Source organism: Apium graveolens, unplaced genomic scaffold, assembly GCF_009905375.1.
Source record: "Apium graveolens cultivar Ventura unplaced genomic scaffold, ASM990537v1 ctg246, whole genome shotgun sequence".
Taxonomy (NCBI): Eukaryota; Viridiplantae; Streptophyta; class Magnoliopsida; order Apiales; family Apiaceae; genus Apium; species Apium graveolens.
The window spans coordinates 30,115-101,881 of NW_027417668.1; the positions used below are offsets into that span (position 1 = coordinate 30,115).

General features: G+C 35.3%; 5 protein-coding genes and 1 long non-coding RNA gene across 15 annotated transcripts; 3 read left to right on the forward strand and 3 right to left on the reverse strand.

Moving 5' to 3' along the window:
* The first annotated feature begins 8,259 nt into the window (after nucleotides 1–8,259).
* On the forward strand, nucleotides 8,260–16,202 carry LOC141700497 (alpha-L-arabinofuranosidase 1-like). 2 transcript variants are annotated; one of them, XM_074504239.1, is made up of 18 exons: nucleotides 8,260–8,619; nucleotides 9,442–9,708; nucleotides 10,311–10,365; nucleotides 10,989–11,200; nucleotides 11,650–11,771; nucleotides 11,858–12,005; nucleotides 12,225–12,294; nucleotides 12,500–12,645; nucleotides 12,750–12,795; nucleotides 12,895–12,947; nucleotides 13,307–13,451; nucleotides 13,695–13,813; nucleotides 13,946–14,017; nucleotides 14,141–14,244; nucleotides 14,953–15,009; nucleotides 15,095–15,293; nucleotides 15,573–15,719; nucleotides 15,888–16,202. In XM_074504239.1, exons 2-18 carry the CDS (start codon nucleotides 9,529–9,531, stop codon nucleotides 16,038–16,040), a joined length of 2,028 nt encoding a protein of 675 aa, XP_074360340.1. In that variant the 5' UTR covers nucleotides 8,260–8,619; nucleotides 9,442–9,528; the 3' UTR covers nucleotides 16,041–16,202. The 2 variants fall into 2 exon arrangements, with proteins under 2 accessions (XP_074360340.1, XP_074360339.1); XM_074504238.1 differs by having other exon boundaries at nucleotides 9,494–9,708.
* Nucleotides 16,203–16,721: 519 nt separating this feature from the next.
* On the forward strand, nucleotides 16,722–19,128 carry LOC141700498 (uncharacterized). The gene is made up of 3 exons (XM_074504240.1): nucleotides 16,722–16,957; nucleotides 17,584–17,939; nucleotides 18,817–19,128. Exons 1-3 carry the CDS (start codon nucleotides 16,837–16,839, stop codon nucleotides 19,126–19,128), a joined length of 789 nt encoding a protein of 262 aa, XP_074360341.1. The 5' UTR covers nucleotides 16,722–16,836.
* On the reverse strand, nucleotides 18,579–19,258 carry LOC141700500 (uncharacterized). The gene is made up of 2 exons (XR_012566380.1): nucleotides 19,120–19,258; nucleotides 18,579–19,015 (listed from the first exon to the last, which is right to left on the reverse strand). It is a non-coding gene; the product is annotated as an uncharacterized LOC141700500 (long non-coding RNA).
* Nucleotides 19,259–19,716: 458 nt separating this feature from the next.
* Nucleotides 19,717–21,254, forward strand: LOC141700499 (uncharacterized). Its single transcript, XM_074504241.1, has 3 exons — nucleotides 19,717–20,271; nucleotides 20,355–20,502; nucleotides 20,765–21,254. Exons 1-3 carry the CDS (start codon nucleotides 19,894–19,896, stop codon nucleotides 21,007–21,009), a joined length of 771 nt encoding a protein of 256 aa, XP_074360342.1. The 5' UTR covers nucleotides 19,717–19,893; the 3' UTR covers nucleotides 21,010–21,254.
* A 1,396-nt stretch (nucleotides 21,255–22,650) lies between these two features.
* On the reverse strand, nucleotides 22,651–26,466 carry LOC141700502 (uncharacterized). Of its 9 annotated transcripts, none has more exons than XR_012566382.1 (4): nucleotides 26,164–26,465; nucleotides 24,466–25,359; nucleotides 24,174–24,376; nucleotides 22,651–23,690 (listed from the first exon to the last, which is right to left on the reverse strand). XR_012566382.1 is itself a non-coding variant. In XM_074504247.1 (3 exons), the coding sequence occupies exons 1-2, from the start codon at nucleotides 26,333–26,335 to the stop codon at nucleotides 24,509–24,511; spliced, it is 1,023 nt and encodes a 340-aa protein (XP_074360348.1). In that variant the 5' UTR covers nucleotides 26,336–26,466; the 3' UTR covers nucleotides 22,655–23,660; nucleotides 24,466–24,508. The 9 variants fall into 9 exon arrangements, 5 of the variants coding, with proteins under 5 accessions (XP_074360348.1, XP_074360346.1, XP_074360345.1 ...); XR_012566381.1 differs by having other exon boundaries at nucleotides 22,653–23,690; nucleotides 24,470–25,359; XR_012566384.1 differs by lacking the exon at nucleotides 24,174–24,376 and having other exon boundaries at nucleotides 22,656–23,444; nucleotides 23,585–23,660; nucleotides 24,470–25,359.
* Nucleotides 26,467–27,180: 714 nt separating this feature from the next.
* On the reverse strand, nucleotides 27,181–29,738 carry LOC141700501 (flavonoid 3'-monooxygenase). The gene is made up of 3 exons (XM_074504242.1): nucleotides 29,162–29,738; nucleotides 27,977–28,444; nucleotides 27,181–27,885 (listed from the first exon to the last, which is right to left on the reverse strand). Exons 1-3 carry the CDS (start codon nucleotides 29,627–29,629, stop codon nucleotides 27,244–27,246), a joined length of 1,578 nt encoding a protein of 525 aa, XP_074360343.1. The 5' UTR covers nucleotides 29,630–29,738; the 3' UTR covers nucleotides 27,181–27,243.
* Between the last annotated feature and the right edge of the window lie 42,029 nt (nucleotides 29,739–71,767).

Consider the following 71,767-nt stretch of genomic DNA (forward strand, 5'->3'; position numbering starts at 1 on the left):
GGATTAGACCTTCTTCGGAACCCAAACTTGGTTGGGCCCGGCATACTTGTAGAATTGTCCTTTGTTAGGCAAAACAACATTTTTAATTTTAATGGTCTCAACATCCTCAATGACTGAACATTTGACCTTGTAAACAGCCTTTAACAAATTTCTGTTCAGACTTAGGCACAAATGTCTCCTTTCTAGCCTTAGAAGGACTAGCAGTCTTAGACCTATCATGCTTCTTGTTATTCACATGCTGACGAGGAGTAGTCTTATCATTAGAAACATGCTTACCATTAAAATAAGTATACATCATATTAAAAGCACAAGACATACAATTAGCAACACCACATGCTTTATGAGAGTGATTAACAGCAGGCAATTTATGCATGGTAGACATGGCATTTTTGTTATCCAACTCATGTGTGTCTGAGTTAGTCTCAGTTGCTTTCACAACTTTGACTGGAACTTTCGACACACTTGACTTGGAAACAACCTTCTCATTAGCATGATCTTCAGCACGTATTTCTTCTTGAATAACAGAAGAGGTCGCATCAAATGGTTCAGCAATTGATGCTTTATAGAGGGGTTCATCAACACCCTTAAGCACATGTGGTACTTCCCTCCCTTTAGCACATACATGAGGAGGGGAGTTTATGCCTAATTCTCCAATAGTAACATTGTAATCATAACCTATTCCAGATGTTTGATTAACAGCTGGCTTACTGTAGAACTCTTTAGCCTTCGAACAAGAATTGAAGTAGGCTCTAACCTTAGTCTCAAGACCGGTGATCTTATCTTTGAGAATAGTTTCGAGTTTTCTATAACAATCAACTGTATTTTCTAGAAAAGATACTTGTTCTTTTAACTTGTCTTGATTAATGTGCACAAGTCTTAATTCATTGACCTCTTTCTCAAGGTCTTTGATCTATAAACTTAACAGTTCATTATCACGACGAGCACAATCTAAGTTACCTCCTAGATGATAAACTAATTCAGCATCAGTATATTTTACCTCTTTTCTTGACGATGAAGCTTTTCCATCAATAGCCATAAGAGCAAGATTCCCTTCTTCTTCATCTTCACTATCAGTATCATCCCAGCTCATTCCCTTTGTCAGATAAGCCCTTTCAGAGTTACTCTTCTGATTTGAATCATAAGAGTTCTTCCTTACTTGCTTTGGCTTCCTACATTCTGTGGCAAAGTGTCCCAACTCATTGCAGTTATAGCATCTAATGGTGCTCTGATCAACCATCCCTAGTTTTGTATCCACCACTGCTGGTGTTAGAGGATGAAGATCCACCTGTTTGGAATCTGTTGTAGTTGGACTTGTACCTAGAACTTAGGATTTCTCTTGAATCTGACATTGGAGAATCTCTTGACAATTTGGGTCATTGACTCATCTTCCAATTGCTCCAGCTCTTCCAAGGAATAAAAATCATCACTGGATTGATTTGTAGTAGGAGGATCATATTCTGCTACTATCACATTTTCCTCAGCCTTGGAAAATTGTACCATTCTCTCTAACTGTTGAGATTGTTGTTGTTGTTGACCTTCAGCTACAAGAGCAGTAGATGTGCTGACCATTCTATCTTTCCTGTAGACTTCCTTCTGCTGAATCTGCTCCAACTCATAGGTTTTTAACACACCATAGAGTCTATCCAAAGAAATCTCACTCAGATCTCTAGCTTCTCTAATGGCATTGATTCTATGTTCAAGATGAGTTGGCAGTGTTAAAAGGAACTTTTTGTTGACCTCCCCGATTGAATAATATTTTCCATTTATGTTCAGGTTGTTGATCAACGCATTGTACCTCTCAAACACTTCAGTAATTCCTTCTCCTGGATTGGATTTAAAGTGTTCATACTCAGAGGTTAGGATCTCCAACTTGTTCTCCCTAACTTCCTCTGTGCCTTCATTAATCACCTCAATAGTTTCCCACATGTGTTTGGAATTTTTACAGTTCATCATATGTCTGTTCATCAAGGGATCAAGGGAATCAATTAATATTAATTGAAGGCTGGCATCCAAGGAGGCTTCTTCCTTTTCAGCAGGAGTAAAATCTTCAAGCTCTTTTGGATAGGTTCTAGCTTTGGTAATCACAACATCATCTACTATCACCTCTGGTTCAATAACCATTGGAGTTGTTGGACCCTTCTTTAACAAGTTCAGATATTTGGGATTTGCAACTTGTAAAAACAAGAGCATCTTCTTCTTCCACATGATATAATTTTCTTTATCAAATAGTGGAATTTTAACGGTTCCAACTTTTTGTGAAGTCATTATAAATTTTTGAATAAATAAAAATTCAAGGAGTTGAAAAATCACAAAAGTCTAGGATCTTGATTTGTTCGTTAATCAGAAGGCTCTGATACCAATTGTTAGGTCCCAATGTATTTGTAGAAGGGGGGTTGAATACAAACAATACCAAATAATCGAATAAATGCAGAATAAAAAATGTGAAACAAAATTCAAGTTAAATAAGAATATTATTAAACTTGAAAGGTGTTACAACAACTGTATCGATTATAAGGAATTAATCTCAAATTAATTATCACAAATCTAGAATAAATTCAACATGAACTTTTTCTATTTTTGTAATAAAAAGATTCAAATGCTAAACGCAATTTGAGATTAAGTTCTAGTGATTTTGATCCGCTAGATAGTTACACAAGAACAAGATAAAGATTTCTAGTGGTTTGGATTTAACTTTACAAACTAGAAATTATGTCTTGAAATTAGCAGAGAAGATGAAATATTTGTTCTGCTTCTTTTTCTTCTTGTTCTCGGGTTCTGTTGTGTTGTGTCTGGTTGTTGCATGGCTGCTTCTGTCTTTTTAATCAATAAACAGAATGGAATGAACTGGAATGACAATCCTGAGCTCAGCAAGACAATCCCAACAGCTAGCAAGACTTTCGGTAGGACTATCAAATGAACTAGTAAGACTATCAGAATGAACTAGCAAGACTATCCTCCTTCCAGTGTAACTTTCGGCAAGACAATTATTTGTACTAGCATGACTTTCGGTATGACTATCAATTGTCATACCGATTGTCATATTAGTACAATCAGATTGTCTTGTTGAATTTAAATAGATTTTAATCCAATTTAAATTCTGAAAATCCTTAATATTAATTCTGAATTAATTAATCAATTAATTCAATTAATCAATAAATTAATCTTTGCAGATATAATTTGTTTTCTTAATTAAATTATATGACTTAATTAATTAATAGAGAATTAATACTAATCTTGAGTAGCAACCATTCTTCTGAAAATCTTCTGAAAATCACTGTAAATTATGAATCAATTCCACCACTTCAATGTTGACACTCGATGTACTGTCTGGTTCATGAGTGACTAACTTCCGTGACGTTTCTTCAAGCCTTGACCTTAATACTCTTGATTTTCTTCAGACTAAATCCTTGTAATTAATTGATACCCTGACGAGATCTCTGTCACTTGATTAAATCCACAATCTTGATTTATATCACTGAGGCTTGAACAATTTCTTGAACTTCTTCCAGTGAATTAATTTCTCAAGTCTATAGATGAACCTTGTTTCTGAATCCTTTGACAGATGTTACTTTATCAGATCTCTTCGACGGTAGATCCACTATTTACTTGTTACATTCTTATTTGAGTTGAGTTAAATCCTCGAATAAACAAATAGGCTATGACATATGCCTTACAGATACTTACTTTGTTGTTAAATATCAAATGTGGTATTAGTATAGATGATTGATGTTGACTACAGCATGGGATGTTGTGAGCATCAAAGTTCGTACTAATATCTAATTTGATATGACAACAAAATGTGTATTAGTATCAAGAGTTCTGTTCTGAAAGAGGTTGGTCAAATCGTGGCAATTCGGGAAATTTAGGTTACTCTGAGAATATGATACGAGACATAAAGATAGAAGATGACTTTCAGGTAATGTGGCGTGAAGAAAGGAAGGAACGTTATATGTGACAGAACGTCAGAGAAAAGCACTTCAGTAAAATTTTAAATAGTGATTAAGTGGTGAGCTGAATGCAATTGTCGAGATTTTCTCTTTAATTTTAAATTTTAGAAGAGACTTAGGACATTTAGAGACCGAAGACGCCATGAACTCGGTATATTATGCGTGGATGGATGAAAAGTACAAGAGATCGATTAAAGGTTCTCGAATACGATTGAAAACGATTATAGGTCAAGCTAATCGAACAGAAAGAGACACCCGTATTCTTATGTTTTTGTATTAAGATCCACTTCTCCACCTTTTTTACAGAACTTCCAGTGTCCTCTCTGTTAACACACATCAACCATAATTTTGTTACAATTTGTCTTTGCTAACTGCGTGCTTATAAATTTCATCTTTGTAAACTTGAATAGTAAAATTGTTTTTGACTTATGTATATCTATAAAAATAATAATAAATTTTTCACTTTTATTTGTTACGGTTTTATAATCAAAATCGAATCGATAATAATTGAACCGGTATTTTAAAATCAAAACATATTTGATGGGTCCATTGCGATTTATAAATTTAATAACCAAAATCTTTTGATTTTAGGCTGATTTTACCTAAAAACCGAACTTAACGAAAATTTGCTCTACCGTCGCTACTAATATCGTAACTCACACTTCGAGATGGCACGCGAAGCCCAACCCAACGGAGAATATATTTTCCATTTATTTCGGGGATAAGTCATAAATTCCATATGCAAATTATTCATACCTGTTCTACGAGATTAAAATATTTTATCTGTTTTGTTATTTGATGTAATAAAAAATAATCACATATAATATCGAAACATTTATGATCATTTAATATAGTCTTTAATTTTAAATCACACCCATGTTAATATACTTAATAATAAATTTATGGACTGACCTTTTACGTTTTTTGATAAACGACAATATTATTCCCTCCATCTTATATTATGTGTTCTTTTTTGACTATTATATAGTCAAGTTGACTAAATTTTGATCGATAATTAACATAAATTTATGCATTATTTTATAAATTGAAAAATATATTTAAAAAATGATAAAATATATTTTCTAATAATATTAGTTTTGACATTTGACGCCTTGTTAATAATAGTTGAAGTGATTAGAAACTTATCCACTATCATTTCATGAGTTAATTTCACTTTTGCATCCCTTTGGTTTCAGTATAATGGCGGATTGAGTCAAGAACTTTAATTATATTCAATATGCATCCCTTAGATTTAATACCCTTATAATGACCACCCTTCGGCCGATTTTTGTTAATTTTGACCGTTAAATAACGGTTGACTAGGGGTAAAATGGAGATATTAAGTATAGAATATTTGAAAATTATATTAAAAATTCAAAAAAACTACAAAATAATATGTAAAAAATATAGTTAATTTTTTTATAGTGCGAGTATCTATATAATTTTTTTAATGTGCGTAATAATTATAAATATATCAAAAAATATTAAATATATCAAAAAATATTATTTAACTTGAATATTTTAAAGATGAAATAATTAAATAGAAAAACTAAAAAAATTTTATTATTATTTTTAAAAAAGGCTAAAATCGATTTAACACCTCATTCAATTTTTTTAAAAAAATCTTTATATTTTTTTACTATTTTTTCCAATATTTTAAATTTATTAATGCTTTATTTAAATATTTTATATGTGTTATCTCCGTTTTACCCCTAATTAACTGAAAATTAACAGTCAAAATGATAGAAAATTGGTTAAGGGGTGGTTATTGTAAGAATATAGAAATCTAAGGAATGCATATTGCATATAATTAAAGTTTTTAACCAAATTTGCATTAAGCTGAAACCGAAGGGATGCAAAATGAATATAACTCTTATTTCTTTACATTCTCAGTTCTTAACCGAAATTTAATAGAACACATAATCAATTATAAAACATATAAATGTATTAGTCAAAAATAAGATCAACCTCTAAAAAATAACATCTTACACTTTTCAATCATGTTGATCATTATAGTAGTTTAATTTTATATAATGATAACCAATTTTGGAAACCAAAAAAATGGATTATTTGAATAGTGAAGAAAAGTAACTGAAAAGATTTTTAGCCAAAATTCATATTTATCTTTCCATATCATCTTAAAGATTTTTATCAAATAAATAAAGAGAGCATAAAAAGATATTTTTCTAATTAAAATGCATATAATTTTTATGACAGTGTATATATTTCTCTCTCGGTCCTGATTTCTCGCACAATCAAATTCAAAGACGGAAAAATATATAGGTTTTTGAAAATATAAGAAAAGTGAATTTGATAATTTGCTATATTGAACAAATTTTTGTGCGATACGCCCATTATACCCCTTATTTATACCTGTCTAGGATTCACCATCAGTGCACAAAAACATGTGGCGTTGTTGGGGGTAAATTTTCTTGGAAACAAGGATTTGAATTGCTTGGAAGCAACTTAAATGAAAAGTGATGTAATCTTTGCTTCTGCGATGATTTATTAATCCACACACACTACTTATATGTTGGGTTGCAAGTCACTCCAACTATGCAACTAATACTAGTAATAAATAATTAGTCTCGGAATAATTAAAAATACTTTGCTTGAAATCTAATAATTTTAATTATTTAGTTATTATATTTTTTAATAAATAAAATCTCAAATATATATAAGAGTCAACATGACTATAAAATTAATAAGATCTTTTATTCTAATACTATAATACTAATATATCACTGTGTCTTTTATATTTTTAATCAAACACTTAATATGTTTCGCTAAAAGGTAAAATTTCATATTCATGTTACAATTCACGAAATAACTTTTTTAGTCATATTTTTCCATTTATATATATATATTGATTTAGTTAACTAAATATTTATAAATAATTAAAGTTACAAGTTGGATAATAATTTTGATCAATATCTAACATATAAAGATAATCATTATACGAAAAATATAAATAAATTAAGATATAACATATATTTAGTAAATAATATAATATATTTTCAAATAATCGTCCTGTTAAAATCTATGATATTATATGTAAGAATTAATTAATAATATCTAATAATTAAGTTCACACTAATAAAAAAATAAACAAATAAAATTTATAATACGTATTTATTCAATAAAAACTATATTGCCAAAACGTAAACATAATATAATTAAAAAAATTAAATTGTTATATTTTAGTCATTTGACCAAATTAACAGCAAAAAATCAAATAAGTCAATAATTACAGGATAAAAGAAATAGTGTTAGATGTACGCATAATTCATAAATTTATTCATTTTTTTTATTTAGACCAATATATTTAGTTTTATTTTGAACTTAAAATCAGAATTATTCAAAATTCAAAATTTGATCATTTTTCTAAAAAATTGAAAAAGTCACAGAAAAAACTGACAATCACTCTCTATTTGAATTACAAAAATTCAATTCGTGAGAACACGATTATTTTTGCTTCAAATGTAGTCGAAATTATTCAAACTTTAGCTTATAATTCTCCCAAAATACTAATCAATATTATAAAATTTCAGAATGGTTATTGTCCTCACAAATTTTTAAAATTTTATACGTGAAATTACGATATTGCTTAAAAATAGCCCGTGCGCTATTATGCTAGTTAATTAATTATTGTTGAAAATTAATATGAACATAAATGTCACTTCATTCTTCCGTTTTTAATTTCTCTTTTTTAAAAGTGCGCTTATTTTATTTAGCAAAAAAAAAAAAAACTGCACTTATTTTGAATAATTTGTAAGATGTCTTGTCAAATATAAGTGTTACCAAACTATACGGATTAGACCTAGGAATATTGACGGAAAACCATATATATCTAAAATAACCAAACCAAATCAACAAATAAAAACTAACTAACACTCATAAGTGGTTTGGATTAATTTCAAAACAACATAGTAATTTAAAAAAAGGAAATATGTGATAATCATATCCGTGTAACTTAAAAAAAGGTATAAACTATACGGTTTAAAATAACATCGATAACTTTCACTTTGAGGAAATTTGTAGCTACATGTTTTTTGGAAAGCAATTTTTTTTTATCAGGGAATTTTTCCCATAAATTATTTCCGTAAAAATTTCTCATAATCTCTTTTTCCGAAATTTTGTCCGGAGTGATTATATAAAAACCAATAATGCAGAGTGCAGACGTGGAATAGGATAAAGATGAGAATGTTAAGAAATAAGAGAAAATGAGGGAAGTGGGGTATACATACATACATAATACATTACATACATACATGTTGACACATTCAAAAGAAAGAAAGAAAGAAAGAAAGCGAAGTGTTGAAGAGAGTAGTAGTAGTTCCTAAAACCCCTCTATGCTAATGCAAGTGCAGTGGCAACTCAATCAGCAGCATACGTGAAAGCAAAGACATTTATTTATTTATATATATAAAAAATGAAACACAGACATCAACAACTACAAACAACAACAAAAGAAATATAGATAGAGTGATAGACGACTCCTCATTAAAACCTCCATCACTCCAATACATCACCCCCCTGTATATATATGCTTATCCCCCCAGCTCCCATAATTCTTCACTTTTAGACCATACTTCTCTTCTCATCTCCCTCTATCTTTTCATCTCACACACACACACACTATTTTTAGATTTTTGGCTCCTTCATTTCTGAGGTAATTTCTTCTTCACATGATTACTTGTTTTTTTTTTTTTTTTGTCATCTGTAAGTTATTTTGTTATACCTTACTTTGATCATTTATTTGCTACTCTGCCCCTTTCCAGATTCTAGGTTTTATTTGCATATTTCGAATTTTTCTTTTTCCCTTGTGTGTAACTTGGGAGTTGTGTTTGGTTTCGATGATCACTAGTGCTAGGGGTCCCATATTACCAACATTCATTTTTAAATAACACGTGTTATTTTTTAACTATTTTAATGGGTGAGATTATTGTAAATTTTATTTGGGAACCACTTTGGAATTCATTTACGGTACTGCAGCAATTTCTTAGATTATATTTCAAAAATTAAATCACACTTGTTTTTAATCATAAACTACAAAAATATACTATACTTATTGTTTTTGGACGAGTGAGTACTATTTTTGTTGCATTTTTTGACAGCTTTAAAGTTTTAGGAAAACCGGTAAATTATTAACGGGTCCTGCGAGTTGATTAGAAAGATATAATTTTGAAAAACAACTGAACAAACCCCTTCAAGTTTCATCATTTGCATTGAGTTTGTGACTAGAAACTTCTTCCTCTTCTCCCTGCCCTTGTCAGCATTGTCAAGTAAATCATTCTACTATGATTGTATTACATAGATCCCCACTCACACACTACAAATGGCATTGTATCTATAAACTTATTAGCCTCTTGCAACTTATTGTTTTTGGCATCAAACTTGATTGTTGCAACTTGGTAAAACCATATTATTGTGTCCATAATTCTGGTGATTTAGGTGTTTTTTTTCTGTTTTTGCTTTACTACTTTTTCGATAGTTGATCAAGGTGCAACTGATGAAGTTACCTTGATTCTTTTTGCCTATATAAGTCTGTGTTACCTCTGAATGCTCTGAGGAGGAAGAAATGGGTTCCAGTGGCTGTACCTTTTACGCTCTCCTGCTTGGCACTCTCATTGGATTGTGTACTTTGAATCAATGTTGTGGGATTGGTGTAGAGACAAACCTGTCTGCACAATTATTTGTAAATGCTTCCAAGGTTTCTGCTAGACAGATACCACAAAATCTCTATGGTATATTCTTTGAGGTATTTTTTTAACTCACATTAACAACTTCTCCTATCTTCTGCATTTCATTCTATTGTTTTTATAAGTCTCCGAATGTATCAATTCAAATTATATCACTGGTTGTGACTTGGTCTCTGGAATATGAACTCTCACACAGTTATTCCTGAAATACTAAGATGCCTGTATGGTTTATCATATTCCTGGGCACCATTGATCAAACGTCCTTATATATTTGCCAACATATGCTTGTTGTTCCATCCATATCGGACTTAGTTAGACCTCTGTTAGAAAGCGTGATTGTAGACGAGATACTAGATAGGTACCCACCCAAATGTATTTAAAATTATTACAGTGACATCGTATCCAATAAATGGTTTATCAAAAGTGTTGAATTTATATTTTTTTATCAAGAACACCTTAAGGTTTTGGGAGGGTTGGTTATTTAACAAAATAGTAGTGTACATATCTTAGTGTAGTAGGCTTTTTTTGCATAATAATAATACCCTCTTATATATTGCTAGTGCTAACAGAATTCATAAGTTTCTAGGCATGTATGTTTTCACATGTTGGCCTTGCACAGTGTTGATTATGAAAATGACATTCTCCTGGTTTTTTATTGCAGGAGATCAATCATGCTGGGGCTGGTGGCCTGTGGGCAGAACTTGTAAGCAATAGAGGTATCGCCAAATTTTCTTGACTAAATTCAAATCATTCAAAGGCACTGGCATGTCATAACTTTTGTGTCTGGTTACTAATTCGTTCGAGAATGATCCTGCTTATAGAAGCATTACATTATTTGATTAATTTTATTTGCTTGATGGTCTTTATACTTGATAACACACACACACACACACACATAGTCCTTGAATCAGGTGGTAATTCTCCAGTACCATGTATATAGTCTGATCAGTTTTTGTTAAACTAAATAATGTTGATAAAAAACTCAGTTGCTTCTCTGTCATGCATTTTCTTGTAAATTATCATATTGACGAATCCTAACATTGATGATCAGAGCTTATTGTAGTCAATCCTATTTCCAGAAACATCCTAGCAGGCATAAAACATTACATATATCCCATATAACTAGGTGCACATTTCTTTTGTTCTATGCTCTAGTATTATCAAATAACATGCAGCTCTGCCTCAGTTTCCCATTAATGTTCTGAATTTTTTTTTAGTAGTGTAAGGTATATTGTGAAGACAATTTGGTTCGGACTTGAGAAATATACTTCCAGCATTTTGTATGTATATATTTTAATTGTTCTATAATTGGAAATTACTAATAGAATCTGGATCACAGGTTTCGAAGCTGGGGGCCAGAACATTCCCTCAAATATTGATCCCTGGTCTAAAATTGGGGATGATTCATCTATAGTTTTATCAACAGACCGCTCCTCATGTTTTGATCGTAATAAAATTGCACTTCAAATGGAGGTACTATGTGACAGCCAAAGTCCTCAGATCTGTCCTACTGGAGGAGTTGGTATATATAATCCTGGATTTTGGGGGATGGTAATTTCTTAATCTTATTATAAGATGACTTGTAAGTTGTAACAGTAGTTTAATATTATAAAGAACACGTCAATATAATTCAACAGCATACATAGATGGGGTATCTTGAGTGATTCGTGTCTCTGAAATGGGATGAACCATATCTTACTACCCTACCAAAAGTTTTAGGTATTAACTATTTGAGATAGTGAAGGTAAAGTCCACCAAGATTCTCTCCTTATTGCATTTGAGCGTTTTGTAGATTGGTTTTGTTGCCAATTGTTATATGATGAGAGTCATCTTATTTTGGGTATATTTAAATAACGTCCTTAAGTGATTCCAAGTATTTGTCGTACTACATCTAGCAAGGACTGATCTTTGATTCTTTGTGATGAGTTTTTCAAGGCTCCCGCAGTTTATCAATGTGAACTAACTAAATCTTTCCTTTCTGTGACCCAACTGTTTTGCAGAATATTGAACAAGGGAAGAAATATAAGCTGGCTCTGCATGTTCGATCCTTAACGTCAGTTAACATATCTGCATCTCTGACCGACTCAACTGGATCACAGACACTGGCTTCAGCTAACATTTTGTGCGTACATTAATCACTTCATACAGTTTTGCATATCTAGGGATGTGATGAACTCTGGCTTACATCTAAGTTGCTATTTTTTGCAGAGCTTCTGATGTTTCAAGTTGGACAAAAGTGGAGGTTTTATTAGAAGCAAAAGAAACCAATCATAATTCAAGATTGCAGTTGACAGCCAGCCAGAAAGGAGTTATATGGTTTGATCAAGTGTCATTAATGCCACTGGACACATACAAGGTATCCGATTATATGATAAGCCATTTCCTAAAGTAGTGGTTACAGAAAGTTATATTACACTAGAACCCCTTCCATAATCATACAATATATATTGTTGGGTAATCATGTAGTTTTTCAAGTTAACAGACTGTGGAAGTATGGGCTAGGAATGTCCTTTGCAGTTTAGAAATATGCACCATTTTTATGAGATAATTCTTTGACAACCTTCATTTGGTACAGGGACATGGTTTTCGAAATGATCTTTTCAAAATGGTAGCAGACATGAAACCAGGATTTATCAGATTTCCAGGTGATTATAAATAGAAAATAACCTGCCTTTTCATTTGTGGTTTGGCTTTCCTTATCCAGGTCCATTTCCCTTTTCATTTCTTTGAGTTCATTATTCATTTATGGTGAGGGCGGGAAAGAGGAAACAGTTACAGATGCCTGCAGAATGTAATTCGAGCCTCTGTGTATACCCCAATGGTTTATAATCTCAACTTGCATTCCTGTAGGTGGTTGTTTCGTGGAAGGTGAATGGTTAAGAAATGCTTTTCGCTGGAAAGAAACTGTAGGTCCATGGGAAGAGAGGCCTGGACACTTTGGTGATGTTTGGAACTATTGGACTGATGATGGACTTGGACACTTTGAGTTTTTTCAGGTTCTGTCATCTACTTACTTTTTGGTGAAAGCCTAATTGTATTTGGTTGAAGAATGTATATGCATTCGCTTAGTGTCAATCTCCAAATTATATATGTTTTGCAGCTGGCTGAAGACTTGGGTGCTGTACCGATATGGGTATTTAACAACGGTAGTTTGCATTTTCTTTCACTACTAGAAAAGTATATCTTCGATTTTCAAAATGTGACTGTATTTCTCCCGTATTTACTTTGCTTTTATCAATCCACAGGAATTAGCCATCAGGATGAAGTCGATACATCTAACATTTTACCTTTTATTCAAGTAAGTCCCCTGCCTAATCCATCCTATACTTGAAGTATATGATTTATACTCTAATAAATAAATAAGTCAGATCAGAAAGCATGTTGACTTGCAAGTTCTTACAGACTCAGTTACATTTTTAAATTATTGGACTCTTATTTTCTTTTGTTATTTCCTATTCTATTCTTAAAATAGGGTGGTATGATTAAACTATCTTGTATCATGTTTGAATATGTTATGTACTACTTTTGACAAAATATACAGAAAAGAAAGAAAAAAACTTTATGGTATTAGTAATTCCAAGTTAGAACTACCGAAGCTACTCAGAATCTTGCAAACTTTGATTAGTACTCGTGGTAGTAATGACAATTTTTTTTTAGGAAATACTCGACGGTCTTGAGTTTGCTAAAGGTGATGCAAATTCAACTTGGGGTTCTGTCCGAGCTGCAATGGGACATCCAGAACCTTTTGACTTGAGATATGTTGCTATTGGAAACGAGGACTGCGGGAAGAAGTACTACCGCGGTATGATGGTTTTCGTTTTCTATGTTGCAGTTTTTTAACTCAAGTCAAAGTTCATTTTAATTTTGAAATATTGTGTAAGGTTAAATTTAATTTTGATATAATATTGAATGGGATACAACATCTTATCCTTGTAGTAAAAGCTAGAAACTTTACCAATTTATTTGTCAGAAAATTTGATTTTACAAATGTTTGGAATGCTAAACATTTATGTGTGATTGAGGGCTTTCTTTATCTTTTTGTCAGGAAATTATCTCAAGTTCTACAATGCCATTAAACTCTCTTATCCCGACATTAAAATGATCTCCAACTGTGACGGATCTTCTAGAAAATTGGATCACCCAGCTGATATGTATGATTATCATGTGAGATTCTCTCCTAATATTAGTTTCCTATGTTTGCTACATTTAAGGTACCATTATATCGATCATTGGTATATTGGCCCACTGGTTGTATGTATTTGATTATAATATGTCCCTGTTAAATCCTGTGATCAGATTTATAGTGATGCAAACAATGTGTTTTCACGGGCTAATGCTTTTGATCGTTCATCACGTAGTGGCCCTAAGGTAATACTGCCTTCCATATATGCATGTGTACAATTTGCAATTTTGTGATCCTATTGCTTGTTCTCTAAATTTTCTGTAAGAAAATGTTGCATCTGAAGTATCTTTGCCATTGAATGACTGCAGGCGTTCGTGAGTGAGTATGCTGTGACCGGAAAAGATGCAGGACAAGGAAGTCTGTTGGCATCACTGGCAGAAGCTGGATTCCTTATTGGGATTGAGAAGAACAGGTTTTTTGATTCCCAACTTTTTCTGTGCTTTCTTCTTGCAATTATGTATGCTTATAATTCCCATAACATACTACCCTCCCTAATATTTCTATTGCAAAAATAAAACAAAATTATAAGAGGTGAGCTTAAGAAAATGGCAGCACTGTATTCATTTTTCGTTTAACTGTGTACTTTCCGAAACTTGGGATATATAATTAATTTAAGATGCTAATATCACCTAAAATTTTAGCGTCCCGAAAAAATGAGCTGTTAATGAAACTAATTTGCCAGAAAAAATCCACACATAAAATGAACTCAACCAATTTGGTCCATATCTCATACAAGAGCAAACTACCAGAGCATGAGTTTTCAAGCAAATTGCCCTTCAGTATAAAGAAATTCAAAGGTGCCTACCCTACCGTATCCTGTACCATGAGTGGATTTCTGATCCCGAATTCTTTCTTCACAGCTAAGCCAACTAGTCATTCTACTTTACATACCGTGTTTACACAGAACATCCAAAGGAGTGTTACTGTTAACAGTATTGAGCTTAATTTGTTTAAATTAAAATAAACAATTGAGCTTAATTTGTTTAAATTAATATAATCATTTTTCCTGATACTTGGAATCTTCAGTTTTCTACCCTTGCACTTGCAGCATGTTTTATCTTCTTGAATCATAATATTCTAATTATTATCGAGTATTAAGGTACTGGGTTTCCCTTTGCAGTGATATTGTTGAAATGGCAAGCTATGCTCCCCTGTTCGTTAATGTCAATGATAGGAGGTATGTTTTTCTTCTTGCTCTGCAATGTCATGTCATATACTAAGTTTTGTGGTCATCCTATTCCTAACAAAAGTGTTTTGTGAAGGTGGAATCCGGATGCAATTGTCTTTAATTCAGCACAAGCATATGGAACTCCTAGTTACTGGATGCAACACTTTTTTAAAGATTCAAATGGTGCAACCCTTCTAAATTCAACACTTCAAGCTGATTCACCAGCTTCACTTATCGCTTCTGCAATTATTTGGAAAAACATGGAGGATGACAAATACTACTTGAGATTAAAGGTATTTGTATAATACATCATGTCAGTACCCTTCTTCGAATCTTCCACCAAGTAAAAGCTTATGAGATTAGACCCAATCTACCAAATTTTTCATTTGTCATTAATATCATGGCAGAGCAATAAATTTTAGTCCTAGGCAGTATGTTATTATTGTTTTTGCTAGATTAGCCAGTAAGTTGTGTCAGTCTTCGTTAATGTCACGATCTAAGAATCTGGAGCTGATTTGATTTTACACCTGCTTTTAATGCCTTACTATCAACTCCACTATATTCTTTTTCAGATTGTGAACTTTGGAAGCAGCACAGTGAATTTGAAGATATCAGTTCAGGGATTGGAGCTCAACTCAAAATCATCATCTACTTCAAAAAAGACCGTCCTCACATCTACTAATTTGATGGACGAAAATTCTTTTGCACAACCAAATAAGGTATCTGGGAAATCCTTTCATGCAGTATATTCATATTGCATAGGAAATCAAACCATTACACATGTTTTCATCAGGTCATTTATATGTTACTTATGTATCCAAAACACGTAAAAACCTAAGAGGAAGAACACATCTAGAGGTTAAAATTTCGTTAATCTGTACGTGCAGGTGGCGCCTGTGAAACTTGATCTAGAGAATGCAGACAGAAACATGGATGTTGCACTCTCCCCACATTCATTTACTTCAGTTGATTTGTTAACAGTATCAACTATTGCTCCATGGATTGAAGGAGATGATTCTTTCTTTAGATCTTCATTATAAGAACTTAAATCATTGTAACTGCTGTTCCCCATTGTAACTAATTATTTATGCTCTGATATCAATAAACTTAATTAATCCTTTTTATTAAGTCAAAAATCTTGTCCATCAGCTTCACAAATAACATGACACTATCTGTTTGGAAATGGAACCATTTTTTGCCTCTTTTTTAGTGTTCACTAAATTTTGACAAATGAGTTTCTCTCTTACCTCAATAAATACATAAATAAAATTTGACAAATGAGTATTCTTCTGAGTAATTTAATACCAGAAAGTTTATTAATTCCAGAATTTTTTAGAGAATTTCATTACCATCCAAATAAATAAATAAAAATATTAGTTAAAAAGAATATTCATTTATCAAAGTTTAAGTGGAGAAGAAAAAGCTAAATATTCTATACATTTATGGTTGGAAAAATCGGTAATCGCGGTACTAATCGGTTTAGGTACCGAGATTAATCGAAAAATTGGGGATTAATCGGAGTGATTAATCGGAACAAAAAATGGATATATTTAAATATTTTAATAATATTTATCTTATTTATTATGAAATATATAATTTAAAAATAATTTATAAATATTAATCAAATTTTGAAAAATAAATCAGACAAATATTTTTGAAGAATTAATAGGGGATTTTTGTAAAAAAGTGGAATTTTTAGAAGATCATATACATTTCAAAAATGGCCAACTCCGGATGTGTTCGAGGCTCCGAGCAAGGAGCTAAGAGAAAACAAGACAGAAGGAATTGCTGTAATAATCGTCTCTCTCTCTCTCTCTCTCGCGCGCGCGGAGAGAAATGAGTATGGTTGTTGGTGTTGGTGCGGAGCAAAGTAGCGTCAAATTCACCCAAACAACTGCTTCTTCGATCTCTCCGTCGTCGTTTTACTCATCCACGTCTCCCTTCTTTGCAAACCCAAGTATGAACTCATTTACCCACACCTCTCTCTCTCTTTTTACTTGCCCCCTATCTTAAATGACTACCACATTCGAAATGAACATCGCAGAACCAAATGTTATGCACTTTTTAAATAATGTTATGCATTTTTGTAATCATGTAGGCGGAACCACGATTGCAAAATAGTCGAGTAAAATAAAAATTACTACTAATTTTTGATGTTCGCCTGTCTAAAATAATTTTTAACTGATTCAAAAAAATTTTGTTGAGCTGTGACTTCGGCCTAGGTTAGCCTGTTTGAATGTATTATCATGTATACATTTTAATTGTAAACCTTTATTGTACATTTCTGCTAGTATTGAATTAATGTAGTCTAGAATATTACTACTTATCAATGTTGATTGTTAATTTGTGCTGTGTATACAGATTGACTTTTTTTAGGTATTTTATATACACTTTGGTGCAGTTGAGTTATTGAAAACAGTCATTGTGACTGCTCATATGTGTTTTCGATCTTTTTTTTTTATCTCCAGCATTATGTCGAATACGTTGTCTACGCTCCACTAGTTGCCGGATAACTTTCAGTTAGTACTATACTTGTACCGTAATCTTGTAATGTTTTTTTGAATTTTTTTTATCGTATGTTAGCATCCAGGTTGGGGAAAAAGCTTGTTTGTTTGAGCTGGAGATGTTCTGGTGCGCTAAGGCTTCAGGCACTTTCTATGTTCGAAAGACGGAATTATGTGGTTTGCCAGGCCTCTACTGATGATGATGATGGTGTGAGTCCCTACGTATTGTCTGAGAGTGAAGATGAGGATGCGGAGGACCTTGCTTTGGATTCCAAGCTTCAGTTGAAGCTTGAACGAAACATGAGGATGAAGTTTTCGAAAAAGATTAGGATGCGTAGGAAAAAACTTGGGAGGAAGCGTTTGTTGAGGAAAAAGGGAACATCTTCCAAGTTGAACAAAGAAATGCACAATTCTGTACCTAAACTTACCTCGCAGGTTTTAATGCCTCTCATTTTACTTCATTTTGACAGTTGTGAATGTATTTTTTGCTGTTCTGATCCACCCTACAGGGTAACTGAATGCTTTAGTACAAGGGAGTATATTGACTGTATATGCTACTAAATGTTGTTGGAGCTACGCAGCGGTTTTTCTTTTGTGATTGATCTTCTTTTTACAAGTGTTAAGCACACACTGAAGAAAGTGGTTGGTAAAATGTAAAAGGTTAAATTCTGAGTAGTGATAATTTGTTGCAGTTTAGTTCTGTTCGTTTTTAATTGCTCAACTGTGTCGGTATTAAGCTTGCAGTCATTTCTTTTATATTCTTCTTTCACCTTTAATGAGTTGCATCTTGCAGTAAAATAGTTTACCCGGAATGCAGATCATTATTCACTCAGTTTAGAAACGAATTAAGACGGCCAATTTTTGTAAGATGCAGTGTATTCAGACTTACAGATTTAATTATAACACATATGCAACTAAACTGCTTCCCCTCACCCCCTTCCGTTTTCCTTGTGCTAATATTTTGAGTAAAGGAGATCCTTTGTTTACGCTATTTGACAAGATAGGGTAGTACTTGTTCACGTATATTCATGAAATGTTTTCAAGGGCAGCATTTATGTTTATATATGTCTGGTGTAATGGAAACCTTTGTCATTTATAGGGAATAAATTCATATTTTAACTTTAGACAATTCTAGATCAGTTGAAATTGCACACTCACCATTTACAGAGCTCACTTCTTTTTACTTCACTTTCACAGACCAAAAAGCTTGAGAAATGGCTGCCTTTGAGTTTTTTTGCCCCTCTTGTCGGATGATCAGCAAGATGCTCTTCAACTCTTCACTGGCCTTACCTGCTTTTCGTTTATTTCTCAGGCTTCTCATGCCAACTTGAACGGAGCTGTTGCTGCCTCTATGCCAAGGCCGGAGACGAAAAAGAGGGTGCTGAGGGGTATAACGAAGCCACACCCAGTCTCTTCGGAAATGCAAGCTCTCGTTTGTGTCCCAGAGATTGCTCGAACCCAGGCAATCAAGGTCATCTGGACTTACATCAAGGAGAATAACCTTCAGGATCCTGAAAACAAGAAGATAATCATTTGCGATGAGAAGCTGAAGAAGATTTTCAAGGGGAATGAACGTGTCAGTTTCCTTGAAATTGCGGGATTAATTAGTCCTCACTTTCTTTGAGTGACAGCTACTGGCAGCATATATGAACCTGCTCTTTTGTAAATTGGGTTCTTCTACATAACATAGTAATGCTAACATGTGAAAGTCAATATTCCTACACTCTCTGCCTGTGCGCCAAAGTTGTAGCCTGGCTGTTTTGGTTTCAGGACATTATGTATGCTTATGATATTGGTGTGAGCCTCTAGATGATGTTTTTGTTTGGCGAATGCAACCTCTGGTGTCTCCATCAGTTGCAACAACATTAAACCCGTTTAATCTCACCGCAGAAGCATATTTTTCAATCCTTGTATGTTGAACTTGTTATCAAGGTTGGTCTTACTGTGTTTCTTACCTTCATCGAGAAGAATTTATCTGTGAAAGCTTGACCACATGTTATGACTTCTTTCTTATATAGAGATGTATATGCACATTGGATAAGAGCAGACGACTATTCTACACCAGAGAACACACGTTAGCAGTACCAAAAATAAATGTGTGTTGACATATTTTATTTCTTCGCCAGTTTTCACTATTTAGAAAATCTCATTCGAACATATACAATTTAGTTAACTTATGGGAAAATAGGCAGCTCAACTAAAAAAAAACTATAATTTTTTTTCTTGTGAAATAGTGAATAGTCCTAAAAGTCTAAAACACAAATTTCCTAATTCAACGTCCACCACATAAGGAAGTGATGAACAAACAGAAAATAACCAGGAAAAAACCAAGAATTTGGAGCTGGAGCTTCCAAACTCTGAGGTTCTACTGACTCTACACAAGTACAAAATGTCAATAACCAGATCAACATGGCTGCTTAGTTCTCCACTTTCATTCCTCGTTGCATCTTATTATTCATCTCGTGTTACGTTTACTAGTTGTCCTCCATTAAGATTTTTGTTATATTCTATGTCGTCTCAACATCCAGGCAGACAAAGTCACAGAACAGCATCATATCGATACTCCTCCTCTTATGGTGAAGACGAAGAGGATGACGACGCCTTAAGTTGCAGCTTTGATGAAGCTGTAGTGCTGTTTAACGAAAGGGATTATTACAAGTGTCATGACGTTCTGGAATCACTCTGGAACAAATCCCAGGACCCAACTCGTACGCTTGTTCATGGAATTCTACAGTGTGCCGTGGGCTTCCATCACCTCTTTAACCAGGTAAATATATTACTATTGATTTTACTTCATCCATTTGTATCGTGTTGATAGATTTGTGTTCTTAATCTTACGGATGTTAGTAGAATCATAAAGGAGCGATGATGGAGTTGGGCGAGGGAGTGTGTAAGCTGAGAAAGATGAATTTGGAGAGCGGACCTTTTTTTGAGTTTGAAAAAGAAATTTCTGCTGTTCTTGAATTCATTTATCAGACTCAGCTGGAGTTTGCTGCTTGTAAGTTCATTTTCCCTACATGCTGCTCATTAAGTTATTATCACGGCAGATACAACAATCCATATGCAGGTCAAGAAGAACCTATTCAGGCACCACAACCAATCAAATTTATATCATGTATTTCTGGAATTGATTGATTGCATATATTTAGAGTCACAGACTCGTGCGTGCATTGAGTCCTGAACTTCGACCTCTTGTCACGGGAGAATAATCATTTTAGATAAATCTCCTACTTATGCAGAATTGGATTTGGGATGTTTAGGTATAGAAGACTATTGTCTGGCTATGGATGAATCGGAGAGATCATATAAGCTTCTTGGCGGGTATGGTGCTAGACAGCGGATGTACAGTTTAGATTTGGAGACTGACTACAAAGTGGCGTACATTGTATTCTGCCCGGAAGGAGTTGAAGCTTATAGTGTTGTCGCCTCCGCTGATCGACCAAGAATTAAACTCCCAAACCTTCATGCTACACAGCAACAACTCATGGACCTGGATTACAATTGATTCTCTTGGTTATATATATTAGTACTGCTGCAATTTTTTTTCCTTTGCAATTTTCTTGATATATAATGGCATATATAGTTAGAAAACTATATGTAGTTATCCTTCATAGTTGTACCATCCAAAGGCCTATATGTTGTTAATAGTCCAACTGAGTCCTAGAAACGTTTCACAATGATAAAGATGAAACCATCAATCATCAATATATCAAACAAACAAACAAACAATACATACAGAGTCTTACTCCAGTTAAAACCAAATCTTTGGTTTCTAGTTTCTTGGCTAATATTAGTTTACATTTCAGCATTAGCCTATATACAGGGTGTTGAACCACGTGTTCGTGTTGTCTCAACACCAGAAATATAGAGGAAACAATGACTGGGGCGAATCTGTTTCGTTCAGCTAGAGTTGAAACTTGATCAAGGCCAAACAACAAAGATAGGAAAGTGAGTGCAGAATGTAATGCCAAATGCCCTTAAGCCAATCAACAGTTGGTTCATCTTTTCTAATAGACTTAACACATAATTTATACTCGGTATAATCTTCCCAATGAATACTAGTATCTTCTTTTCCAAAATCAAAACAAGTGTTCATTTACCTGGGACCATGTTTGGCAACCTCTAAAGTTAACCATTGCATTTTCTTCTTCTCTTTTTATGTTGTTTAAGTGATATTTGTGAGAGAACTTCTTCCTCCCTCCCTCCACATTAATTTTGCTTAAAAATTGAGTGACATGACATGCTCTTCAACTTAATTTCCCTGTTTGACATGACAGCAATATAACCATCTTTAATTTTATATATGTAGCAATGAATCCATAGGACTAGTTTGCTTTCTTTTTGATGATTGATGGTATTTCATTGATACCAAAATTCATGAAGAAGAATGATCTGCGTCAGTTCCACTATTACATATCCAACCCTCTGATCACTCACACTGGTGGACACCAAAACATTAAGAAGATCTATATTCATCAACTTTCCCAAAACAAAAATGCAAACTCATCATCAGATTTACGAGCTTTGTTGAACCTAAAAGCTACAATGGTTGGTCCTGACAGCTCAGGACTCCAATACTGGTTTGCCAACTCATCATCATCATCTTCTCACTGCAAATTTACCGGAGTTACATGTATGTGACAATAACTCACGAGTTATTGCTCTCGATATCTCATATCATATGTTCCTCTTTTTGGTACTGTACCACCAGAAATCAGATTTCCTGATTAACTCGTAACTCTTATTCTATTCTCTGACAATCTCACTGGTCCATTACCAGCACAAATGTCGAATATGACATTGGTTAAGTATATTAAAGTCTCATATAATGCATTTAGTGGTGACTTTCATGGTTCTATGGTGGTTAATATGAAGGACCTAAAAGTGTTCGATGCTTATAACAACAACTTCACTGGCAGCCTCCCAAAGGCAAAGCTTAAATAGTCTGAAATCTCTGTCACTTGGTGGGAATTATTTCTCTGGAGAGATTCCCAATGCCTACTCTAGGTTTCAGGCCCTGGAGACCATAGCTTTACAAGGCAATAGTCTCCATCTGAGCTCTATCTATTTGGAACTGTTTCGGAGTTCATTGGTGTCTAGAAGTGCTATCTATTTGGAATAACAATTTCAGTTTTAAATTACCTTGAATCTTGGCAGTAATGGCAAGTTGAAGCAGATAGATGTTACTGGAATTCATCTTACAGGAATGATACCCAAGGATTTGTGTAAAGGAGGAAAATTACTGACTTTAATTCTAATACAAAATTAGTTCCTTGGATCCATTCCGAATGAGCTAGGGGAGAGTACGTTGTTACTTCGCATACGAATTCAGAATAATAGCTTCAATGGTAGCATTCCTGCAATAGAAATTCTATAACTCAACAGTAACTACTTTTCTGGTGAGCTTCCCGTGGATATTTCAGGTATTACACTTCTGGGAGAATCCCAAAGGCTATTGGAGCGACTGAGCTTGTAAACAACTTTTCAGGGACTCTTCCAAGCGAAATTTATAATTTGAAGATGCTGATGAGGATTAACATTAGTGCTAACAGCTTAACTGGTTATATTCCAGCTTCAATTGCTAATTGCACAAAGCTGATCTACATCGATTTGAGTCCGAATAGAGTAAATTCTGAACTTTCGTCCCAAATTACAATGTTACAAGATCTAAATGCCCTGAATTTATTTCAAAATCAACTTAGTGATGAAATCCCACGTCAGCTGGGATACATGAAGGGCCTTACAATACTGGACCCTCTCCTACAACAATTTTTTTGGCAGGATTCCGGTGGATTGGCAATCAAAGGACTTCAGCGATAAAATCTTGCCCGGGAACCCAAACCTCTGTACCCCCAGCAAAATGTATTGTCCTGTCATTACCAATCCATGGAACACTTCTTGCAGAGGCCGCAGAACTAGCACTACGAATCTTTTTATTACCTTGATCATATTAGTCTTTGTCATCCAAAGGCTTGACTCAATAGTTGAAAAAGAAAAAGTTTATTGATGTATCATATAGTTAAGGAACTTTCAGACAAGAAGAACAATTCAGAATGTTTGGAAATGGAAAGCTTGCTTACAAAATGTTCCCTCATTGTGCTGAGCAGCAGTCACAGCTATTGCTCCATGCTTGCTTACTAAAATGTCAACGTTGTTCTACAAAGATCGACCACCGAGTGAGAAGATCTGCTAATGAGATGTTGGAAGAAAGTGTTTAATCACAATAGATTCAGATTGAATTTTATCTCTTGTAAAACAACGATCAAGCGCTATGTGTTTAGTTCTCATTAACTCCTCCCTTAAACCAGCTATGATCTTAGCGATTTCACAAGTTGTCTGTGCCACGCCTGGCACAGACACATTGTTAGGTTGCTGGGGTTTGACTTCTCAACAAAGATGCCAATAATCTAATATCTAAAACTACCAAAACATACTCAATTTCTCCAATGATATCAACCGAAACATAACTGCTTCTTTTTTTGTGCTAATCAACCGAAACATAACTCGGTTTCTCCTGTTTTTCATCTATTTTTAAGTTAATAACTGTACTAATACATATTGGAAATTACAGTTTTGTTTAGTTAATTTAAGTTAATAATTGTACTAACACACATTGGAGAACACAATTTTGTTTACTTAATTTTTAATGTAGAATATTAGTTACATCACCTTGCTCTATATATGCATCACATGGTATGCAATCTTTCCAGTTCTCTTTGATCATTCCAATTGTTACTACTGAGGCAAAGCATCATACTTCACTTCTTTCAAATTTTAGCAACAAGCTAAGAACAATAAGGAACAAACATAGCACGGTCCTATATCCCATACGACAAGAACACTAAATCAGTGCGCCTGAACTCATTTATCAACTGCACGTTCATGTTGGATGATCAGTTATAGGATTAACATAGAAACTTAGTGGAATATAATATCAACAGTGGCAGAACAGAAGGCATACCAACCTCTGGCAGCTCAAACTACAAGCAATATTGCCTGCACAATCAACTGCGACGCCGCTTTCTAAGTCTGCATCCGTTGTGAGCTTTTCGAGTCGTGTCTTCAATATAGACAATTGGATTCTGATCATTCCGGGAATCCGTAAAACCGTCTCTGAAGCTTAAAATTGCTTGCTTCTTTTTCTTGAAAAAGGTAAATCCATTCACTTTAACCACAAAGGATTTCAATCCCATATCTTTTGCAAGTCGCCCTACACGCTCTGCAGTTGAATCAGCTGAATAACGAGAAACTTTATCCTTTAGACATCCCGCGGAAGCCCCTATTTTTTTGTTACCCTTATAGTCAGTCACAGTAACAAAAGCATTATTTCGAATTAGCTTTATATGCACTATATCAGCAGTATCTTTCTCAACTTCTTGATGAGATAACTGAGGGCCTCTGAATCCATTGCTTCTATTTTCATCCATAGCTCCTCTGTTAAAGTTCATTGGTCTTAAATCTCTACCCCAACCAAAGTCATTTGGTCTATTTCCATTCATAACTCCTCTGGCAAGGTTCATTTGTCTCGAATCTCTCCCAAAATCCAACTGATTTGGTCTATTTTCATTCGTAACTCCTCTGGCAAAGTTCACTGGTCTCGAATCTCTCCCCAAATCCAAATGATTAGGTCTATCTTCATTTAAAATTCCTCTCCCAGAGTTCACTGGTCTTGAATCTCTCCCCAACTCGAACTTCTTAGGACTAGCAGAATGTATGTAACTTTTAGAATTTAAAGCACTGGGTAGAGATGCATTATCATTCACTTTCAGAAAACCCAACTGTGCGGCCAAGGATCCCAAGTAATTGGGTGATGCATTGGCCAGCATATGAGCATGATCTTTAGAATTCCTTGAACCTGTGAAACCACATATATTCATTTGCTACCAACACGAAGAGAGAACAAATAGGTTTAACATTTTTGACCTACTCTTAAACACCACATGCTATACATTTCTGCAGAGGAAATTCGGCATGCTCACATATAAATATCTAATACACTATTGCAAACATATACTTATAATTGTTCAGTTTCTGCATAAGAAGTTTGTTCGGTTAAAGGACAGCAGATTGAATGAGGATAAAACAAATTCCTTTCATTTTTTTAATTAACCTAAGAAATAATACATAGGCAAAACAAGAGTTATTACAAAGTTTGATATATCAATGATTTGTAGCTAGCATTTTACGTCATATATACAACTGGAACTGATTAAATATTGATTGATATATATGTTTAAACCTTGTTGTAAACCTAGTTGATAAACCAACACATACAATGTATAAGCTAATCGTAATAAAGAAACTATCAAACAATGACTTCAAATAGACATAAATTAGTGTCGCATCCACTTCAATGTATCAGATAACATCCGCAAAAATATTCAAGTTAATAACTGTGCTAACTATGATTAAACCTCTTTAAAAGGAATAGGGTTGCGACGAATAAAAAATTATTACATTCGCGAGTATATATGTTAAGACCGTGTTATTATTTAATCGAATATTACGTAATCAATGTTCAACCGTAATAACAATGACAGTAAAATTCATATCCTCGGAGAATGATAGCCATCAAAGCAATTTCTAATAAAAATAGATGCATATATAGTTATATACAGGTACAAGAGTAAAAGACCATTTCACATAAAAATGAAGTTACCTGATAAAACACTGTAACTCTGAGAAAGAGAGTTGAGATGAAAATGGGTGGGTAAGATCCGAGAAGCTTGGTTGACTGACCCGACCCGACCACATAAGCGAGAAACGGAGCGATGAGAGAACATTGCTAGGGCGATTAGGGTTTTTGTTTTCTGCGAGGGATGAGAGAACATACATACGCCAAAATGGATCAATTCAATATCTTAATTTATAACTACGGAAAATAAAAAATACTACCTAATTATTTTCCGAGCATTCGTCCCAAAAAATATATATAATTTTTCTAATATTTTTTCATAAATAATTGAACCGATTTTCAATCCTTAGCACTTTAGATTTTATTATTATTATAATAATATAAAGACTTTTGACACCCAATTTATGTTGGAGTTATATCACCCAAAGCTATTACAGATATAAATATGTGATTAATCAAAGGGGTTTTTATATCAAATTACCCACCGAACTCGTTAAAATGTATCAAGTAATTACTCAATCTCCACGGCGACTCCTTTAAACCACTGAAATACTATTATATATCACTCCGTTAGATTTTTTAAATTTTTTAACAGAAGTACTGTGTTTGTCGTGTATTTCTTTGATTATTACTGTGTTTGTCGTGTATTTCTTTGATTATTATGGTTTATCAGCAAACTTGAGTGACTCTCTCATCTGTTTAATTGATCCTAAAATAATCGTTATTTTCACGAGTAAAATAAAAGCTAGGTGGTCTGCAATTGTAGTATTAATTTGAGTAAAATTCAACAGAGAGATGAAAAGAATATGTCCTTTCAATTAGCACTCTCGTTGTTTATCTCAATTGTATGTGTCGGGCAGTTTAACAAAAATATACGACTACAAATTTTTAAAGTTAATGTTTTCCGTCAAAAAATTTTAAAAAACTAACGGAGTGATATATATTAGTATTTTAGTGGTTTAAATGAGTTATCGTGGAGATTGGATAGTTACTTGATACATTTTAACGAGTTCGGTGGATAATTTGATATAAAACCCTTAATCAAATTAATATATGGAACAAATTATTACGTTGCATAGAATTACAAATGTGGCAAGGGGTTCATCAAGCATCATACACTTGTTGGGCTAGCCTTGGGGTAGGATGCACCATTAACGGAACAGCCCGCTGCAAAGTCAGCCCATAAGCCTCATCCATATTAATATTTTTCGCCTCTTGTCCATCTGCCAATGTCCAATCAAATGAATGCAACAGCGTTGCAGTTAGTAGTTGGACCATGCGAAGCCCAAGGCTCAAACCAGCACAAATTCTTCGTCCAGCCCCAAACGGTATCACTTCAAAATCATTTCCCGTTACATCAACATTGGGCTTTTCTCCTCCCGGTAAAAATCGCTCGGGTCGGAACTCTAGCGGATCAGCCCACATATTTGGGTCCCGGGCTATGGCCCATACATTTACGAGAAGCGTGGATCCTTTTGGTATAAAATAGCCGTTAATTTCACAGCTCTCGGACGCTATCCGAGGTAGGGAGAGCGGAGTTGAGGGGTGAAGACGGAACGTTTCTTTGACAACAGCTTGAAGGTAGGGTAGTCGTGGAAGGTCCAACTCTGTCACAAGCCGGTCTGGCCCAATTACAGAGTCCAGTTCTTTTCGGGCCTGGGCTAAGATCTCCGGGTTGCGAAGAACCTCAGCAATGGCCCACTCTACTGTGCTGGAAGATGTATCTGTTCCTGCTGTAAATAAGTTCTGCAAAATTCACACACAAGTGTACAGATTAACTGATCAAATATGTTGTTGGTACTAAGTAAAACACAAGTAAGAAAACAGAGTAAATTACCAAAAGCAAAGCCTTAATCTCAGTATCAGTAAGCTTTCCACCTTCGCTATCAACAACATCTTTTAACGACAACAATGTAGTCAACAAATCAGCGTTCTTTGAATTTCCCGCACCGCCATGTCCCCCGGAGATTTTATGCTCCTCCAAGATTTGATTCAAGAAGAAATCAAAGCGTGCATGAAGTTTTTTCATCTTTTTAGCGACGCCTTGCAAGTCAAGACACTCGAGGGGAGGGATAAAATCACCAATGTTAAAAACACCAGCAAGGGTCATCATCTCAACCACCATGTCTTTAAACTCATCGGCCTTGGGATCACCAGAACCCGCAGAGCTGCCATAGTTGAACACCCTCTTGCCTAGCATCACGCGTCCTAGTGCATTTGTGGCACATATATTCAATAATTGTCCCAATTGTACTGGCCTTTTCCCAGCACCACCTAGCCCACCAACCAGTACTCCAACCTCCTCCTAATATACATTTATGTATAAATCCAACTTAACACTGTATACATTTATGATATTTCTAAAACAGCTTAATAACATCTTTAATAAATATTGGATAAAATCACATAATGCCCCTAGGAAGGAAGGATTTAGTGCAAATTAATAGCAAACATTGTACAAATATTTACAAATCCTTAGTCTACAAAATAACATCTCTGCTATCTACAACTACATGTAATATATAATATTCTTAAACATAGTAAAGCTGTAATAAACAACTTAATAACATCTTAATAATTAATAGTGGTTTTGTAAATTCGTTACTTGAGGATTTTTAAGTTTTGTAACTTAAATTAATGTGTTTGCTTCATCTTTGTATCTCTATGTATTAACTCCATTTATTATATATTTAATAGAAAGTTATTTTTTTTGAATTAATATCCCTCTCAAACCCAACTTTAACATTATTTTGATTTGCATAAAGGTGAAAGCTTGAAACGTTCGGCCTGCAAGACTTTGAATGGTAGGTGAGGGCAATGATTACACATTTTTCTATAGCGAACCGACAAAATTTTATGAAGTTTGTTCATGTATAGCGAAGTTTTACCTAACGTCATGCTCATGCAAAAGCCAAATCATTATTTGTTACACATACATGTACATGATGCAAAAAGTCAAATTATAACGACTAATAAGAAAAAAGAGGAAGAATTAACAGGACAAGTAGTATTCACAACAAACCTGGCGAACATGGCGAAAATCATCAAGAGCCTTAGCGGAGAAAAGATGTACAGCACAAATCTTCCTCAACATGCGCCACCTGGGTCCATACGGTGCAAACACCATATCCTGGTAATTATAAGCAATGTGTTTAGCTCCCGAATTCGGGGGCCGGTTGGAAAATTTAGAATCATGGGTTTTCAAGAAGTGCGCAGCCACGTCCGCTGAGCACGCCACCACCACATGAACAAACCCCAGCCTGAGGTGCATGAGAGGACCATAAGTCTGAGCCAGGGAAGCTAAGGAGTGGTGAGGTATGGTGCCTAGGTGAGGCATATTGCCTATAATAGGCCATGGTTTTGGACCAGGTGGAAGTGGATATGGGCTCGAGTGACGGTTAAACAAGAGAGTACGTAGGCTAAGTAGGCAGTAAATGACCACTGCAACAATTGATGTGTAGAGTACTAACAGAGCTATTGTAGAAACCATGGCTTTTCCAAATTGTTAATTTCAAGAACAACTGCTGAAACTTGTAGCTAGAGAAAGTGACTATATATAGTCTGTTCTAAGTGCACATATGCAATAATGTAAACGTACTGTTTATGTAGAAAGCTGAACTGTTTGGTACATCTAATGGATCGGTAAGATTGGGGGTTGTTATAATATGAGGTTAACAAAAGCTCCACCGGTGCCGTCTCATAAAAAATATAAAATAAAATAATATATTTTCTATTCATACCATGAATATTAAATAGTAGTACTACTGTACCAGGAATAGATAGACCGTGTAACAGGACTTGTCTAATTTAATATTTTATTTTTTCTTCTGTTGGAAATTTATTACTAGACTTTAATGTAACAGGTTCTGTAAGTAATATTTGTAATTGTAACATACCAACCTTTTTGTGCACGTGTATTTGTCCAAGTGGTTTGTATATTTGACAATGTCATTTTATTTTTTCATCATAGATCGGAGCCCTCCTTTTTCTCATCAAATGCAAAAGATGTTGCTATATTTTAGTAGTTTTGTTATTATTTGTTTAGACATTACTGGTAAAACATAGTTTTATAGGGTTACATAACTTAAATTTAAGTGAGTTATATCAACTTGCTCATTAAAATCAGTTACAGGAACACTTCGTTAATTTATCAATTATATAATGACGTGAATGCCGTTATGTTAAAATTATTTGTTGTGAAATTTATGCGATAAGATAACGACTCAGTAAGATAACAACTCTGATTTTACATATTATATAGTCACTAAATTTTAAAGGAATGTATCCGTAACTAACATCATCAGAGCAATTCCAACTCAACACTATAATAATATAATAGTATTAGTTTGGTGTAAAATCAACTCCAACTCAACACTATTAGTGTCAAGTTTACACAAAATAAATAGTGTGACAATAAATTTGATGTTAAAAGTATATTTGGTGTAATTTTTATACCAAATTTGGTGTAATTGGATACTTTTCTACTATGTTCGTACCTTTATTAACAAAAACAAATTTATTCCTGTCATATCCTATTTATATCCTATTGTATTCGAACAAGCTACTTTTTTTCAGAAAAATAAAAATGTCATATCATTATTTAGACATTGAATGTAAGATATAGTATAAATGGATTGGAGTTGATTTTATTAGTTTTGACACTTAAATAGTGTCAAAGTTACACTATTTTAGTGTTTTATAGGTTGGAAATGGTCTTAGTGACTTGTTTAAAACTGTATTCATATTTTAATGTCTAACTTGATATTTTAAGCCCAATTTGATTAATGTTTGATAATTGAGCTTGGTTATATATGATATTGAATACTGTTACAGTTCTAGAGTTTGAGAATGATCACATAAAATTACCAAAATTTAATAAGATATACCAAGATTTTTAAGATTACAAAACTACTCGGTTCGTGGGTAATTTGAACAAGTTTAATTTTAGGACTTTTTTTAACAATTTTTTAATTTCTTTTGCAATCTCGAATTTGACAATTTATATAGTATATAAAACACATGTTACTTGTTGCGGAAAAAGACAATTTCAAAATCACAACTGACTGGATATGCGGATGCTGGGTACATGTCAGATCCTCATTTTATACGATCACAAACATGTTATCTATTCACATATTGTGGCACTGCTATCTCTTGGAAGTCTAAAAAACTAGACTATGGCAACAACTTCATCAAATCACGCAGAATTACATGCAATTCATGAAGCAAGTAGGGAATGCATTTGGCTAAGGTCTGTAATTCAAAATATTCGAGAATCATGTGGGTTATCAAGTATTTCATATAGTCCTACAATTTTGTTTGAAGATAATACAGCTTGTATCAGATAGTTAAAGGAAGGATATATCAAAGGGGATCGAACCAAGCATATCTTACCAAAATTCTTCTATACGCGTGAACTACAAGATAATGGTGATATTGATGTACAAGAAATGCACTCATGTGATAATCTTGTTGATTTACTTATAAAGTAAATATCCACACCAACATTTGAAAAGCTATAGAATAATATTGGCATGCAGAGATTGAGAAATTTGCTACAACAAGATGTCAAAGTGTGAGATGTTACATTCAGGGGGAGAATGTACTCTTTTTCCTTCGTCAAGGTTTTTATCCCACCGAGTTTTTCCTTCCAAAGTTTTAACGAGACAGTTAATCTCTGTAGTAAACTCACATTGGACAATGAAGAGGGAGTGTTATAATATGATATAATCATGATTATCAAAATTAATCAAGAAGACTCATAAAACTTATCGAGGAAGTCTCTCAAAACTTGTCGAGGAAGACTTGCGCAACTTTTTAGAGAAGAAAGTTAGTAATAAAGAATTGTAAAACTTATTAAGGAAGACTTACGAAACTTAATAGTCAAGAACTACGATACTTATCAAAGAAGAATTAGATAGCCTTCTTAGTAAGACTTGTCAACCAACCTCTATAAATAGGAACTTCAGTTATTGAAATCAGATATACTGAAACATATTAAAATATAATTCTCTCTTCAACTTTTATTCTCTCTATATGTGCAATTATTAAGTTATTCATAATCAAGTAATTCAAGATTTACAACACGTTGTTTACAACAGCGACTAAACTTTAAAGTGGTGTACCCGTAACTAACATTAGAGCAACCCCAACTCAACACTATAATAATATAATAGTGTAAGTTTTGGTGTAAAATCAACTTCAACCGAACACTATTAGTGTCACGGTTACACAAAATAAATAGTGCGACACTAAATTTGGTGTCAAAAATACATTTGGTGTAATTTTTACACCAAATTTGATGTAATTCGTAATTTCTACTATGTTCTTACCTTTATTAACAAAAAAAAAAATTCCTGTCATATCCCATATATATTCTATTATATCCAAACAAACTACTTGCTTTAAGAAAAATAAAAATATCATATCCTTATTTATACATTAAGTGTAAGATATAGTATAAATGGGTTGAAGTTGATTATATTAGTTTTGACACTAAAATAGTGTCAAAGTTACACTATTTTAATGTTTTATAGGTTGGAGATGGTCTTAGTGACTTGTTTAAAACTGTATTCAGATTTTAATTTATATTTTAATGTCCAACTTGATATTTATTCCCAATTTGATAAATGTTTAATAATTGACCTTGGTTATATATAATATTGAATACAGTTAGAGTTTTAGAGTTTAAGAATGACCACATAAAATTACCAAAAATTAACAAAATGTACCAAGATTTTTCCACGTTACAAAACTACTCGGTTCATGGGTAATTTGAACAAGTTCAATTTTAGGACTTTTTTACACAATTTTTTATTCCTTTTGCAATTTCAAATTTGACAATTTATATAGTATACAAAACACATGTTATTTGTTGCGAAAAAGACAAGATTTAAAGCGTTTAATTGTAGAATATTTCATTCCATTACAATTATATCACTTAACTTTAGACTTGTCAATCTTCTCTGATCTTGATTTCTTGACATCCTTTTTTCTTGTACCTATAAGAGTTTTACTTTTTTTTAGAAGTTGTCTCTCTTTTAATTGAGCTCTTGAATTTCATCTTTTTGAAGCCATTAACCATCATAGCCGCGAGATGCTTCACATATTTATCAATACATTCGTCATTAAAGTCTACATCATAATTTATGTCAATCTCTAATTACGATGACTCATTTTCTGACTCATCATATTTTGCCTTTTTCTTTAAAATGACTTGAGATCCTAATCAAAACCTTGGTTGGTTTCTCCACAACATTCAAGGCATCATATTTTTCCTTACTACTCTTTTATTTCTTCTTTAGCGCATCTCAAGATCATAGGTATAGAGCACCCCATACACTTCATCAAATATTTTTTACTCAGATAATTTTTTTTTAATAATGGTTATTTTGAGATTCCAATATTTAGGATGAGCCAAGAGAAACTTTGTGTTGAATTCTTTGTTGTCATACTCCTTTCCATCCAAAGACATATCATTCAACAGATTAACAAATCTGTCAGATATATCGGCCAGTATCTTATTAGCATTTGAGTCAAGTGTTCATAATTCTAAATGAGTAATGTCCTCATTAGAAGAAGCTTTACTCGGTTCATTATTGTCTATGATTATGGTTATCTTGAGATTCCAGTTTACATGAAGAGGCAAGAGAAAGTTTATGTTGGAGTCTTTATTTTCATACTTCTTTCCAACAAGAGACATATCATTTAATAGATTAAGAAATCTGTCATATATATATCAATGACTCGTCAGCCTTTGAGTTAAAGTATTCTTAATCCTGGTTGAGTATTGTCCCCCTATTCTTCTTGATTGCCTTAGTTCCTTGACACTACAACTCTAAGGCATCTATGATTTTTTTATGATATCTTGTATCCAATAATCCTATTTGACATGTGTTGTGAAAGACATGCCTGTAAAATAACAAGACTAAGTCACATTGACAACCCTAAGATTAAGTTGTTTGATAATTAATATTTGTATTATGTAATTGTATTTATTGAGTCTACAAAAATATTTAGAAGATTAGACTAGGGGATTTTTCTGTGAACAGTTTCAAACTAAGGAATAAACTCTGGAAGAAGATCAAGTCCTGATCATGTCTCAGAGAAAAGATGTAGAAGTTTGGATTTGAATAATGTTGTTATAGGAAAAATGTTCTAAATCAAGATATCGACAAGTCACAGATCAAGGGATATCGAGAAGTCAGTCGAGAACTCCAAAATGACTTATAGAGAAGCCCCAAGAGATATCGACAAGTCATTTATGCATGTAGAGATCTCAGATATCGACAAGTCAAATGAAGAGGTAGAGAACTAGAGATGTCAAAAATTCAATACCTCATATAGAGATCTCAGAGATATCGACAAGTCATTTTTGCATGTAGAGAACTCAGAGATATCGACAAGTCAAAATTCTTCATGTAGAGAACTCGAGATGTCGACAAGTCAAAAGCCTATATCTAGAACTAGAGATGTCGACAAGTTAATCTTCATGTCGAGAACTAGACACCTCGATAAGTCACTTACTTATGTCGAGAACTCGAGATATCGATAAGTCATTATACTTCTCGATATATCACTTCTCTACAGAACAAGAGGAGATCTCGACATACTATCTCAAATTCAGAATACAGACAAGTTCAAGATTCAAGATTATTAGTCAACAAACAATTCATTCACTGAATTGAAAAGTCTACAAAAGCAGCTTGAAAAATACAAGATCAAGGGCCAGATTCACTGGACAAAGGATGGTCACATACCTGCAAGATTCTGCACATATCTGCTAACACCAAAAAAGGAAATAGACAAGGTTCCTTTAGAAATTGGTTTAGTATATTTTAGTACAAGTTTTGTAAACCAGTGTTGCTAGTATTTAAAGCATGCACGAGTGCTTAGTTTTAAAAAACAGATCTAGAAAATCTTGTATTCTCTCAAGATAGTAGCTGAGTTCTTATTTTTTTAAGAACATGGATTTGTAGCAAGACAAACTTAATTAATACAATTAAGTGAGTTTTTTGAAATATTGTGTCTTGTGTAATTCTGTTAAACTTAATATTTCTACATATCTTAACTGCTTTGTTCACCAATAATCCAAACAGTTTTAAAAGCCAAGTAAAATTCAAGAAATACATTCACCCCCTCTCTGTTACATTTCTTTGCATTCAATATCTAACAAGTGATATCAGAGCAAAATCTGAAAGAAAACAGATAAAGATCTCAGAAGAATGAGTGCTCAGAAATTAAGCAATATTAAGATATTAATCTTTGACAAGATCAACTATAATTTGTGGAAAAAGAAAATGATGTTGTTCATAAGGATGGCCAACCTCATATATATTCAAATTCTTAATAATGGACCCTTCATACCTATGTAAAAGGTTCCTGAAGTCACAGATGGATATATGGTCATACCATCTCATTATGCACCTAAAGATCCCTCAACCTACACAGAGCCTGAAAAGGAAAAGGTTGCACTGGATAGCAGTTTACAACTCATACTGACTGAGTCACTTGATAATGTGATGTAAAATAATATTATCAATTGTGAATCTGATAAACAGATCTGGGAGAAAATTGAGATACTGTGTGAGGGAACAGAAGGGGTCAGATCTAATCAAATAAGAATACCGGTGTCACGGTATGAGGGTTTTATGGCTAAACCAAAGGAAAGTATAACTGATGTTTTTGAGAGGTTCAATAAGCTGATAAATGACTTGCAGCTTCATGATAAATACTATGAAGCTGAGAAGGTCAAGCTGAAATTCTTGCTCACCCTTCCTGATCATTTGGAAAAAAAAGTTTTCTGCAATTAGAGAAGGAAAATATTTGAGCAGAATGACACTGGAAGTCTTGTATGAGATCTTGAAGACTTATGAGCTGGAAAGGTTACAAAGAAGGTCATTGAGAGCTGGTCAAGGGCATGTTGTTGATGGAACTGGTGCTTTGATTGCCAATGACAGTAAGTCATATGATGATGAACTAGAAGCTCAAACTCCAGTTATTCAAACTGTTGAGTAGAAGAATACGGATCCACAGAAGCAAGTCATACTAAAAATAGAAGATGATGAATTCTATACCTTTGATGAACTGGATGAGATGGACCAGTCAATGGCTTACCTTGCAAGAAAATTCTATAACATTAAGGTTAAGAAGCCAAAGTTTTTTAAGAGCAAGGGTCATACATCCAATAATAACAACATTTGGAAAGGAAAAACACAGTTCAACTCAGCTAGAAGAGGTGTCTACAGAACAAGATTTATTGATAGATCAAAGATAAGGTGTTATAATTGTGATGAGTTAGGTCACTTTGCTACTGAGTGTAGAAAGCCAAAAAAGGTAAAGAAAGATAAAGCTTACTTGGAATTGGAAGCAAAGTATAAAGCTCTCTTGAGAAAGCAACATGGAAAGGCTTACATTATAGAAGGCAAGAGTTGGGTTGATACAGATGAAGATGATGACAATGAAGAATTTTAGGAATTATGCTCTCATGGCTCTAGAGAAAGGAGAATCATATGTATCTAAATCAGAGGTACCAACTCTAACCATAATTGATTTAAATGCAAGTCAATATAAAGAAATTGTTGAAAAGATGAATGTAGAGATTTTCATATCCACACAAGCATGATGGCAGCTACTGAGGAAGTGAGTAGGCTGTCAAAAATTAGTTAGAAGCTTGAGATATAAAAACAGGAATTGGAGCTGCAACTTGTTGGTCTTGAGACAGTTAAGCAAGAAAATAAATATCTTAAGAACAAGCTTAAGTGTGCTAGTGAAATGGAGGCAGTGTTGAGAGAAAAATTGGAGAAGAATGATTTGAAGCTAAAATCATATAAGAATGCATCTCAGTTGGTTGGACAATATCATGAGAAAAATAAACCATGTGCTAACATAGCCATTGGTTTGGACTATGATGCATTAAATTCTCACAAGAAAGGTGAAGCTGACAAGGGAAAAGAAACAGTGAATCATGATGTTCCTGTAATGCTAAAGAAAGTTAATGCACCTTTGTTCAAAGTTTGTGAAGTTGATTTCAGTGAAGTTGAGTTGGTCATCAAGCAAAAAATTGCAAATGAAGATAATAAGAAGAATAATGCAGAAACCACTCCTACTGCTGAAAATGAAAAGAAGCAAATAATACACCAAACTACAAAGACACAAACCAAGAAAGTCAAAACTGAGAATGTTGGGAAAAAGAAAAAGAACATAAAAGGAAAAATAAGTGTAAACAAGAACAACAACTATGCTTATGTTGCATATGCTCCAAGGAAGCAATGTCAAAAGTGTGGCTCAACAAATCACCTAACTCACCTTTGTAGAAAGGCTGTTAGTGATCCAAAATTGAGAGCATGCAAATACAATGAGGCATTGACTGAAGTTCCCTATTCATTCCATGATAAGTTTGATTGCATTCCTTGCAATATGAAGGTTATGACAAGTTGTCATAAATTGAGAAAAGATCTCAAGAAAGTAAATATTGGATCTACAGTTAAAAAGGATAATGCTAATCAAACAATGAATGATGTTCTTTTTGAAAGCTCAAACTCTACTTCTGTACATTCTATGAAAAAAGAAGAAAGTACCTAACACTGTTTGGGTAGCTAAACACACTTAATTTTTATTGTGTGCAGGGCAAGAAGAATAAAGTCATATGGATCATTGGCAGTGGATGTTCCATACATATGACCGATGATAATGCCCTGTTATCACAATTTGAGGAGATGGCTGACCCACTGGTGACTTTTGGAGACAACATCAAATGATTCACAATGGGATATGGCAAGTTAATTTCTGGAAATGCTATCATTGAAGATGTAGCACTAGTTGTTGGTCTTGAAGTAAATCTTTTATGTGTCAGCCAATTATAGACAAAGGGTTCAAGGTGATTTTTGACAAAGAAGACTGCTCAATCACTAGCAAAAAAACTGGTGAAGTTGCTCTAAAAGAAGCAAGAAAAGGAAGTCTGTTTGTTGCAAACCTAAATTTAGCAAAAAAGGATGGAATATGATACTTCTACACCAAGGCATCTATTGAGCAAAGTAAGCTGTGGCACAAGAAACTCTCTTACCTAAATTACAAATCATTTAATACCTTGGTGAAAAAGGAATTAGTAAGAGATATGCCATATCTGGAATTTGCTCAAGATCAAGTTTGTGAGGCTTGTCAGAATGGCAAAATGAAAAGGTCTAGTCATAAGAGCAAGACTGTAAATTCAATAAGTGCACCATTACAGCTTATTCACATGGACCTGTTTGGACTAGTTAATGTCTTGTCTATTACAAAAAAGAAATATGCACTAGTGATGGTGGATGATGTTAGGTCTGTTATCAACTGTAGAGGGGGTGAATACAGTTTATGCAAATAATTCGACAAAGCTTCAACAGAATCAACAGTTTTTGTATTAACTAGATAAAAATTGATTACAAACGTACTCTCTCAAAAGGATGAACAAATATCCTTGAGAGTTGCTAGGTTATGCGAATGATATATCAATGTTCACAACGCATATAGCATGAACCTAATTTGTGCTTTATATAGAGCACAGTTACACAATCAATAAGAAATCCTCTTCTATTATAATAAGGAAACCTATTACATATCCATGTATGATTGCTTCTGAGATAAAGTCCTTCACCGTCTTAAATTCTTGCTTTCCTTTTCCTCCTCAAATATCTACTGAAGTGACAAATACTGATGACATCATCTGCTGATTATCAAGTACTGATATAAATACTGACGACGTCACTCTTCAGTAAATACTGATATAAGTCCTGATAAGAACTTCTAATAGTTTCCTTCCAGATATCATCAATTATATCTAACAATCTCCCCCAACTTGTACATTATGAAAAATATGTACAAGTTCTAATTGATTATGTCAAAACTATCTAAATGCAGTATTCAAGTAAACATATTCATTCTTACTTCAGCGAATATCAAACTTTACTCTTCATTCTGAACTCTAACACAGCCTGAAAATCTTCAAGAAACTTCGTCATCAGATTTTCTTCCATTACATCCAAATACCATTGCATCCTCTGTTTATGTTCTTTCAGTTCATCTGTTGATTCATCATTTTGATAGCTGGCAGCCCCGAGATTATGTAACTTTGATTTTCCGAGAGGTAGATCATCCAGCTCCAGAAACCCAATTTTATTTCCATCAGGATTAAAGGTTAAAACTTTAGTTCCTAGACTCATTTCTATCTTGGCTCCTCCAATAGGCATATCAACAACATATTCAATTTGATCAATGTACTTTGGAATCTAGTTAGATTTATAAGGCATTCCTCTCTGCTTTAACTGTATTAGGTTCTTTGTGAATGCAGACCATCTGGCAGTTACATAATTAGTTACCTTGAGAATTGTAGAAATAAGTTCCAATTTCTTCCATGGTTTGTCTTCAAACTGTTCTTGAGTGAACTTTAAGTTTCTCCCAGACTCCGGAAAATAAATCATTTTCTCTTCAACATGATTTATAACAATTTGCACTGATATGATCTTCTGTAAGTCTTCAAGCATCACATTGTCTCCAATCTATGTCAAATTAGAATGCTTCCTTAAAGTCAAAGCATTTCCTACAGATGGATCAACATTTAACCTTCCAAGACCACTTGTGATTCCAGGTTTTCTAGAGTGAGAACTTCCACTATAAATCTTCTTTAATGTTTCAGAAGAATCTCTTCCAGGTGCTGGTTTCTTGCTTCCCCATAGTAGCTTTTTCTTCTCTTCAAGAGTAAGTTCTGGTTTATCAGAGACTATGTCTTCAGAATCAGGATTTGATAAATTAGTTTGAATGGGGTTTGAAAAGTCATTAACATGAGTTGAATAAGAGGTTGTGATTGGTTGAATAACAGCTTCTTTTTTATTAACTTGACCAATGTCCAAGGTTAATTTCAATTTTTCAGCCCCGCCAGCTCCATGAATCTTCCTTCTTTGCTGAGCTTGACTGACTTCTTTTTTTTCAGCAATTTCATCAGTATCAAAAGATTGAGCAACTGTATAGCTTGGATCTATCAGTATTTGTGATTTAGTTGCCTTAGATACTGAATTCTTCTTTGCAACGGCTTTGGATTTTAGCTTTAAAAGCTTTGACTTCTCTCTTATCTTCTCTTTCCCTTTATGCTTCTTGTCTGCAGTTTAGATAGCTTGAGATCTGAGAGATCTTTCACCCTCCTCCTGAGTTACCTCCCTTATGACTATACCTTTGGTTGGTTTATTAGAAGGATCATCTTCATAAAGATCTTGAAAGATACAACATTATCAATATTTGATATCTTCATGGAATTCTTGAAATCTTCCTCCATTTGCCTTAGCTATTCTAGATCAACTCCAGGATTTTCTCTTTCAAAGATTCTTCTACTCACCTCAGAGTCAAATGCTTGAATCTTTGGATCCTTGTAGAATAGAGTTTTCTTTCTTTCTTTTAATTTCAGAGTTTGAAGATACTGACTTGCTTCTGCACAAACTTCTATATCCAGAATATCTTGGTCTTCATCGGCAGTTGTGACTTGTAAAGTGTAACGCCTAGGAAATATTATGTATTTATTTTTATCAATAAATAATTATTATGTGATTTTATGTGAATTTTGGTGAATTATTTGATAATTGATATTAATATTTCGATGTTTATTTCTGATAAAAATAAGATATTTTTATTTTTAATTACCCAGAATTAAATCTAGATAATTTTGGTATTTTTCTGGTAATTTTTGGATTATCATATGATTTTATAAGGATTTATAGAATTAATAATGATTGTTTTTACATATATATAAAATTACTTTTTAGAATCAGAAATCGTCCCACTTCAATCGTTTTTATGTTTTAATAACCCGAAACTCTTCCGAAAACTCCTTCCTAATCTAATCTGATAATTCTGAATACTTTTCATGTTTTGACTTTCTCGATCCGGGATACGGTTTGACCTGCACGAGTCCCGGTGTGAAATTTTCGATACGCAAATCATTTTATATATCGATAAGAATCCATATTCTCAAAAGGCGAGACATTATCACCTTAATTTCGTATAAAGTATTTTATAGGGAGCTTTGTTTTGATAATTATCCAAATCTGGTATTAAAATCATATCGTCTTTTTAGTTACTTAGCGGCTAAGTAACCTATTTTCGAATCCGATGTGTAAATGTAATTATCGAATTATTAAATAAATAAAATAGGTGATGATTCTATCAGCTATGTGTTGCTGTATTATTAATTGTTTGTGATTTGTTGGATTTTGTAATTAATTATCGAGTTGTATGCACTTAATTCATTTTTAAAGTGATTGAATTGAATATTTATTCTTATAAATGTTAAAATTATCTCTAAAATTATTTTTATTATTTTATAATTTTATTTATTATTTTTGGGAGTTTATAAAATTTAGAAATTTATATTTTATTGATTATTTATTTTTAAATGATTTTCCGATTTTAGTTAATTGTAAAATCAATATTTAATTCCAAGATGTTTCAAAAATCCTAAAAATTTTATTTTATTAACTTTTAAATATTTCGAGAATTTTAAAATTATTTTGAAAATGTTCTGTCTTTTATTCACCTACACATTTATTCGTTAAATTGTTAAATGCGGATTTGATCAACGATTTGAAAATGTCTTAAAAATGTTATTTTTTATTAATTTTCAATATTTGGAGAATTTAAGAAATATTTTGAATTATTGTATATATTTCCGATGAATTATTTTCGCACGCGATACGTAATAATACATTTGCGATTTAGGAACGAGACCAGATAGCGACGGGAACAAAATAAAAGAAAAAAAATGATTTAACCAAACCCCCCCTTTTTCTCCATTGTTGCCGCCTCTGCTCAATCTCTCTTCGATTTCTTTCTCTCTTCCTGTCGATCTCTCCCTCTAATCCTCTCTCTCCCTCTCTCTCTCTCTCTCTCGATTACTCTAGTCTCTCTCTCATAATCTCTATCTCTACCTCTAATTTCTTTATCCCCTCTCTGTTTTCTCTGATTCTTTTCAGACTCTTGCTTTTCGGTGAGTTTCCGGCCGGTTTTTTCCGGCGACTCCCTTGCTTCCTCTTTAAATTGATATACATACAATTGTATATATATATACATATAAGTGTGTGCTGCTGTGTGTTAGTGATTGTGTGTGAGTGTTTTTGCGTGTGTGTGTATTTGTGTTGACGTGCCTGTGTGTGGTGGTTTGTGGTGGTGGTGGTGTGGGTTTGACTGTGTTGCTGCCCTATTTCTTCTCCGTTTTGCGCGTGTAGTGCATGGCTGTTAGATCATTTTTGATGTTATTTTATTAATTTTTTTGCAGGAAAAATTTATTCGAGTTATATTCATGAAATAAACGTATTTTTCGTGCAGGAAATAATTATATTTAATCGGTAGAATTTACGTTAGAAACCCGGAATTAATCGGGTACCCGTAAATTTTACCGCCGTCGACGATGAGCTTTGGAGAGTCGACGGTGGACCGTGATGAATTAATTCTGAGTCCTAAATTATAAATAAATAAAATTAGTTGTAAAATAGATTTTCGAAATAAAAACGAATAAAAATAATTAATATCTGAATTGTTTTGGTGATTGGGATTGATGTATGGATTCTGAATTGGATGATTGCGTGGATTGTTGTTGTGAATTGACGTCGAATTATTTCGACGGGTAGGCCGATAAATAAAGGAGACGCTGCCCGATTTTCGGGAAAATAATTCCGAAAATACGGGAACGTAACCTATAATTATCGGAGACGTCGAATAATCATATACGATTATATTATAGGAACTTAATGGCGAATGACACAAAATATTTCATAAGTAATTGATTACCCTATTTCCGAGATAACAAATATACGTATTTTTCGAAAATAAATACCGAACCGAGTCTTGAAGAGGTGAACCCTAATTGCTATGTGTATTTTAATAATACATATAAATATAAGTTGGAACAGGAAATCGCATGGGTAGAGGTGATTGTGGCATTAAGTTGAGCTTAAGTGAAACGATTATCTGAATTAGGATATTTTAACCATGTAGGTCCTAGACGGAAAACCCGAGTAACGACATCGGACTAGGGACGATTTACTGATTAGATGTTGAGATCAACGAAGTTCCAATTGAAGGGCCTGAATGTTAGGAACGTATCCAGAATGGAATAGTAGTTTGACGATAAAGCCGAACGTCCAACTCGAACCAAAGTCAACTAGTAATAGTGGTTAAAGCTTATTGAGGCAAGTATTCTCGAACTTTCTTTTAAATACTGCAAGCATTCCTAATTTTCTTTTAAATTACTGCAATTATTTCTTCGATCCTATTCTAAGTTCAGAATAGTTAACTGTTTTACATTTCGCTGCAATTACTCTGTTTATGCACGTTACTTTCATTATTGTTCCTATAATTCGATTGCTCTCTTGAGCAAATACCCATGCGAACCCTGAATTGGGATGTTTTGAATTCAAAAGAATTTGACATCAAAACACTCTACGGGCTGGATAGTGATATTTTGGGGATTGAGTTTTATTTAATCCTGAGGACCGGGATGACTGGTGCCTCGATATGGGCCGTAGTGCCTAGGTACCTGAATGGACCTATACAGTTGGGTATAGATCCGCACTGTATCCAGACTGATCAGCAGGGTATAGTGCATATGTTAGAACTAGTGTCCAGTCTAATTTGTTGTTGATCGCCATTAACGGCATTCTCTTTCGAAAGGTTTTCATGATTCCAAAACCGGACAAAACCCTGACTCAGGAGATGAATCGGGGAATCGCTTGTCATTTTTGGATTTTAGTTAAAGGCTGGTGACAGCCAACGTTTATTAGCTCACTTACTCAAAATAAATAAAATTGTTTAAAATTGTTTTAAGATTATGTCCGGAGTTTTTCCTTTGTTATTAATATTTGAACTCAAATTATATACTTGATGGGCATTTTTGGCTCACTCTTGCTTTGTCTGCCAGAAACAAATAGGGATAAACATGAATAGCTTAGATAGACAACAGAAGTTCGAGAAATCGCCGCTGCGAGAAGTGGAAGAAGTTAGAAGAATATGACTCAAACATTAGTTCAAAGGTATTTACACTTGTATTCTAGTTATTGTGAGTTGTAGAGAGGTAGATTCTTGTTTCATACCATAACCTGTAAACGATCCAGATTCAAGGGGTTAATTGAATATTCTTTTGTTTTATGTAAAGATTCTTTTCGTGATACCAAATCTTGACCCCAGATTTGGGGTGTTACATAAAGTTTGTTGAGTTGTTGTAGTCACAGTCAGTTCTCTAAATCTTCTTTCATTTATCTTACTTTCTCCACCTTGTCTAGATTGAGACCTAGTGATTGCTTTTGATGAACCACTAATTCCAACTAGCTCTTCACCTCTTCTCCTTTCACTATCCTTTTGTCCCCCCTTATTACCTCCATCAAGATTTTCATCATCAGTGTTTGTCAATGTCAGCTGCTTGCATTTAGATTGAACAATTTTCTCCCCCTTTTTTGTATCATCACCAATCAGTAGAGAAAGAATCAGCTCCATTAAATTATGTACCTCTGTAAGTTGACCAGACATTTGAATTTGCTTAGCTTGCAATCTAGCTTGATTGGCTTCAATTGTAGTTTGTCTGGCAATAATTGGTGCAATTTGCTTCTGAATTTTCTGATGAGTAGTCAGCCTTGAAGCAATCAATGATCCTTTGATTTGATTGATTTGAGAAGTGGTTACTTCTTGAGCTGTATGTAAGGATCTGACAACCAGAGTCTATGATTTCAGATGAGTCAACATATCATGATTTTGAATTCTCTGTTCAGCTGTTTCTAGATGTTCAACATCATTTGTTCTGGAAATAGTATAGGTATCATCTTTCCATTTAGCATTCCATATTTCATCAAGATAATCTTGCTTCTTCTTGGCATTTAAATCCTTCATTTTCTGTTGCCTCACATGAGTAGGCATATCTTCAGGGAAGAAAAGATCATCCTCAGGATCTATAGGAACATTTGAAATATCATCTTCTTCACCGTTATTAGATTCTCCCTTTACAACTGGATCATGAACTATCTGTTGAACTTCATCACCAGCTTCAGCATGTAAGATATAATCAGAAATTGGTGCAGTATGTGATCCAACAGCTTCAGAAGCTTCAATATCATCAGCAGTTAACTCCACATCTTCAAGAATTGTAGATAAATAAAACGGAGCTTCTAAATTTTCTTCCAGAACCTCAGTTCGTGTAGAGTGTTGTGGTGACCCTGTAATGGATGAAACTTTATGAATGGATTTTTGTGCTACTACATCTTCAGCAACAACATGGATTTCTTCAGGTGGTGGAATAGTAGAGTGTATGGACTATTTTTCAGCAAAAATATGGATTGCTACATGTGGTGGAATAGAAGATTGAATGGACTGCAAGAAAGTATCAGTACTTAGACCTGCAGGGAGATTAGAAGCACTTAATACATCAGAGTTTATCAAAGTGTCAACAGACTGTTGTTCAACAGCTGTTTCTTGTGTACATTGTGCACCTGCAAAATATAACAATTATCACTTAATCTTTATATTCTTTTAAAGTAGTTTCACTGCTCCTCACACCACACAGCTCATGACTAGTCAAAGTTTCCTCACAAGGATTACTAAATCCTATCTCTCATCTACCTCTTCTTTTGCCAGGAAGGATCCTGCCTCTCTTGTTCTATTTTTCTCTAAATCTTTTCACACAACTCACAGAAAAGCTCAGATAATTTGTCTTACAGAAATAAGAGGTGGCTAAAGAAGGGTGGTATGTGGTCATACAACTAGAGGTAGTCATTAAATAAGGTCTAGAAATAATCATACTAACAGGATTTATAACATGAATAATAAATGCTGAAAATACCAAATCAGTATTTAAAATAAATGCTGACAGAGTAAAGACGGTATTTATACCTTGTGAATCTGAAATCACAATTGAACTCACATTCAAAACTGTGGTTATGACAGTTGTTCACCAATTATGGGAACCTCCATTTGAATTGGAGAGGATTTGATCAAGTTACTGTCATGTACCATGATCTCAAACCTTGTTCTTATTGCAAAGAACTAACACTTGAATGTGTTATTAAAAGCTTTCACAGGGTCTTCAGTAAAAACTGATGAAACCCTTGTGTTTCTGTTGGTGTCATAAAGAACTACCTCAACATGTAGTCTCTTACCAACTTAATGTTATTTCTGAGTTGTGAGCATAGTTTCAAGAACTATGTAACTTGATTTTAGCAACATTTGAGAAATGGATTCAAGTGTTTCATTTTAAAGAAGAAATTTGAGATAGAAAATATATGATTTTGAGATTGAGTGTTGACAACTTCCTTGAAAGAAAAAGAAAGTTTCAAATAGTATGTCCTGTTTCAGAATATCATACTTTTGAAATATAGATATGTTTAGACATTTTGATAAACAAGAACACTCAAAGATCATAATTCTCATAAGATCAGATTTATACCTTTTATCAATTTCTTCTGTGATATCAGTTGCTTCCTGTAATGTTGTGCCCAAGCTGTACTGTAGTGAACATATGTAACTCAAACAAAAATTAGTGGTATACATGCACTATTGAATATGATAGGGAATAAATAAATCCTAATTACGTACTTAATATTGCATTAATTACACATGATTTGGGCTACAAGGCCCAATTAGAAGATGTATGACATTTAGACCAAAAAGGTTAACACATTGATCAGGCCTGATGGACTAGATCAGGCCTGATGGAACAAAGAAGGCCCAAAACCCTGAATATCAATTAATTTTCTAATTAATTAATAAGGGAGAAAAATAGCTATTAAGATGAGTCCTGGTGGGGATATAAATCCTTGTAGATTGGCCTCCAAGGAACCTCATAGGATAAGGAATCAGCTTCCTACTTCCTAGGACTCCAAAGTCCATTTTAATTCTGAGACTTGACCACCAACTCTCCTACACCAAGTCCAATTCAAGGACTCCCAACATCTATATAAGGGGCCTCACCCCACAAATCAGAACTACGTTTTTTCACTTGATCCATGGCAATCAGCAAGGTACGTAGACATCTTATTAAGGCGGATTGAGTCACGAAACACAAGAGCAGTCAAATCGAGCCTCGAAGTTCACGTTCCTTAGTAATAAACACAACAATTATATACCTTAGTTTTAATCCATAACATTTGGCGCCGCCTGTGGGAATTCACAACAACAACCATGGCGAGAACATGGAGAACGATTGTAATAACCCCAATTTTTGGAAAATTTTGAAACACTGATGAATAGTAACTTTTGCTGATGATGATGATTAAGGAAAATTATCAGACCACGCTATATAGGAGTACTGTTATGGAAATTCTAAGATCGTATTAGTACTCCATAAAGTAAATAAGTGTATGTAAAGTTCGTCAGAATCCAAATCCGAACACTTTGATTTTTTCCCAAAAATTCACCAGATACCAAAAGAATTGAGTATAAGGTGACAGGATAAAAATGATTTAAATTCGAGGATTTTAAGAGGGGATCATAAAAAGGAATATAAAATATTGAGAAAGGTTTAGGGGAACCCAAGTAATAAGATCCCGGATATGATCCCTCAAACGATGAACGAGAACGAAATTTAAGCGAACCGTAAAACAAATAAGCGACCAAGAGACAAGCTTGTACAAGAAGCCAAGGATTGTGACATCATCAAACCACAAGGAAGAGACATGTGGCAATTGGATGACATAAGAATGATGACCTAAGCATGACAAAAAGAAGTGTGTTGTTGGTTGATTGTGAGCCATTCATTTTTTACCATGGTAAATCCTCAAAATTAGCCAAGCCATAAACAAAGAAACAAAACAAAAAAATCATAACACAGACTTGACTTTTCATTTTAAAGAAGCAAGCTCTCGGCCAAAACCAGAGCAGCAACTTCAAACTACCATATCTCCTTCAATACTCACTCAAATAGTATGTTCTATAGCTCTTTGGAAAGGTATTGAGATGGACTACAACTCTTGTTCACAAGTCTCATCCAAATAAGTATGGTAAGACCCTCGTTTTGACAGTTCTTTCAATCTGACTTTTAGAAACTTCAAAACCTAACTTTGTGTTCTTGATTTCTTTGGAAAGATCAAGCTTGTAGGAGGTTAGATTAAGGCTCACTAAGGCTTCCTAGCAACTTAACACCTAACCAAGGAAGATATCAACTTCAAACCCTAGCTTTGATTTTATGATTCCATTAAGTTTTATTGAAGCATTGTTAGTATTAAGGCTTGATCTTTGATTATAAGTAGTTTTGGTGGATTTATATTGGTTTTAAATATTGGGTCTTTGATTGGTTGGATAAATTGGTAAAACGTGGATTTGGGGACTGATTTTGTAGTATGATGGTTGAATATTGTTGTATTGGTGGTTGTGAGTGAATTGATGATAATTTAGAGTGTTAATTAAATTGGAAATCGCGTAAACATAAACGTCATAATGCCCGATTTTCCATAACTGTTCTGTTCTTAACTTTAGGACCCGTGAACTCACTGAAAGATTCTAACCTTTACCATTTTTATATAGTTCATGTTACGAGCTTCGTTTTGATATGTGGTTCACTTGAATCGGATGTACGGTTTAGGAGAAACGACCGTTTTAAGTAACGGCGTTTCGCGAACGAACCATTACCCCCCGCCTTACTTTAAAACCTTGGTTAAGGCCCTTAAATGACTAATTGGAGTATGAAACAATTATTTAAAGTGGGTTAGGCAGTTGGTAGGGGACTCGCGAAAGAATCGCCTTAAAATTCTTAATGGTTAATTTATTAAAAATGGTGGAGTCGAGGGTACTCGAGCGACTTAAGTGAATCATTAAGCGCAAAAGCGAGGGTTAGAGTCTAATTGGTTAAAGTCTAGTTTCTTATGCGACCGGGGTTTAATTCCGACTTATGTTGTTGTTTATAGGTTATCGGACCCACTCTAAGCTTAAGTCTATCCGGGAACACTCAGGCAAGTTTTCTACCCGTTATACTATTGTTGTGATGTATATATGTATATGCATTATCTTGTGATAAGTGCATGATTGTTATTAGCAAATCTTGCGATATATTGGAGCATGTGATATGATATTTATATGCATGCTTGTTTCGTAATCTTGATATCTAATTGTTGATTCAATGCTTATAAGTTGCATAATACCTATGCTAGAGATAAGCAGTAGTTGCGTATACCCTTAGTATAGGGGACCCAAAGGTGAACATATTGCTAAACCGGGAGTCGATGTTCCCGAGTATAATATATATATATATATATAGATATATAGATATAGTTTTCAAAACTATTAATCGAATAAGGTTTATTCAATAACTTTATTTTAATTAATGAATATTAGTTTGAATATTCATTCGAGGACTTATGACTTCGTTTATTTTATTTAATGAATATTAGTTTGAATATTCATTCGAGGACTTATGACTCCGTTTATTTTATTTAATGAATATTATTTTAAATATTCATTCGAGGACTTATGACTCCAGTTTATTTTATTTAATAAATATTATTTTGAATATTCATTCGAGCACTTATGACTCCCTTATTTATTAAATAATATTCTTTATTTTAATAAAGAATAATGTTTCGATAATCAAACTCATTTTTGATTATTCAAATAAAGATCGTACTTTCGTATAAGTATATTTTTGGTTATTTATTATTCATTTCAAGTATGAGTTTTAAAACTTTTACTTCAATTATTTTTATAAGGATGATCCTTATGGTAATATTATTTAAATAATAATATTCAGATATCCTCCAACATATCGGGACTGATTTATTTTATTAAATCAGCATTACTCCAAACATTCTCAAAAATGTTTTCGAGTCTTCAAAATGATTTTAAAAGTTAGAGCGGATCCCAAAACTCGTTTTCAAATTTAAGATCTTCCTTTCGAAGGGGACTTGAATACTCGCTCAAAAATCTAAGGGAGCCGGCTCTGTGGTGTATTTTATATTCGCAACGTGGTTGCTGTTTTGAGAAAATAATTTGATTACTTTCCCAATGTTCGGGAAGTAAGTCCATCTAATTGAGTCGGCATAAGCAACAGGCCGGGGTACGGTCTATGAAGGTGTAAGAGGCTGGGTGACAGTACATCCATGCATGAGTGGCCGGGTAACGGTCTAGCGCGAGGTCCTAATGCGGCCAGGGTGATGACCGGCGAGGAATTCATCCATCTACAGTAGAAAAGGTTACTTATTGGTATCTTTGCCTGATCAGCAAGATATTGGGTTTATGCCAAAATTCTTTTCTTTCCAAATTCATTGGATATTGCAACTCTGTTCATACTTTACATGACAGAGGTTTTCAGGAAATGTATGGGAGATATATATGAATATATATATTGGGACTTAATGAAGTATCTCGTAACTTCATTTCATTCAATGATATTTCAAAGATTGAATCTATTCAAATCTTATCTTGTAATCTCATCTATGTGATGGACTTTTGAAACTAATTATAACTTGAACTGGTGGTAGTTCAAGTAGTATTCGGAAAAGATATAAGTATATTGGAGTATCTTGTAACTTCATCTTTTAAACTTATATCTAGTAAATGATTTTCTTATGCATGTCAAAGATTTTCAGAAAAACGTTGAGACAAGGGTAGATATATGAGATCACCTTGCAACGATATTTTTATACAGTTATAAACTGGAACTATGTGTGTATTATGCATGGCAGAGTATTTCAAAGATTTTGAAAAGTATATATGTATATACTGAATATTTTGCAACTTGGTCGCGTTAAGATATCAACTTGGTTCATTTCTTCTTGACCAAGACTTTCATGAGTACTATGAGGATGCTCATATATTGTTAATTATTATACATATTATTTCGATGGGCTTGTTGCTCACCCTTGCTTTCTTCTTTCATCACACAACATCAGATAGACAAGATGAACATGACCAAGCTCCCAATTCGCGAGCGGATAGGAAACGTTCCGTAGTTTCCTATAGGTGTTGATGTCGCTGTAACAGAGGTAGGAACTACTAATAGGCTAGGCTTTCAACTTTTGATGTACCAGACTTATGTATCTTTATGAATTGTAATAATGGCAAAGAAATGTAAATTTATTCATAAACCCTTTTAAGGTGTAATGGCATATAATTGTGGAATAAAATGACTCGTGTTATTTTTGGATATTCATCTCTGAGACTATAACTTGTGGTGTGCGTGTTTATTGTGGGGTCACAGTACGGAGTAGTTGATTGTTTATTAAGATTGGGTGTTATTAAGGGAAATGGAACTCGTGACAACCCGGATTCCCGACCCCGGATTTGGGGGTGTTACAAAAATGGTATCAGAGCTAAGCGTTATAAACCTTGGAGATGATGTGACGTTAAAATAATAAGTTCACTAAGATAATAAGAACTCTTGCCAAGTTTATAGTCGGGCTACCTAACGTAGTACTGACAGTTAAAACCCTTATGGGAATCCTTATAAATATCGTGATAGAAGCGTAGTTCGCTATAGTATATGGTAGCGGGACTCCGAACTCTGAGGTTGAGGAGCAACCGCGCGATGATGTTTTATTACTAATTGGAGATCGGATTGTGGATCTGATAGAGCGTCCTGACGCAGGACCGGATGATGTTCATATTAAGGATGTAGCGGTTGAGGATGTTGTCCAAGAAGGGATTGTTGCTGAGGAGGATCCCGTGGAGGATCCTGACAAGAATGAATAAAGGACCACTGAGGAATTGATAACCATGGTTAGGGCGACTACCAGAGGTAGGATTGGCCGGTCACTACCGGAGGTTCGTTCAAGTTTGTAAAGATAGTAGCCCCTTTAACGCGGCTTACTCGTATGACTGAGAAGTTCGAATGGACAGAGAAATGCGAGAACAGCTTTTAAGAACTGAAGCAAAGATTGGTGACGGCCCCTATGTTGGCGTTGCCGGATGGAAAGGAGATGTTGTGATGTGTAGTGACGCTTCGCATAAGGAATTAGGGTGCTTCTTATACAGCACAGCAAGGTAATCGCGTACGCGTCAAGATAATTAAGGGAATATAAAATTTGATATCCCCACCCATGAGCTTGGGCTCGTGGCAATAGTTTTGCCCTAAAGATTGGAGGCACTACTTGTATGGAGAGAAGTGCGAGATTTACACAAGCCATAAGTGCTCTAATGCATTTTCACGCAGAAAGAGCTCAACATGCGCCAGAGGAGGTGGTTAGAGCTAATCAAGGATTACGATTATGAGATTCTTTATCATCCAGGGAAAGCCAAAATGTGGCTAATGCCCTTAGTATAAAGGAGAGACTCAAGATGAAAATGTTTTTGGGAGAGTTGATAAGAGATTTTGAGAAAATGGAAATAGAAGTGAAGGTAACCGGAGCCGATACCGAAACGCTGTTTGAGATTGCAATACAGCCTGAATTATCAAAAAAGATCATATTATGCCAAGAAAAAGTGATGAATGAAGGCAGAGAGTCAATGACTGGATAAGAGATTAATACCAAGAAAGATGATAAGGGAATAACGAGGTATTCCTACAGAATTTGGGTTCCAAACATTTAAGAGCGTAAGGACTGGATCTTAGATGAAATCCATAGCTCGAGGAATAAGATTTAGGGCAAACCTCAAATGTGATAGTCAGGGAGGTTGCCATTAAGAAAGAAGGAGCCCATAACATAATGAAGTGGAAAACAAGGATTTTAACGTATAAGATAACCCCAAGTATGGGAGAAGGATGAAACATTTCATACTAAGGAAACAGAAAGTCGAGTAAGGAAAGGAGACCTGAGACGGTACTCCTATACGGCAATTCATGGACCTGTCTAAAAAGAACTTAGACTATTATCCCCAACCACCACCCCTGAGGAGACAGTGCGGTGTGAAATTCTTTCAGGACCTTTAAGTCGCTAAGCTCTCAGAGTTCCAAGAAACAAGCAAACCCAGTAGAGGCGAGAGCCTGGCTAAAGGAAATATAGGAATCATTTGAGATTCTAAATGATGGACGAATCACAAAAGACTGTTTTTGTCACTTACCCTCCTAAGAGAGAGGCCACCCGCTGGTGAAAGATCAAGAAAGGCACGGAGCCAGAGGTTATAATAAACTGATTAAAGTTCAGTCAATTATTTCGGGAAAGTACTTCCCAAGGTTATGGAAATAGTGTAGAAGCTTTAGAGCCAAAACAAAGGCGGACGAGTATGATAAATTATGAATCTAAGATTGTAAAAGTTGTCAAGATTTGTTCTGAGGACTAGAATCCCAGAACGACGTGATGTTTGAAGTCAATGATTAGTGGGTTCGTGAAATGATTGCAAGAGAGAGGTAGATAAAAAGAAACTGAAGTGGAAAGGAATATAAAGGCAATAGAGTTGGAGGAATGATAAGGGAGTTAGATACGAGGAAACCCTAAAGACTCGTAGCAATAGAAATAGAAAAGTATGTATTCGTCAGGATGAGAGTGATTTACCATGAGTTAAAGCTGATGGATGAAGGCATGAAAGATACATATATTTTATCCCCTTTAAGTTGGGAGGATTCGAGGAAACCTTGAGATAGTCCGAAGGATAAACAAGGAGACGCGGATAGACTGAGGAGACAAGAAAGTAAGATATTAGGAAAATTGGATGAAGGAAGTGACCTTCAAGAAAGTGAAGTGTAAGACCGGGGGCATGATACCCAGAAAGGGAGACGCCAGATATGAAAGATATCCCAACATTGAGATGACTATTGAGATAAACAACAAAAGTACATAAGGATTTATTGAGAAGAAGTTCACGTTGAACACGACCAATATCTTCTAGAACATCCCTGTTATCATTACTAAATCAGGCAAGAAAAGCGGATAACCGTTGGTATCTTTTGGAGGCCATATTGGTTGACCTCATTTTGAATAAGGATGCTATTGTGAAATTTGGTATAGACTATCGAGATGGTAATGATTAAATAAGATAATCTATCAAGGATATATGACTTGATTTATCCATGGAAGGATGTATGTACCTTTTTAAAGGTGGAATTAAGGATAGATCCTCGGTAACTTAAAATAAATCCTAGGGGAATGCATAAAGGTTGGCATTTCGCCCTTAATAGGGACAGTATGAGGTTTGACAGTATGAATTGGAAAGGATTAAGGTAACAACAACCTTTAAGGATCAGTGGGGAAATTTTTCAGAAGTATATAGACAATGGTTCTAGTATTAGTAAATGGTATTTTGATATGCCCTGTATCTAGGGAATACAGGAGGAACGATTCAAGGATAACCTTAGAGGTCTTACAAGGAGAAAGGTAATATTCAAAGTTCTCAAGAATAGAAATTTTGATAAAGGAAATATGACATAATTATAATAATGCCAGGTGGGCACGTGTTGAACCATAAAAAAGTATAGATCGACCCAATGAAGGTCGAGATTGGTGAAAACAAGTAGGACCCAAGATAAAAGACGTCCTAAGTATGATCGAGAGTCAGTCGTGACAATGTTAACCTCTAAAAGACCGAGGCAATAACTTATGGAAAAATGGTGATATTTTTTTTCTTTTCACCAAAGCGTAAGGAAGAGCATTTTCACACAAGCAGTGATTGGGAATGAGGTAGAAAATTTAGTTGAAGATCATTTAAAAGACATTGATTATAAGGAAATTTTACAATCAGGAAAGGCCAAGGAGGTGGCCGACACTTTAAGTGTAAGAGGACAATTATAGGCGCTCGTGCCAGAGAAATACAGTGATAATGGTTAAAGCCGTGAAGGTTATATTATGGTGTGGAAGATTGACATTCCTTCTGATGATTAAGCGATACTCAACCGTGATAGTAGTTTGGTAAAGATTTAATTTATGTAATCACCGTGAGCGGGCTATCTATCTTATAAGGTCATATCTTGAGATAAGCCAGGACCATGTTACGAAATGACTAAATGAACCTTTGAGCTTGATGTCTCCTAATAAAGATATATGGTTAATAATGGTATTAACCTGCTATTGCTTTCATTGAAACTCTTCTGCAATTTTATCTGCTTCATGTCATATATACGTCAAGTTCAGGAGTGTTCTTCATGAATCATGAACGGTGATCATGTTACCTCCTTAGAAGAATTTGATACTGATATGTATGGACTCCGTATGGTTAGCTATTAAGACTTCATGGAAAACGAATGACTACAGTAGGTCAATGGTGGACCATAGTAATGCAGGAATGATTCTACGAATAATGAGCCGATTACTTACAACTATGAGAGTTGTATTAGAATGGATGTTGAGATTGCGTACCACTAATTGGGTCGTGGTGGTGTATAAGTTATCATTGATAGACTAATTAAGTATATTATCTACCTATTGAATACTTATTCTTTCTTATCAATAGAGAGTCGTATTACTATACAAGGAAGGTTGCGGTGCAAGCATATAATTCTAGTAACGATGATGTCTAGAATGAGATCCCAGATTCGATTTTCGATGTCGAGGGAGTTTCAAAGGTGATTATGTATAAGCTCGAGGAAGAGCATGGGTCCATAGAATGATGGACGGAATAGCAAAAATATTTAAGCATGTGAAATGCGATACGATAATACTGGATATTGATACAGATACATATGTTTTGTTCTCCTATGACAAACCTCTATAGTTCAGAGGGAGATTCCAAGCCAGTTATTTTGTGGCAGTATATTTTATACATATACAATTCTCTTCAATTCGTTCTTTTCTCTCCTTTTCATTTCATATAAGCTGAGAAGAACAACCCTTCCAGAAGGGGAGGTATTGCCGAATGACTATCTATCTGTGTGATAGAAGCCTAGTAGGATACCACATGTTGTTTAATTGCTTGTCAAGTACTAAAGGCTGGCAACCTTCTGTACTAACTATGCAATAGAACAAGTGTTCATGATCATAGTGATCTCTCAACAAATTCCTTTACTTCGCGGATTGAGTTTTCTTACAAAAATAGATCATATGTCATTATCGAGATGTCGCCTTATGAGATCCTTGAGGGAAGACAATATCGATCTCCCTTATTTTAGGATGAAGTTGCAGAGCGCAAGATGCTCGGACCAGCAGTGGTCCAAAGGACCAGGGATATAATAGATCTAATCAGAAGACGGCTGGTAGTAGCCCAAGATGGACATGAAAGTATGTTGAATTGACACGAAAGGACAAGGAATAGGAAGTAGGGGACCTAGTGCTGTTATAGGTATTCCCTTGGAAAAGATGGATGTGGTTCGGAAAGAAAGGAAAGCTAAGCCCACGAAGTGTTGGACCCTTGGAGATATTAAGACGTATTGGGAAGTTAGCATATGAGCTAGACCTACCCCCGAACCTGTAGCAAGTTCATAACGTGTTCCACGTATCAATGTTAAGGAAGTATAATTTGGATTCCAGACAAATAGGGGCACATGAGCGCATAGGCATGCAACCAGACGTAACCTATATGGAGCAACCAGAAAGGGTTATCGATCAAAAATGAACAAGTGCTTAGGAGAAGGGTTATCAAACTAGGCAGAGTTTGGTGGTAGAACCACAATGTGGGAAAATTTACTTGAGACTTAGAAAGTACAATGCTAAGAGTGCATCCCTATTCATTTTCTATCTGATTCTGGGACGGAATCCTTTTAAGGAGGGGAGACTGTAATAACCCCAATATTTGGAAAATTTTGAAACACGGATGAATAGTAACTTTTGCTGATGATGATGATTAAGGAAAATTATCAGACCACGCTATATAGGAGTACTGTTATGGAAATTCTAATATCGTATTAGTACTCCATAAAGTAAATAAGTGTATGTAAAGATCGTCAGAATCCAAATCCGAACACTTTGATTTTTTCCCGAAAATCCACCAGATACCGAAAGAATTGAGTATAAGGTGACAGGATAAAAAGGATTTAAATTCGAGGATTTTAAGAGGGGATCATAAAAAGGAATATAAAATATTGAGAAAGGTTTAGGGGAACCCAAGTAATAAGATCCCGGATATGATCCCTCAAACGACGAACGAGAACGAAAGTTAAGCGAACCGTAAAACAAATAAGCGACCAAGAGACAAGCTTGTACAAGAAGCAAAGGATTGTGACATCATCAAACCACAAGGAAGAGACATGTGGCAATTGGATGACATAAGAATGATGACCTAAGCATGATAAAAAGAAGTGTGTTGTTGGTTGATTGTGACCCATTCATTTTTTACCATGGTAAATCCTCAAAATTAGCCAAGCCATAAACAAAGAAACAAAGCAAAAAAATCATAACACAAACTTGACTTTTCATTTTAAAGAAGCAAGCTCTCGGCCAAAACCAGAGCAGCAACTTCAAACTACCATATCCCCTTCAATACTCACTCAAATAGTATGTTCTATAGCTCTTTGGAAAGGTATTGAGACGGCCTACAACTCTTGTTCACAAGTTTCATCCAAATAAGCATGGTAAGACCCTCGTTTTGACAGTTCTTTCAATCTGACTTTTAGAAACTTCAAAACCTAACTTTGTGTTCTTGATTTCTTTGGAAAGATCAAGCTTGTAGGAGGTTAGATTAAGGCTCCCTAAGGCTTCCTAGAAACTTAACACCTACCAAGGAAGGTATCAACTTCAAACCCTAGCTTTAATTTTATGATTCCATTAAGTTTTATTGAATTGTTAGTATTAAGGCTTGATCTTTGATTATAAGTAGTTTTGGTGGATTTGTATTGGTTTTGAATATTGGGTCTTTAATTGGTTGGATAAATTGGTAAAACTTGGAGTTGGGGACTGAGTTTGTAGTATGATGGTTGAATATTGTTGTATTGGTGGTTGTGAGTGAATTGATGATAATTTAGAGTGTTAATTAAATTGAAAATCGCGTAAACATAAACGTCATAATGCCCGATTTTCCTTAACTGTTCTGTTCTTAACTTTAGGACCCGTGAACTTACTGAAATATTCTAACCTTTGCCATGTTTAGATAGGTCATGTTACGAGCTTCGTTTTGATATGTGGTTCGCTTGAATCCGATGTACGATTTAGAAGAAACGACTGTTTTAAGTAACGGTGTTTCGCGAACGAACCATTACCCCTCGCCTTACTTTAACACCTTAGTTAAGGCCCTTAAATGACTAATTGGAGTATGAAACAATTATATAAAGTGGGTTAGGCAGTTGTTAGGGGACTCGGGAAAGAATCGCCTTAAAATTCTTAATGGTTAATTTATTAAAAATGGTGGAGTCGAGGGTACTCGAGCGACTTAAGTGAATCGTTAAGCGCAAAAGCGAGCGTTAGAGTCTAATTGGTTAAAGTCTAGTTTCTTATGCGACCGGGGTTTAATTCTGACTTATGTTGTTGTTTATAGGTTAACGGACCCACTCTAAGCTTAAGTCTATCCGGGAACACTCAGGCAAGTTTTCTACCCGTTATACTATTGTTGTGATGTATATATGTATATGCATTATCTTGTGATAAGTGCATGATTGTTATTAGCAAATCTTGCGATATATTGGAGCATGTGATATGATATTTATATGCATGCTTGTTTCGTAATCTTGATATCTAATTATTGATTCAATGCTTATAAGTTGCATAATACCTATGCTAGAGATAAACAGTAGTTGCATATACCCTTAGTATAGGGGACCCAAAGGTGAACATATTGCTAAACCGGGAGTCGATGTTCCCGAGTATAATATATATATATATATCTATATATATAGATATAGTTTTCAAAACTATTAATCGAATAAGGTTTATTCGATAACTTTATTTTAATTAATGAATATTAGTTTGAATATTCATTCGAGGACTTATGACTCCGTTTATTTTATTTAATGAATATTAGTTTGAATATTCATTCGAGGACTTATGACTCCGTTTATTTTATTTAATGAATATTATTTTGAATATTCATTTGAGGACTTATGACTCTGTTTATTTTATTTAATAAATATTATTTTGAATATTCATTTGAGGACTTATGACTCCGCTTATTTATTAAATAATATTCTTTATTTTATTAAAGAATAGTGTTTCGATAATCAAACTCATTTTTGATTATTCAAATAAAGTTCGTACTTTCGTATAAGTATATCTTTGGTTATTTATTATTCATTTCAAGTATGAGTTTTAAATCTTTTACTTCAATTATTTTTATAAGGATTATCCTTATAGGAATATTATTTAAATAATAATATTCAGATATCCTCCAACATATCGGGACTGATTTATTTTATTAAATCAGCATTACTCCAAACATGCTCAAAAATGTTTTCGAGTCTTCAAAATAATTTTAAAAGTTAGAGCGGATCCCAAAACTCGTTTTCAAATTTAAGATCTTTCTTTTGAAGGGGACTTGAATACTCGCTCAAAAATCTAAGGGATCCGGCTCTGTGGTGTATTTTATATTCGCAACGTGGTTGCCGTTTTGAGAAAACAATTTGATTACTTGCCCAATGTTCGGGAAGTAAGTCCATCAAATAAGTCGGCATAAGCGACAGGCCGGGGTACGGTCTGTGAAGGTGTAAGAGGCTGGGTGACAGTCCATCAATGCGTGAGTGGCCGGGTAACGGTCTAGCGCGAGGTCCTAATGCGGCCAGGGTGATGACCGGCGAGGAATTCATCCATCTACAGTAGAAAAGGTTACTTATTGATATCTTTGCCTGATCAACAAGATATCGGGTTTAGTCCAAAATTCTTTTCTTTCCAAATTCATTGGATATTGCAACTCTGTTCATACTTTACATGACAGAGGTTTTCAGGAAATGTATGGGAGATATATATGAATATATATATCGGGACTTAATGAAGTATCTCGTAACTTCATTTCATTCAATGATATTTCAAAGATTGAATCTATTCAAATCTTATCTTGTAATCTCATCTATGTGACGGACTTTTGAAACTAATTATAACTTGAACGGTGGTAGTTCAAGTAGTATTCGGAAAAGATATAAGTATATTGGAGTATCTTGTAACTTCATCTTTTAAACTTATATCTAGTAAATGATTATCTTATGCATGTCAAAGATTTTCAGAAAAACGTTGAGACAAGGGTAGATATATGAGATCACCTTGCAACGATATTTTTATACAGTTATAAACTGGAACTATGTGTGTATTATGCATGACAGAGTATTTCAAAGATTTTGAAAAGTATATATGTATATATTGAATATTTTGCGACTTGGTCGCATTAAGATATCAACTTGGTTCATTTCTTTTTGACCAAGACTTTCATGAGTACTATGAGGATGCTCATATATTGTTAATTATTATACATATTATTTCGGTGGGCTTGTTGCTCACCCTTGCTTTCTTCTTTAATCACACAATATCAGATAGACAAGATGAACATGATCAAGCTCCCAATTCGCGAGCGGATAGGAAAGGTTCCGCAGTTTCCTATAGGCGTTTATGTTGTTGTAGCTGAGGTAGGAACTACTAATAGGCTAGGCTTTCAACTTTTGATGTACCAGACTTATGTATCTTTATGAATTGTAATAATGGCAAAGAAATGTAAATTTATTCAGAAACCCTTTTAAGGTGTAATGGCATATATTTATGGAATAAAATGACTCGTGTTATTTTTGGATATTCATCTCTGAGACTATAACTTGTGGTGTGTGTGTTTATTGTGGGGTCACAGTACGGAGTAGTTGATTGTTTATTAAGATTGGGTGTTATTAAGGGAAATGGAACTCGTGACAACCCGGATCCCCGACCCCGGATTTGGGGGTGTTACAACGATTAGAGCTCTTGAGGAAGGAACACCATCGGGGACAACCCAAGTGATTTCGTCAATCATGGAGGTACCTCCGCATTCAACTTATGCCGTCTCCCAAGGAGGAGCCCAGGTATGGGCAACTGAACCTCAACCTCAAGGGATAATTCCCCCGGCTCCTCAAGGTACGAATCCCCAACTTCAACAACTACATACACCTGTAAATTCTCGACCCATTGGGTACGAGTATTCAACTGTTGTGACTACTAAACCCCCTTATGGGATGCCCCTTTACCCCGAGGTTGGAGGAAGTGGACATGCTGGAGGAGTAAAGCACGAGGGCGATCACCCCTACATAGGAGGTTTGGCTCCTATCCCTGAGGATTAGGAATTTTCCGGTCCTTACACTGAGAGAGACTCCTAATCTTCGGATGATGAAGTGGCCCCAAGAAGGAGACGTACTGGCAAGGAGCCGATGGCTGATGGTAGCCAACGACCTAGGAGCACCCAAGGGACGAATCCCCAAGAAGTGCAGGAAAGGATCAGGGCTCACGAGGCTGAGATTCAAAGGACTGAAGCGCAACTTGGAGGCGCACCAGACCACCAGACCCCCACTACCTCCTAGGGGGAGAAATCCTCCTCCTATCATAGACCTGGATGGTCCAATACAGAGAAGGGTTGTTGTCCCAAGGGCTGATCAAAGCAATCTTCTTCCCCTTGGAGATCCTGATGATCCTACTCCGCCCTTCACTAAAGAAATAATGAATGCCCATATCTCAAGGAAGTTCAAGATGCCAACTATCAAAACTTATGATGGCACGGGATATCCCGCTAATCATGTTAGGACATTCTCTAATGCACTGTTGTTGCAGCCTGTGAATGATGCTATTAAGTGTCGGGCCTTTCCTCAAACCCTGTCGGGTATGGCTCAAAGGTGGTATAGTCGTTTTCCCCCAAACTCTATTGGGTCCTTCAGAGAATTAAGTCAAGCTTTTATTAAGCAGTTCATCAGTGGGAGAGTGCATGAGAAAAGTTCAGCATCCCTCATGAGCATTGTGAAAGGAGCAAAGAAATCCTTAAGAGACTACTTGAATCATTTCACGAAGGAAGCTTTAAAAATCCCGGACCTTGATGACAAGGTAGCCATGATAGCACTGTAACAGGGAATTAGGGATGAGTTTTTCTAGATGTCCTTGGCCAAACACCCCCCTGAAAGCATGTTGCAGCTCCAGGATAGGGCAGGGAAGTATATCAAGGTGGAAGAGAGCATGAGGAAGACCATAGTGAGTAATGAGCCCGCTGGAGGCAAGAAGCGGAAGACTGACCTGGAATATATCGCTAAGGACAAGTATCCTAGAACTGAGCAAAACCCTGATTCAACCCCCAAAAAGGGAGGACCTGGGCAAAAGTTCACTGAATACGCTAAGTTGAATGCTCCTAGAAGCCAGATCTTGATGGAAATCGAGAAAGATCGAGATATTCGTTGGCCTAAACCCTTGAAGGCTGATCCTTCCAAGCTAGATAAGAGCAAGTATTACAGATTTCACAAAGATGTTGTTCATGACACCGATGAGTGTAGACAACTGAAAGATGAAATTGAGTTCCTTATTCGAAAAGGAAGATTGAACAAATACACTGGAGAAGGAGGGGATAGGAATAACAATGGAAGAAAGAACTTTAAAGATTGTAGGAGGGATCAAGACGATCAGGGGCGGAATCCTCAGCCTAGAGGACTGGTTATAAATGTAATTTTTGGAGGGTCGTGACCTCGAGGGCCTGTGATAAACACAATTTTTGGAGGACCAACTACTGCTAGATTATCCAGGAACTCCAGGAAAGCAAATACTAGAGAGGTCATGCATATTGTTGGAGAAGCCCCGAAGAGGGCCAGGACAGGAGTAACAATGGATTTTGATGATTCTGACCTAGAAGGTGTGAAATTTTCCTCATGACGACCCGCTGGTCATAACACCGATAATAGGAAACAGCACGGTGAAGAGGGTCCTCAGTAGATAATGGTGCTTTAGTGGATATCTTGCTCCATGACACCTTTTTAAGGATGGGTTATAATGATTCTCAATTAACCCCGACCGATATGCCGATATATGGATTTGCTGGAGTAGAGTGCCCCGTGGAAGTGCCCCGTGGAAGGGATAATCAAGTTGCCAACAACCATAGGTCAGGAACCAAGGCTAGCAACACAGATTTTGGACTTTGTTGTGGTGAAGGCTAGTTCGACTTACAACTGCTATAATGGGAAGAATAGGGATACATGCCTTTAAGGCAATCCCTTCTTCCTACCATTCAGTAATGAAGTTTCCCACCCGAAATGGGATTAGAGAAGAAAGAGGAGATCAAAAAATGGCTAGAAGTTGTTATGTGGCCTCACTGAGGGCAGACGGAGTCGGGGGGCAGGTTCTGCCTATTGAAGATCTGGATATTCGAGAGAATGATGAGAAAAGAGGGAAGCCAACAGAAGACTTGGTCTCGATTCCTTTAGCTCCCGAGAATCCTGAGAAGGTGACTTTAATTGGAGCCACAATAGAGGAGCCCCTTAGAGGGAAGTTGGTGAAATTTTTGCAAGAAAATAGTGATGTGTTTGCATGGTCAGCAGCTGATATGCCAGGAATAGACCCGGAACTAATTACTCACAAGCTGAATGTGGATCCAAATCGGAAGACAGTGAAGTAAAAGAAAAGAAGTTTTGCTCTGGAGAGGCAAGAAGCTATAAAACAGGAAGTAAAGGAGCTCTTGGAGGCTGGTTTCATCGAGGAAATACAATTTCCAGAATGGTTAGCAAACCCTGTAATGGTGAAGAAGGCCAATGGAAAATGGAGGATGTGTGTGGACTTCACTGATCTAAATGACGCATGCCCTAAGGACTGTTTCCCGTTGCCAAGGATAGATACTTTGATAGATGCCACTGCTGGGCATGAGATGCTGAGCTTCATGGATGGATTTAGTGGATACAATCAGATCAAGATGCACAAGGGTGACATCCCAAATGTATCATTCATCACTGACTTTGGTGTTTATTATTATTTTGTTATGGCATTTGGTCTCAAGAATGCAGGAGCCACCTATCAAAGGTTGGTAAATAAATTTTTTAAGGATCTTATTGGCAAGACCATGGAAGTTTATGTTGATGACATGTTAGTCAAGAGTCTAGTGAAGACTGACCATATAACCCATTTGAGGGAAGCTTTTGAGGTCCTGAGATATCATAAGATGATGTTAAATTCTACGAAGTGTGCTTTCGGAGAAGGGTCTGGAATTTTTTTGGGATTGATGGTCTCCAAGAGAGGAATCGAGGCCAATCCCGATAAAATAAAGGCAATCCTGGACATGGAGCCACCAAAAACTATCAAAGATGTTCAAAAGCTCACTAGAAGGGTAGCTACGTTGGGGCGATTCATCTCCAAGTATGGAGATAAGTGCTTGACATTCTTCAAGTCCTGGACGTTGTTGGCCAAGCCAGCTTTGAATGAAGTTTTATACTTATACCTGGACGTTTCAGAAAGTGCCTTGAGCGCTGTGTTTGTTAAGGAGGAACTGAAAATCCAGAAACCCGTATACTATGTCAGCAAAATTCTGCATGAAGCTGAGTTGAATTATTCAACTATTGAGAAGTTTGCTTTAGCCTTGGTAATTGCTTCGAGAAAGCTGCGTCCTTACTTCCAGGCTCATAAGATTGAGGTGCTAACAAATCATCCCCTGAGAAATATCATTCATAGTCCCAAGGCTAGTGGGAGGTTGATCAAGTGGGCAATAGAGCTGGGAGAATTCGACATCAAGTATAAGCCACGAACGGCATTAAAAGCCCATGTATTGGCTGACTTCAGTGGTGGAATGTACCATACCCAACCAAGAAGTCAGGGGGCAGGAGGATACCATACCTCAAGAAAAAGGATGATAAGGAGAAATAATATTGGGTTCTCTATTTTGATGGAGCATCAAAAACAAATTCAAGTGGAGCAGGTTTGGTTTTACAAAGCCCTGATGGGTTCTTAATTGAGTATGCCATGAAGTTAGACTTTCCAACCACAAACAATGAGGCAAAATATGAAGCTCTGATAGCTGGCCTTGGCTTAGCAGGGACACTCAGAGTCAAGAACTTAAAAGTCCGTGGAGACTCGAAGCTGGTCATATCCCAGGTAAAGGGAGAGTTTGGGGCAAGGGATGATACGATGGCTAAGTATGTCCGCCTAGTAAGGGCTGTGATGACCCAATTCGATGAATGCCATGTTGAGCACATTCCAAGGGAGGAAAATGCTAAGGCAGATGCATTATCAAAGTTTGCTTCATCTGAGATTGAAGAAAGTTCAGGGAGTGTATACTTTCACGTTTTGAAGATGCGAAACATTGATGTTAAGCTTGTAGCTCCTATAGGCCTGGGGACGTCATAGATAGATCCCATTAAGGCTCACCTTCAAACCGGTTGGTTGCCAAATGATGCTACTGAAGCACGGAAATTGGTTGTTCGAGCACTAAGGTACTCTTTGATAGATGGGATTTTGTATAAAAGATCTTTTGTGGTTCCTTACTTAAGGTGTCTCAGGCCCGATGAGGTACGCTTGGCTCTTGAAGAAGTACATGAAGATATATGTGGGCAACACTTGGGGGGCAGAGCGCTAGCTCATAAGATAACCTGTTTAGGCTTCTATTGGCCGGAAATGATGGTCGATGCCAAAGAGTATGTGAAGAAGTGTGACCGCTGCCAGAAGCATGCACCCGTCGTCAGACAACTCCCCGAGATGCTGACCTCCATCAACTCTCCCATCCCTTTTGCTATGTGGGGGATGGATATACTCGGGCCTTTCCCCATGGCCACAGCACAAAGGAAGTTCCTGATTGTAGCCATTGATTATTTTACTAAGTGGATTGAAGCCAAGCCTTTGGCCAAAATCACAACTAAGCAGGTTGCAGAATTCCTGTGGGAAAATATCATATACCGGTATGGAATTCCCCGCATCCTAGTCACCGACAATGGAACACAGTTCAACAACGAGGAATTCAAGAAGTATTGTGAGGAGAATGAAATTGAGTTACGATTCACCTCTGTGGCTCACCCGCAAGCCAATTGGGCAAGCAAAAGTGGTAAATCGAATAATCCTAGATGGACTAAAAAAGAGGATCGAGAAGTCGAGGAATAACTGGGTGGATGAGATACTCCCAATACAATGGGCCTATAGGAATACCTGTAGAGTCACGACTGGAGCAACTCCCTCATGTTAGCATATGGGGCAGAAGCAGTTGTTCCTGTAGAGGTATCACATTCCTCCCCCAGGATTCAAGCTTTTAATGCTGAGGAAAATAAGGAAGGGCAAATGTTAGCCCTGGATCTAATTGATGAAGTGCGAGATAAGGCACATGCGAAGATAGTGGAATATCAGAAAACGGCTTCGTTCTACTACAACCTAAGTGTTAAAGAAAGGTTCTTCAAACAAGGTGACTTAGTCTTGAGGAAGGTGGAAGCTTCTGGTGTAGGGCAGAAAGGGAAGCTTGCTCCAAATTGGGAAGGGCCATACAAGGTCAAGAGTGTTCAAGGTAGAGGAACCTACAAGATGGAGACTATAGGATGGTTTTGAAGTCCCGAGAACTTGGCATGCACAAAACCTGAAGGTTTACTATGCGTGAAGCAATTTAGCATGATTCTCACTTGTCAAGATGACAAGTAGGTTGAAAAGCACCTTAAAGCTTTGCTTGCTTAGGATTTGCATGTTTTAGCTTTATTTTGAGGTTTATTAAGACTTGTGTAAGGGATGAATCCCAATAATTTGTGAAATTCAGAAAGTTTTCAAAATATGTTATGAATTCCAGTAACAAAACAAGTAAACTAAGTGCATGAGATGAAAGCATAAAGTTTGATAAATAAAACAAGTTCAAATAAATAATACAAAGTCTGATAAATAAAGTCTCGAAGAAAAGATAAAATAGATAAGCCACACAGGGTTGGAAAAGCTCTAAGGGGCAGATGTGCCATCGGAATCCACATCATCATCTCCTCCGCTCTCGCTGGAAGTCTCAGTCATCTCGGAGGACGAAGAGCTATCATCTTCAGCCGGCCTGGAAGATGACTCGGAAGGAGGAAGAAGTGAGTCCTGAGAGATACGATCCGAGACAACTACTCGGGTACGAAACCTCTGCAGCAAAGCCTCATCATCAGGGCAGACATAGTCCACCGGGTTAATATCAGGACAAGCCTCGTTCACGGTCCCAAGGGCCGTGTCCCAACCAGTCCTAAAAAACCCAGGAAAGACTGAGTCATCCCTTACCCTCATGGACCGGGTAAACTCCTCCGAGTCCAGATAGTTATCAATCGCCTTATCTTTCTCAGCCCGAAGCACCACCAGCTCGGCGTTAAACTCCCCGAGCTCCTCCTCCTTGCGCTTCAGCTTCCGCTCCAAAGCGGCATACTTCTTCTATTTCCTCCTGAGGGCATTGTTAGCTTTGTCAGAGGCCCTCTTCCATGATTCAGCTTGCCTCACAGTGCCTTGGAAGTAGGCATTAGACTGAAACGAAACAATAAACAGAAACGTAAGACAAGTGGATGCTACAAGTAAGAAAGAAAAATAAATTCCATAAATAATCATACCGAGGCTAAGGACTGAGCTCCCATGAGCTTTATCCTCTCCAAGTCAGGAGTAGCCACCACATCGGTGAATTCCTTGGGAGTTACGCCATGATAAGACCAATCCAAGGCGTGCTTCATGGATCCAACCACAGTATCCCCTCGGCGGAATTCCTAGAGAGGTTGAAAAGCGCCCGTAGCAGCAGGGACAGGAGCAGCAGTAGTGATAGGGGCACTGTGGCCCTAAGCTCCCTCAGCTGGAACCTCCATCATGGGCTCCTTGTGCTTCTGTAGGAAGCTAGGCTCCGTGGCCTTTCCTCGAGTATCTAGGTCCGCAAGACGAGCCTTCTTCATCCAGGCAGTCTCCTCAACAAGATGCACATTATCCTCGTTGATCTCCTTGGTAGCTGCAAAATAAGAGAAAAAACAAAATAAGTGGTGTCAATAATGCATGAGACAAAATAAAATTGAGAAGGGAAGAAAAATACCCTGTTGAGAAATAGAGGATAGCCCCACGTGGTTGAGGGAGAACTCCTCTAAAAGAGTCCAGCTGATAGTAGTACCGTCATCCCGAGTAAGCTCATTCAAACTGATAGTTTCCTCGGGGGTTAAGTGAATGGATTTGAGGATACCGTCACTAACCTTCCCAAAGGAAGATCTGAAGAGGGTGCCCTAATCGCCATTCTCCCACCTTAACCCGACAAAAGTATTCCTCCAATTTTGGTTATTGTCGAGAATGGAGGCACTGTTAAAGATATGCTTACACTTGGGCCTTTGTTTAACGTAGACCCAACCACAATTACTAGAAGAACTGTTGTAACATTGAAAGACCTTCCTAAAAATAGTTACGGGTAAGGGAAAACTTTCCCTAAGATAGCAAACCATAAAATATAAATGTTCCTCCAAGCGTTTGGAGGAAGCTGACATGGGTTTATTCGTAAATCAGCTAGAAGGTGAGGAATGAAGGGATGAAAAGAAACCTAATCCAAGCATCAAGGGCATCTGTGTAAATAAAAAGAGTATCGGGTTTCCAGTGGCAAGTACAGTCGCCACCAGAAACTGTAACTAATCTAAGGGGAGGAAGAACATTATAACGTGCATTTAACTTATCATAATCTATGTTGTGCCAAGTGTTGCAATGATTAAAAGAGTCGAGATAGTGCAGTGGAGGGATATTCGCCCCCTAGTGTTAATTCATATCTATTAAAGACATGTAAGAAGAGCGGATTTTGACACCCTTACCTCGTTTTGAAGCCGAGGCTATTTTGGCCGCTCTCTCGGAATTCTTATCAGCCATTGATGAAGCTTGGAAGGACCTGGAAAACCTTGAATGGAAAAGGAGGCCGGAAAAGGCTAAAGAAGTTGCCGGAAAATCTTCTAGGGGAGGTGAGTTGAGAGAGGAGAAAGGTAGAGTGTTTGAGAAGAGAAATGTGAAGTGGATAGTGGTGAGTGTGAATGAAAACACACTCCTCCCACCCTTATATAGCAAGTAAAAAGGGAAATTGGGCCTAGAAAAGCCGACTTAGGCCCAAAATCAGGAAGATTCTGGAATGCTCTACAAAGTATTAGAAGAATTTTGGTTTAAGCACATATTTGAAAACTTTCTGGAAAAATCCAGAAACTGTTTGGAAAAATTCCATAAAAACCTCGAAAATTCCAGAAGGTTCTGGAAATTTGGCTTAGAAATGGGGGCCCAACCCAAGAATTATTGGGCCTAAGGGTATAAAAAAGCCCAGTTCAGAAAAAGCCAAGTATTCAACAAGTCAAACCCAGGATCAATACAAATTACCGAGTTAAAGGCCCAATTAAGAATTTAAGTTATAAGCCTAAGCAAAAGGCCCAGGTTGGAAAAATATAAACTGGCCCAAGCTCAAAGCCTAGAAAAGGGGCCAAAAATTTGGTGGGAAGACCAAAGTTAAGGCCCAAATCAGGAGCCCAAAGGAATCCAGGCCCAAATCAGGAGCCCAAAGGAATCCAGCCCAGATTTAGGGCCTAAATCAAATATATGGAGTCACAAAAAGGTAATATATTCTAAATTCTTGACCCAATTCGATCAGGGTTCATATCATATTCCTAGTCGAATTAATTGAGGTCGAAAAATGAAAGAGATATGTCCTAAGTCCAATCATGTATGAGGATTTAGGAATTACTTTTATGTAATCTGTTTTGATTTCATTGATATTAATAAAAGACTTGTTTTGTTTTTATTGCGGGCTCTATCTATTTAAATGTTTAAATAAGATATACCACAGTTTAGAGTAAAGCTTTTTATGGATTGTGATGAGATCATAATAATGAGACCTAAAAGATGATAACTCTAAACTTAAATAGTTCCTGGTCGTAGGATTACTAGCTGGTAATTAATAATCCGCAAAGATCGGTACATACTATGTTTGCTTCATTATGAAGGATGTCTGTTCTCATAGACATTTGTGTGGTAACACTATAGCTAGTATGTAGGTGCTTATTATAGAATAAGTTCACTGAACATGACTCACACAGCTGAACAACTGATGGAGTTCACTCACATGTTAGCAGTTGTTCACATAGTGATAGTTGTACAAGTATCCTTAGACTTGAGGCCATCATAGTCATCTTGTGTACACTGAACTATGCTTTGGTTTAGTTCTTAGTCTCAAGGGACAATTATAAGGGCTCTACTAGGTATAGGAATTTGTACACGAAAATAGTGTATGATCAATAAAGGATCTACCCCTTCCAGTGAAGGAAGAGAATGTTCAATGCTGATCCACTTATATTAGTTCAGGAATCTTTGGCCAGAGTGAATGAAATTAGAAAGGAGTTTCTAATTTACATTAAATAGAACTAAGCATAGTGAATGGGAAAGCAAGTGATTAAATAAGATAGGCTTGACACAAGTCCCATGCCTTGTATTTAATCGTGACATTGCAGGGTAGAAGGAATTAATTGTACGGTAACTACTCACTGAATAGGTTCCTGGTATTCTAAGCACTGAATTCGTATTATCCGGATAGTCGCGATATGATGAGAAGTATCCCTCACGATGTAGAATAAATATGATTAATTAATTAATCATATTATATGAATTAGAGAATTTATATAAATAATGATAAAATAGTTTTATTATTATTTATTTCTGCTACCGGCTTAATATTGAACCTACATGGTCACACCATAAAAGAGAATGATTTAATGGTGGAAGAATTAATTAATAATGGCTGATAATTATTTATTTATGAAATAAATAATTAATTGGCAAATTTAATAATTGATTAAATGAGATTTAATTGATTATAAATTAATTAAGAAAATGTTCTTAATATTATTAATTAAGAATTTAATTTTTGGAAATTAAATCAAGTGAAAAAATTATTTCTAAAGAGTTTAGAAAAATGATTAATAATTAAAAGGTGTTTTAATTATTAAGGAGAATAATGAAGGGTTAATAATATATTTTATGGGAAAATTTTCAGCTGAAAATTTTGCCTATAAATATACTATTATAAACCCTATTTTTGCCTAAAAAAAAGATTTACAAAACCCTAATTCTCTCCATCTCCTCCTCCTTCATTACATCATTTTCTTGGTGGATACCGGTGGAGTGCTTCACACTTGAGGAGCAACTGCTAAGGATCTCTGTTCATCATTTTTGGATCACCATTAAAGACCTCCATCTTTCCATTAACGTAAAGCTTCTTAAGATAAACATACTGAACTACGAATTAAATATTATTTTTCGCATGGATCCTGCGGAGGGTTTCATTTTTGTTTTTTTTAAGATTTAATTTTACGTTTTCGCTGCGTTTATGTGCTAAAAACCCTTCAATGGCATCAGAGCTACTTGCGAAAAGTTTTTAATTCGTTTATGTATTTAACTGTTTTCGATATATGAGCATGTACGTGATTCGCCATGATTTGATGTTGATATAATATGCTTATATATGTATGGTTTTGAATATATGATATTCATGTGAGTTGTATAATCATAAGATGATTTTGTAACATGATTTATGTTTGTTCTAATTATGAGAATCATATTAGATACGGATTCTGAATTGGCTGCTGCAGACTTGCCTAAATCTGGGTCTGGTGTCCGAATTACGCAAACGAATACCCTATTCCATAGGTAAACGAGTGTCCGAACAAAACTGATAGCTAATGCTATCAACGACTCGTCTGTAAGGCGTTTGACGTCGTTTACTTCCCGTAAACAGTGATTCTTGTTTTTCTGATTTGATTCTGATTTTTCTGATTTTTGTCATATTTTCTTTTTATGATTAGATCATGGATAATATGATATGTTAAGATCAGATTATGTGTTTTAACATGTTTTTATGTATTTTATGAGCATGGTGGATGGTTATGGCCTTTCGACCTTAGTATAATGGTTTTGGTTTTGGTTTTAAATATGACTTGCATGTCGTCAATCTTTGTAATCATAAATCTCGAATG

Excerpts from the sequence above, each read along its gene's own strand:
- LOC141700501 (XM_074504242.1), bottom strand. The coding sequence starts at position 29,629 with ATGGTTTCTACAATAGCTCTGTTAGTACTCTACACATCAATTGTTGCA. Across the intron at positions 28,445-29,161 it reads ATTTTCGCCATGTTCGCCAG|GAGGAGGTTGGAGTACTGGT; the intron begins GTTTGTTGTGAA and ends AATGTATATTAG. Across the intron at positions 27,886-27,976 it reads AGATTAAGGCTTTGCTTTTG|AACTTATTTACAGCAGGAAC; the intron begins GTAATTTACTCT and ends TGAATTTTGCAG.
- LOC141700502 (XM_074504247.1), bottom strand. The coding sequence starts at position 26,335 with ATGTTCTCTCATCCCTCGCAGAAAACAAAAACCCTAATCGCCCTAGCA. Across the intron at positions 25,360-26,163 it reads GAGTTACAGTGTTTTATCAG|GTTCAAGGAATTCTAAAGAT; the intron begins GTAACTTCATTT and ends GTGGTTTCACAG.
- LOC141700497 (XM_074504239.1), top strand. The coding sequence starts at position 9,529 with ATGGGTTCCAGTGGCTGTACCTTTTACGCTCTCCTGCTTGGCACTCTC. Across the intron at positions 11,201-11,649 it reads ATCCTGGATTTTGGGGGATG|AATATTGAACAAGGGAAGAA; the intron begins GTAATTTCTTAA and ends ACTGTTTTGCAG. Across the intron at positions 15,720-15,887 it reads CTTTTGCACAACCAAATAAG|GTGGCGCCTGTGAAACTTGA; the intron begins GTATCTGGGAAA and ends CTGTACGTGCAG.
- LOC141700499 (XM_074504241.1), top strand. The coding sequence starts at position 19,894 with ATGTCAATAACCAGATCAACATGGCTGCTTAGTTCTCCACTTTCATTC. Across the intron at positions 20,272-20,354 it reads TCCATCACCTCTTTAACCAG|AATCATAAAGGAGCGATGAT; the intron begins GTAAATATATTA and ends GGATGTTAGTAG. Across the intron at positions 20,503-20,764 it reads TCAGCTGGAGTTTGCTGCTT|GTATAGAAGACTATTGTCTG; the intron begins GTAAGTTCATTT and ends TGGGATGTTTAG.
- LOC141700498 (XM_074504240.1), top strand. The coding sequence starts at position 16,837 with ATGAGTATGGTTGTTGGTGTTGGTGCGGAGCAAAGTAGCGTCAAATTC. Across the intron at positions 16,958-17,583 it reads TCCCTTCTTTGCAAACCCAA|CATCCAGGTTGGGGAAAAAG; the intron begins GTATGAACTCAT and ends ATCGTATGTTAG. Across the intron at positions 17,940-18,816 it reads TACCTAAACTTACCTCGCAG|GCTTCTCATGCCAACTTGAA; the intron begins GTTTTAATGCCT and ends TTTATTTCTCAG.